The 57,062-nt window shown below is 31.0% G+C and overlaps 6 protein-coding genes and 1 pseudogene across 10 annotated transcripts; 4 read left to right on the top strand and 3 right to left on the bottom strand.

The window, feature by feature from the left end:
* The first annotated feature begins 1,894 nt into the window (after positions 1-1,894).
* LOC110668376 (uncharacterized) lies at positions 1,895-11,366 on the top strand. Of its 5 annotated transcripts, none has more exons than XR_009150727.1 (6): positions 1,895-2,496; positions 3,725-4,207; positions 5,102-5,611; positions 9,667-9,818; positions 10,255-10,476; positions 11,092-11,366. XR_009150727.1 is itself a non-coding variant. In XM_021829577.2 (4 exons), exons 1-4 carry the CDS (start codon positions 2,026-2,028, stop codon positions 9,748-9,750), a joined length of 1,548 nt encoding a protein of 515 aa, XP_021685269.2. In that variant the 5' UTR covers positions 1,895-2,025; the 3' UTR covers positions 9,751-10,198. The 5 variants fall into 5 exon arrangements, 2 of the variants coding, with proteins under 2 accessions (XP_021685269.2, XP_058007811.1); XR_009150728.1 differs by having other exon boundaries at positions 10,255-11,000; XR_009150729.1 differs by lacking the exon at positions 10,255-10,476.
* Positions 11,367-19,838: 8,472 nt separating this feature from the next.
* LOC110668368 (two-component response regulator ARR10) lies at positions 19,839-22,050 on the top strand. Its single transcript, XM_021829567.2, has 5 exons — positions 19,839-20,393; positions 20,545-20,621; positions 20,764-20,800; positions 20,894-20,993; positions 21,110-22,050. Exons 1-5 carry the CDS (start codon positions 20,105-20,107, stop codon positions 21,744-21,746), a joined length of 1,140 nt encoding a protein of 379 aa, XP_021685259.2. The 5' UTR covers positions 19,839-20,104; the 3' UTR covers positions 21,747-22,050.
* A 2,832-nt stretch (positions 22,051-24,882) lies between these two features.
* Positions 24,883-26,683, bottom strand: LOC110668391 (GDSL esterase/lipase At2g40250). The gene is made up of 3 exons (XM_058150850.1): positions 26,045-26,683; positions 25,163-25,439; positions 24,883-25,079 (listed from the first exon to the last, which is right to left on the bottom strand). Exons 1-3 carry the CDS (start codon positions 26,666-26,668, stop codon positions 24,883-24,885), a joined length of 1,098 nt encoding a protein of 365 aa, XP_058006833.1. The 5' UTR covers positions 26,669-26,683.
* A 3,607-nt stretch (positions 26,684-30,290) lies between these two features.
* On the bottom strand, positions 30,291-32,542 carry LOC110668382 (U-box domain-containing protein 1-like). The gene has a single exon (XM_021829588.2). The coding sequence runs from the start codon at positions 32,455-32,457 to the stop codon at positions 30,379-30,381; it is 2,079 nt and encodes a 692-aa protein (XP_021685280.2). The 5' UTR covers positions 32,458-32,542; the 3' UTR covers positions 30,291-30,378.
* A 6,661-nt stretch (positions 32,543-39,203) lies between these two features.
* Positions 39,204-39,931, top strand: LOC110668385 (LOB domain-containing protein 21). The gene has a single exon (XM_021829590.2). It carries the CDS (start codon positions 39,252-39,254, stop codon positions 39,762-39,764), a length of 513 nt encoding a protein of 170 aa, XP_021685282.1. The 5' UTR covers positions 39,204-39,251; the 3' UTR covers positions 39,765-39,931.
* Positions 39,932-40,461: 530 nt separating this feature from the next.
* LOC110668384 (trihelix transcription factor ENAP2-like) lies at positions 40,462-43,322 on the bottom strand (annotated as a pseudogene).
* Positions 43,323-49,527: 6,205 nt separating this feature from the next.
* Positions 49,528-51,277, top strand: LOC110668367 (alcohol acyltransferase 9-like). Its single transcript, XM_021829566.2, has one exon. The coding sequence runs from the start codon at positions 49,776-49,778 to the stop codon at positions 51,210-51,212; it is 1,437 nt and encodes a 478-aa protein (XP_021685258.2). The 5' UTR covers positions 49,528-49,775; the 3' UTR covers positions 51,213-51,277.
* The last annotated feature ends 5,785 nt before the right edge of the window (positions 51,278-57,062 follow it).

The following is a 57,062-nucleotide window of genomic DNA, read 5'->3' as shown; positions in this document are numbered from 1 at the left end:
ATTTCAAATAGCCCTACGTTTCTATTTAACCTAATTAATTAATTTTCACCAAGTTACCCTAAGGATAATTGAACTAAGTTAATTATGTACATGTGTAATTTATTCTAATATCACATAAGGCCCAAACAATCACAACCTAATAAAGATTTCTAACATGCAAATTTATTTTATAATTACCAAGTATTAAATTAAATTTATTTACATGCCAATGTTAGTTTAATTTACAAACAAGATTAATTTTAATTTACAAAGTATTTATTTAAATTAATTACATGCAAAAGTCAGTTAAATTAAAAACAAGGTTAATTTTAATTTACCAAATAAAAGTTCTATTATTACTACAATTTCATGCCAATGGTTATTCGATAAGTTTAGAGTTACTTACCTGTTGGTAAATGCAGTTGCCATTGGGGCAAGCTACCCTTAAAAAAGGGTCTTCTCTTCTAGTATGGCAATGATATCCCTGGCTTACTCCCGTTTAGCTCCATATAAGCTCCGCGCAAATGCCCTCTTTGGTACTTACCTTAGGGCTACTTACCAATTTTATTTGTAATAAAAAAATAAAGAAAATAAAGAAAAATAATAAAAGTACGAGAGACAGAAACTAAACATGTGCAGAGTTGTGTATCCTCTCAAATTAAACATGATTACATGATCTATATGAACATATAAAATAAATTGAAGACAAAGAGCATAGAATTAAAATATTGTGTGGTACAGATCTTGAAAAGAAAACAATAAAAACTGGCCTTCCAGAAATCTTGTATGAAAATCTTCTTGAAGAAAAAAAAAATAAATAAGGAAGAACTCAAAGAGTCTTAAATATCTCTAAATTTCTTATAGCTCTGAATTTTCTCTTCCTCTTTCCTCCCATCATCCCCTTCTTCTCTTCTCTAGTAGGGTATTTATAGGGTTTTGGGAGAGAGGTGTGATAGGGTTTGGAGTCTTAGATGATAAAGTTTAGATGACTTAAACAACTACAATTGCAGAATTCGAATAAGACTGGGATATGGGTGAGGTGTTTCAACCAATAGGAAGACAGGAAAAAATGGAAGGCACTAATAGAGAATGAGGAAGAGGTGTGGTAGGATTTGGAGTCTTAGGGTGATAAAGTTTAGATGACTTAAACAATACGATTGCGAATTCGAATAAGACTGGTATATGGGTGAGGTGTTTCAACCAATAGGAAGACAGGAAAAAATGGAAGGCACCAATAGGGAATGAGGAAGAGAGTGAGGCCAAGGAGGAGAGAGATATTTTGTTATTTTAATTTTTAGAAAATAATTAAATGAGTCCCATTTAAAATTCTTAACTAGGCTTTCTTAGGCCCATAGAGCCCAATTAAACTTAATTAGATCCATTTAAGAACTACCCATATTAAATTTAAATAAAATAAAATTTTATTTAAATTTAATTAAATTAAGTTCCCCAAAACTTTATTATTATTTTTATTTTTTCAAGATCATGCCACGGAATTAATAATTCAGCTCCATGCCGCCAATTACATCTTACAGTCATATAATTTTTCATCATCGGGTTTCCCACGGCCTCAATGCACATACTCATCACAAAATAAGGGTCTACATATAATAATTTTATTTTTTAATTTTTGAATTATTTAGTCTCATAATAATAATTTTTCTCTCTTATGAATATATTAATTAATATAAAACTTGATAGAATGACTAAAAAATAGACAAAATAAAAATATGAGAATTAATTAATATATTTTTAAAAATATGAGTAAATAATTAGTTCATTAAAAAAATATAATTGGTAAACAATGATTTTTCCTAATTGGACTACTAAAGCCTAAACGAAAATCTAAACCTGAGATCGGCCCAAATTCTTTGAAAAAGCACGTTAGCCAAATTGAAAGAAAACAGTACAAGGACTCCATTAAAGTAAATACATTAAAGCATAGGGACTCCATTACAAAAAAAAAAAAGATCAATAAAGAACAAGAACAACAATCGGAGTCTACAGTGTTATCGTCCAAGTCGGCGTCTCTCTCCTTCCACTTCAATGGCAGCAGAACCCGACCCGGTATTGGAAAACCCTACCAGTGGCGAGGATGACCTTGACGAAGAAGACGAGGAAGAAGAGGAAATCCAACCCGAACTACCAAATACGGGAAGCCGAGAGTCTCGAGCACGAATAGAGCGAGCAAAGCTTGAGAGCCTCTTTCGTCGGATACAGACTGAAATGTTACCTCTTCGTGTCCACGATGTGATCATCAAGGGGAACTCCAAGACGAAGGACTCCTTGATCGAAGCCGAAACGGCGCTGCTTAAAGACGTTTCTTCGATGCAAGAGTTGATGGCGGCTTCGAAAGATGTGAATTTCAGGTTGCAGGCGCTTGAGGTTTTTGATTCGGTTAGGATCACGCTCGATTCGGGCCCGCCGGAGCTACCTGGGACGGCTAATGTCATCGTTGAGGTTGTGGAGACTAAGTGTCCATTGTCTGGAGAAGTCGGCGCATACACGAAAGGCGAGGTATGTTCTCTGTTACTTTTTGCTTTATTTTTGAGGTGTGTAGTTAGTTTTGGCCGCATTGTGTTTGATAAGGGTTTTGTAGTTGAAAATGATGATGTTGTGGTGAGGCATGAGTGATTGATGAATGTGGTGTTTGGTTAGTAAGAAACTGGAGGAAAATTGAACGAAATGCAAGTTTTATGTTTTGAGGAAATTTGGGCTTCTAATCTTAGCTGTCTTATAATTATTCTGTATGTTTCGGTTGTTGAATGATGAGTATGGTGTTTGGTTAGTCAGAAACTGAAGGAATATAGAAACAAAATGGAAAAATTTTAGGTTTATTGTGTTTGTTAAAGGGAAGTTAGGATTTTCAACTTTCTTACATTTCTCTTGGTTAAGTCATTTATTCAGTTTGGTTCTGATGAATGTTTGTGCAACTCATAGAAAGGCAGGAAAGTTGGTTGTTATTACATTGAGATTTATTTGGATTTGGTGGTTATCTGATAATTGGGAAAAAAGTGAACACATAAAGTGTGCTTATCTTGGTGTGGGGTATGAACATTGGAATGTTCAGCATAAGGTGCTTTGTCTAGTGTCTACGAATGCACATAGGATGATATAGGTGTACTTTTATACTTTATTGAAAAATGTTTTTGGTTGTTATATGTGGTGGTTTTTTTGGTTCAAATTGTTTAGGACACTGGAACAGTGCCTTATCTTTGTAATTGCTGGTTGACTGGTTCAGTGATAGTTGAGTTAGTACCGTGTTTGATTGCTAAGAAATTTGGGGAAATCGGAGGAAAATTTATCGTTGTGTGACAATAGAATTAGTTAATATCTAATTCAATAATTATGTTAGTTGGGATGACAATTGTGTGTGGAAAGAAATTTGAGTGGAATATAGGCATATGCACTTTTGTGTGGTTGATTGGACTCAAAATGGCATATGTGCAGAGTCATAATCCCATTAGTAATTTCTAATATCTGGAATATTCTGAATTTGCTTATTTGTGAAATGAAGCTGATTCACTACAGACATGTGAATGAGTGCATGAGTTATCGCTTATCAGCCATTTGATCAAAATCTTCCATTCAATCCTTGGGTTGACTTTTTCTCATGCACTCTGAATAATTTCTGTATATGGAAACTTGCATTGAGAATCAGAATCTGGGTCACTTGTATAAAGCATAAAATTATTTATAAATAGATTCATTGTAATATGGTCTGAGGTGTAGAATGATCTTGTAGGCTAGATCTTCAACAGTTGAAGGATCGGTCAAGTACAAAAACATATTTGGTTATGGGGATCTTTGGGATGCCTCTTTGGCATATGGTGGTGACCACATGGCTGAGGTAAGTTCTGGTGTGTATTTGCCAAGATTCAAAAGACTTGCTCCTGTGACGGCAAGAGTATTCCTGCTATCTCAAGATTGGCTGAAATTTTCTTCTTTCAAAGAACGAACATTGGGCCTCTCTGTTGGCTTAGTTTCAAGCAGGAACCATGATTTGGTGTACAATCTCTCATGGCGCACTTTGACAGATCCATCACAAATGGCATCCAGGTCAATAAGGAGGCAGCTTGGTCATGGTTTGCTTTCATCCTTGAAATACACATTTAAGATTGACCGGAGAAATTCACCTTTGAGGCCAACACATGGATATGCTTTTGTTTCTACCACTCAAATTGGTGGTCTTGCACCTGATAGTCGGAGTATACGGTTTTTGCGCCAGGTTTGATACTCTTTTCATGCTTGATATTGTATTTTTCCTTGTAATTATATCAAAATTTTTCAAGCATTATTTTTCAGGCTGCCTTCAGAAGATATTCTTTCCATATATATGTTTGATGCTTTGTAACTATTAGAATTTAATTTTAGTATCATAAATTTGAATCCTAATGTGGTGGCTTCAACACTAGTTTTAGGGATTAGAGAATACTATGGCTCATAATCTTTGTGATGTCCTGACCTTTTGTGTTTCTGGAATATCTATTGGTTACTTTGTATTTCTTCAATTGCACATATCTTATAATCTATCTGTTGTATTAATAAATGTGTCATGTATTTTATAATATATAGTAAAGATGAGAAAATGGGAAAAAATGAGGATAAAGAGCAAGGATATTCTCCCAGTATTTCTGAAACTTCTTCATTTATTATTGAAGCAATTAATATGCTTGCTTATGCCAGATAACTAAGGAAAAGTTATTACAGAATTACTGTATAATACTCTTGCATGGTATATACAAATTAGGACTAATTGCTTGACTAACTAGTTAACAGAGCAGAGTTTAGTTATTATTATATACGACTCAGTAATATTTCATTTTTACAAACATGTTTCTTGAGCTCTGTGTTGGGTGTGGCCAAATTGTTTACCCATTAATTGCATACTTTGTCAGTGATGAGGCCCAAGAGCCTGCGAATTTTTGCTGTTCTGTTTATGTCCATTATATATATTGTTGTGTTTGCCACATTTTTTTTGAAATTCTTTTTTAATACCATTTGTCTGCGTTTGCAAATGAGTAGTATTTCATTGATCTTGTAGAGATTTTTCGATATATCTTCATTCTTTATGCATTTAGCATCTCTCATGGACTGTTCTTCTTTTTGATATTTCAAACAGGAGCTTGATCTTCGTTATGCGGTCCCTCTTGGATTTTTGCATTCTGCACTCAACCTTGGGATCTCTGGTGGTCTTATTTTTCCATGGGGAACTGGATTCTTAAACATGCCTTCTCCCTTACCAGAGAGGTTCTTCTTGGGTGGTAATTTATCTCCAATTTGCACTTTGGGAGGTCCGATAGCATTATATGGGTTTAGGACAAGGGGACTGGGCCCTACTGATCTTCGAAGGCAATTGCAAAGTAATCCAACTGATGATAGTGCTGACCCTGGGAGAGATTACATTGGAGGAGACCTTGCTGTGACTGCTTTTGCGGATGTTTCTTTTGATTTTCCATCCAAGTGGTGTCAATCGAAAGGAATCCATGGACACATGTTTGCATCTACTGGAAATATTGACAAATTAACAGAAAACGCATACCAAAATTTATCCTTGCGAAAGTTTGTGGAATCATTTCGAACTTCCGCGGGAGTTGGGATTGTTGTTCCTACAAATCTGTTCCGTCTAGAGGTCAGAAATCCATTTTTATTGTCTTCAATATTGAACCTAAGCAATAAAGCATGATTCACTTTGGGCTGTAGAATTGTAGAAGGTAATCCCCTCACAACACGAGCTGGATTTCCTGGTACTTTGATTGGAAATTTTTATTTTTGTGCTTGGTCACAACATCAACTGATGAACTTGGGGTCCACTCTATGCAATTTCATGGAATGACTTCCTTCTGCAAAGCTATATAGTCATTTTTTTCCCAAGAGAGGCAAATATATGGTGTTAATATGACATATGCCACTTGTTTAGGGCAGTTCATTTTCGTTGCTGAAGTGGCATTTTTGTCCTTTCTATAAAAACGGCTAAATAAGACAAATAGCCCTTTAGTTTGGGTACACTTGTAAAGAGACATGTTGTTAAACGTGCTTCAAGGCGCCGAGCGAGGTGACCCTCTAGCGCCTCGCCTGGATTGCATGAGGCAAGTGCCCCAAAGAGAAAGGCGACAGAGGCAACGCCCTTTTCATGTAACATTTACTTCCTTTTTTTTTTAATTTGTTTTTTATGCATCAAAAGATTAAAAAGTAATTTCTTCATGTAACACTTTTCATCATCAGGGATTACAACAAATTAGGAACTAAATCTGCACTGATAGCTTAATGCTTTCCTAAGACTTAGGTAATTACTCTAATTTAGGCTAGTTGTATGTAACAAAGCTATATTTTTTTTTTCTTTTTTTAAGTTACACCAAGAAGACCTAAGTAAATAAGTAAAAAAAAAAAAAACTAATTAGGGATTACAGCAAATTAGGAACTAAACCAAGGATTATACAGCTATTAAGGGATTACAACAAATTAGGATTTAAATTAAGGATTGTATAGCCAAATGATTATACAGCTAGTGAATTTTAGGTCAACTCTTCCTCATATAAGGTATAAAAGTAAATAGAAAAAATTTTAGAGATTCTAACAGTACATATCTGACATTCTCCATTTTTGGCTATAATATAGGATCTGATTAAACTAGAATATTATTTTCTACATATGTAAATTTTCTTGTTCTATATAAATCTTATCTATTAAACAGTTCTCATTGCCTTTTTTGTTAAACAGTTGCTCTAAGCCCTTGAAAAGTTCTCATTTTTTGTAATAATAATGAGGCATATGAACAGTACAAGATAGTAAAGAAAGAGGCAAAAAAGACAGTTAGTCAAACAAGAGCACAGGCCTTTGAAAAGTTATATGAGAAACTTGAAACTAAAGAAGGGGAGAAAGATATTTATAGATTAGCAAGGAGGAGAGAAAGGAAATGTCAAGATCTCAATCAAGTTAGGTGCATTAAGGATAAAGAAGGAAAAGTGTTGGTGAAAGATGAGGACATTAAAGAAAGATGGAGAAATTATTTTAATGATCTCTTTAATAATAGTCAAAATGGTAATAGCGTGAATATAGACTATAGAATGATAGAAAAGAATGTGAATTATACTAGAAGGATTAGATCTTTAGAAGTAAATGAAGCACTTAAGAGAATGAAAGTGGGTAAAGCCTATGGACTCGATGGAATACCAATTGAAATGTGGAAGTGTTTGGGAGATATGAGAGTAGCATGGTTAACTAAATTATTTAATAAAATTCTAAACTCAAAGAAAATGCCTGATAAATGGAGGAGGAGTATTTTAGTACCTATTTTTAAAAATAAGGGAGACATACAGAGTTGCTCGAATTATAGGGAAATTAAACTCATAAGCCATACTATGAAGTTGTGGGAGAGAGTTGTGGAGCATGGACTACATCATGATACTTCTATCTCTCTCAATCAATTTGGCTTCATGCCTGGTCGTTCAACTATGGAAGCGATCTTTCTCATTAGAAGCTTGATGGAGAAATATAGAGATGTGAAGAAAGATTTACACATGGTTTTTATTGATTTGGAAAAGGCTTATGATAGTGTTCCAAGAGATGTCCTATGGAGTGTGTTAGAACAAAAAATGGTATCTATTAGGTAAATACAAGTGTTGAAAGATATGTATGAAGGAGCAACTACTATTGTGCGCACAGTGGGAGGGGACACGAGATTTTCCGATCTCAATTGAATTACACCAAGGATCAGCTATAAGCCTTTACCTTTTTACATTAGTTGTAGATGAATTGACGAAACATATACAAGAGAGTATTCCTTGGTGCATGATGTTTGCGGATGATATTGTTCTAATAGATGAGACGCGAGAAGGAGTCAATAGAAAACTAGAGCTTTGGAGAAGTACTCTAGAGTCAAAGGGCATTAAGTTAAGTAGAACGAAGACAGAATACATGCATTGCAGGTTCAGTGAAGGTTAAACTGGTGATAGGGAAGGAGTTAGTTTGGATGGAGTGTTACTGTCCCAAAGTAATCACTTTAAATATCTCGGCTCAGTCCTTCAAGTAGATGGGGGATGTGAGGAGGATGGTAGTCATAGGATTAAAGCCAGATGGTTGAAGTGGAGACGTGTCACGGGAGTTTTATGTGATCGCAAGATCCCTAGTAAGTTAAAAGGAAAATTTTACCGCACAGCCATACGACCGACTATGTTATATGGTAGTGAGTGTTGGGCATTGAAGGAGTCATATGCGTCTAAGATAAGAGTTGCAGAGATGAGAATGTTAAGGTGGATGAATGGCCATACTAGACTAGATAGAGTCCGTAATGAGAGTATTAGAGAAAAAGTAGGAGTGGTACCAATTGAGGATAAGTTGAGAGAAGGGAGATTGAGGTGGTTTGGTCATGTAAAGCGTAGACATACGGAGGCTCCAGTTAGACAAGTAGAGCACATTAGGTTAGAGGATAGAAAGAAAAAAAAGGGGTAGATCTAAATTGACTTGGAGGAGAGTAATACAACATGACCTAGAAGCATTATAAATTTCTGAGGATTTAACCCAAAATCGTTTAGAGTGGAAAAAGCGAATCCATATAGCCGACCCTAAATTTTTAGGATAAAAGCTTAGTTGAGTTGAGTTGAGTTGAGTTGCTCTAAGCCCTAATAAATTGAGTTAACTATTCTTTCTTTGAATTTCATTTCCTTTCTATAACCTTATTATTTTTTGCTTTCTATTTCTCTTATATTACATATAGTGCGCTGCAAATAATTTTTTTTTTTTTTCCTTTTAAGTTAAAAGTATGATATATATATATATATATATATATATATATATATATATATATGTAGCGCCTCACTTCAAAAAGGCTATCGTTTCGTCTCTCACCTCTCGCTTTTTTCCTAAGGCCATAGGATACTCTATTGCCTTAATGTCGCCTTTCGCCTTAATAACATTGCATCTACTTTCAAATATTTAAAGTTAACATTGCATCTACTTTCAAATATTTAAAGTTAAATCCTTGAACTGTAGGAAAACCTTATAGAGTTATGACAAGTCTTCCCTTTCAACATCATTAGTAGATTAAGGGATTCAAAAGCAAATGCCACACTTTTATTTATAAAACTTTGCAGTGTGAAAATAATTTCTTTCTGAAGTTCTCTATATTTCTCTGTTTTATGGCTGAGTTTTGATGTAAAAAATTGAATATTGAATAAATTGTTTATAGTAAGCATGACATTGGCAATCTTGAATTGTGCAATATGACCCCATGTTTATGTTATTTGTATGGCCTTTGATTGTGTTAATTATATTATGAATTTGGATGGAAGGACCTATTGTAAGGGATATTGTTGCTGGGGTCTGTGGCTCTTCAATATAAAGAAAATTTTAGAGAACTTAGAAAATTGATTTCTAATTCTCCATTTGCACGATATTTACAACTAAAAGCCTAAGTCCATTTTTCAGTTTCCTAGGCATAATTTTCTGGGAAACAAACCACAATTTAACAAGGCCTTTGCTGCTATTTGTTCTCGAACACAAGTACATAACCAAAACTGCTTGGGAGAGATCCCCTTTTATACACTATGCAGGGTCTATTGTTGTGCAAGTTCCATATTAGGTATCTTGAAAAAGTGTCCTCTTATCTTTTTTTTTTATTTTGCTGATTTCTTTCTTCAAGACTTGGGCCTGTTAGTTCTTTACTAATTATGTGGATTTTTTTTCCAGTTAAACTACTGCTACATGTTGAAGAAATTTGATTATGACCATGGGAAGTCAGGGTTCCGGGTCAGCTTCTCTACGCCAACATAGAATCTGGAATCTATTGGATATGTAATGTCTGACAGATTTCATTTGACAAAGGAAAGCTTTCAAATCAGGTAGCTGAGCTCTTATACTTTGGCATCATTGAGGGGATTCCATATTAGACCACATTTCCTTTTTTTTTTTTCAAATGTAATTTTGAAGTGAGAATCAAAGTACAGTGAACTGGAATTTTTTTTTTTTTTTTTTGGGGGGGGGGGGGGCGGGGGCCGTTGTTTTGGTTTGATTTAACTGTCAAAACACCAATTTCAAGCATGACTTTGCAGAGGATCTGATTCGATCCTGTTTTGTTTGTCAGTTTCATTGCAAAGTGTTTTGTTCTTAATAAGGGCTTGAGTCGGTTACTTGTCACAAGTCATGTGATTGTTTTTGCCTTTGTTTCTTGAACTCCCAAGACTATTAATTTTAAGATGTCTTGTGAGACAACATTTTGTGATGCACAACTTGAATGATTTTGAAGGTTATGTGACAAATCTTTGTTATGCCTACTAGATACAGGTAGAGGGCTTGTTCTCTTTGCTTGAAGCCAGACACTTTTTCTTTCATTGGCACTGCGTGTACTAACATTATGTCATTACCGAGGTTCATTCTGCTTTGGGAGGCTTTTCAGCGTATCAGGAAATCTTTATTTCATATGAAAGATACTTCTTGTGATCAGAGGGGCTAAAAGGCTCAAGCGGCAAAAGACGCTGTCATAGCATATCAGAATATAGGGTATGATAACCTTTGATTGGGAGTAGGCATAACATACAATCCATTGTCACAGAGCTGTATGATTCTTAGCAAAATAATGCTGTTAATTCTTATTGGATTGATCGTTTATTGGTTAGAGTATATAGACTTCGTAGGGGGGCGGGTGGGTGAATGCCATTGATAATGATGATGAGTGCAATGGTGGCTTGAAAGTAGCATAATCATATAATATTCGATTTGGCTTCTTATTTGAACTTCCTTGCCTCTTTCTACAAGTTAGACTGAGAAAGTTATGCGCAGCCCATTGCGACTTCTGTGGATTTGGAAATGGTAATATGAGGAAATGCCAAATAACTTAGTTCTTTAGTAGTTTTGGGTACTCAGAATGAAAAGTGACTCCTAAGGTGTTTCTAATATTTAATGCTGTTGAGGTAATTATATGTACTAATGGTTAGGTTGCCATGCCGAGGTCAAAGTGATCTCTCTCTCTCTCTCTCTCTCTCTCTCTATTATTTGTTTTTTCCAGTCAATCGGCGTCAGAGCAGGTGGGGTTTTATTCATTCATTTCTATTATGGTCCCCCAAATGGGTATAAATTAATAATAATAATTGTTGAAATTGGACTATTGGATTGCAGGAAGATGGGATGTTGAAGAACGAGCAGCAGCATTTACGCCGTCAATTAAAAGTTACTAAGAGGGAGCCAGCTCTCTATACTCTACTAGTCAAGAAAAAAGACTTAATTTGAAGGGAATTGATTGATCCTCACTGGATTGTTTAGTGAAAGTTCTTGTTTTTATTCGAACTTTTGCTCAATTGCGTATTCACAACTTGAGTCTAACAAAAACGATGACTTAATTTTCAGTTGGAATGGGGAAAAAGCTTGCTCAATTGATTCACTTTTTCGAGGCAGAGATCTATATTTTCAATAATAAGAGAAAAAAAAAATCCCACATTTATTCATGGTTGAGGAGAACAGAATTGACATATCATCCCATATGTATACATGTGAATCTTCAGCTGTTTTCCATACAAAAAGCAAAATAAAATATGAATCTTCAATTATTTGAGGTTGTCAACTTCGTTTTTTATTTTTAATATATATATATATATATATATATATATATATATATGTTCATGAAGTATAAAATGACATAAATTATAATCATTAAATTTTATTTAGTGGTATTAAAATCTTATCAAATTCGAATGTTAATTAAAGTTAAATTGGAAAAAGAAAAATCATATTCCTGACAAAAAACCATAAAAATACAATAACTCTCTTCTAAAGTCTTGCATTCCAGTCAATTAATTTTCATTTAAGCTCTTTAAAAAATAATTTTTTCAAAAATAATTTTTATATTTTTTAGTGTTTAAATATTTTAAAAAATAGATTAATAGAAAATATTTTTTGATAAAAAAAAATTAAGTAATTTTAAAAGAAAATACTCTTTTTAAAAAATAGTAATTTTCTGAATTTTCATACATGATATACACAAATACTATTAATTTAAAATTACAATCACATAATAAAAAATATTTTCATGAAATTTATTTTGTTAAAAAATAATTTTTATAAAAAATATTTTTTATATATAAATTATTTTTTAAATAAACAAATTAAATTAAAAAATTTTTATAAATATTTCAAACCTTTATCATGACTGCCTAATTTTATTAAAAAAAAAATTTGCATGTGCATTTTTTATAAATAAAAAATATTATATATTAAATATTATTTTAGCCTCCTCTAAAAATAAATCTTGACTTACGTCTGCATAGCCCCAAGAAAGTAAACAAATCTTCCATTCAATATCACATTCACATAATTAATTAGCTAAGAAACGTTATTATCTCAGCAACCAAATTCATTCAACGCTTTTTTTTTTTCTTTTAAATTACTAATTAACTTTTTTTTTTTAATTTTTATTTCATATTAGATTCCTATTCGATATCTCATAACGCTAAAGCATAATTTCAATTTTATTAAATTAATAATTATTAATAATTAATTAATATTTTTCAAATGAAAATTCTTGACAAATTCAATCTAAATGGATTAAACTTAAAAAAAAAATCATATATATATATTTTTTTTCATTTCAAGTGGATCTTATATATATTAAAATATAAAATATATCACTTTATAATTCAATCTGATACATGTAATCATTTCTCAATACCAATTCTTATTCATATTAGAATAAGAATTAATAACAAAATCTCTAAAAATTAATAACAACAATATTTATAATAATAATAATAATAATAATAATAATAATAATAATAATCTTTCCCTTTCAATCTGTGAATTATAAGTTTTGTGTGTGAAGGGGTACGTAAGACGTGCCCATCAGCTAATTGCTAAATGAGTAATCTTTTTGGTTAATCAAACACATATATTAATAATTTAAGCGTACCCATCTTACACTTCTCTCTAAATTGACCCTTTTTGTTTCCATAAATATGAGATGGTAATGCTTATATAAATAATTAAATATAATCAACTTGATAGCTCAATTATTGATCCTGTTGAGTTGATATATATATTATTCTTGTGGATTTAAATTTAAATTTCTATTGGAAAGTGATGATTAATAGAGACATAATAGGCTAGTTATAATTGATGGGTTACACAACGAAAGGTAATTCTCTCCATTTCTCACACAAAAATAAATAATTTTAAAAAAATAAATGTGAAGACTTGCACTCGAGATATCTCTACTCTCTACTAGTAGATTTATTATTTTAGTAGAATAATAAGCATCAAGCATTTATGTCTTGTCCAAATTTCATTTGTGTTTAATTATATGCTTTTACCTTTTCATGTCATAAAATTGATTTTTCTCATCAAGCATGGTTAACTAAATTATTTAATAAGATTCTAAACTCAAAGAAAATGCCTGATGAATGGAGGAAGAGTATTTTAGTACCTATTTTTAAAAATAAGGGAGACATACAGAGTTGCTCAAACTATAGGGGAATTAAACTCATGAGCCATACTATGAAGTTGTGGGAGAGAGTTGTGGAGCATCGACTACGTCATGATACTTCTATCTCTCTCAATCAATTTGGTTTCGTGCCTGGTCGTTCAACTATGGAAGCGATCTTTCTCATTAGAAGCTTGATGGAGAAATATAGAGATGGGAAGAAAGATCTACACATGGTTTTTATTGATTTGGAGAAGGCTTATGATAGTGTTCCAAGAGAGGTCTTATGGAATGCGTTAGAACAAAAGAGGGTATCTATTAGGTACATACAAGTATTGAAAGATATGTATGAAGGAGCAACTACTATTGTGCGCACAGTGGGAGGGGACACAAGAGATTTTCCGATTTCAATTAGATTACACCAAGGATCAACCATAAGCCCTTACCTTTTTACATTAGTTTTAGATGAACTGACGAAACATATACAAGAGAGTATTCCTTGGTGCATGATGTTTGCGGATGATATTGTTCTGATAGATGAGACACGAGAAGGAGTCAATAGGAAGCTAGAACTTTGGAGAAGTACTCTAGAGTCAAAGGGTTTTAAGTTAAGTAGAACGAAGACAGAATACATGCATTGCAAGTTCAGTGAAGGCCAAATTGGTGATAGGGAAGGAGTTAGTTTGAATGGAGTGGCACTGTCCCAAAGTAATCACTTTAAATATCTAGGCTCAGTCCTTCAAGTAGATGGGGGATGTGAGGAGGATGTTAGTCATAGGATTAAAGCCGGATGGTTGAAGTGGAGACGTGCCACGGGAGTTCTATGTGATCGTAAGATTCCCAATAAATTAAAAGGAAAATTTTACCATACAGCCATACGACCGGCTATGCTATATGGTAGTGAGTGTTGGGCACTGAAAGAGTCGTATGCATCTAAGATAAGAGTTGCAGAGATGAAAATGTTAAGGTGGATGAGTGGCCAATCTAGACTAGATAAAGTCCGTAATGAAAGTATTAGAGAAAAGGTAGGAGTGGTGCCAATTGAAGATAAGTTGAGAGAAGGGAGATTGAGGTGGTTTGGTCATGTGAAGCGTAGACATACGGAGGCTCCAGTTAGACAAGTAGAGCACATTAGGCTAGAGGATAGAAAGAAAAAAAGGGGTAGACCTAAATTGACTTGGAGGAGAGTAGTACAGCATGACTTAGAAGCATTACACATTTCTGAGGATTTAACTCAAAATCGTTCAGAGTGGAAAAAGCGAATCCATATAGCCGACCCCAAATTTTTGGGATAAAGGCTTAGTTGAGTTGAGTTGAGTATATTTTCAATCCCAAGTAATTAATTCATTTTCATTATATTTTAATATTTAATAAAATTTTATTATAATATTAAAATCATTTTAAAAATTATAAAGTTTTAAGTTTGAATTTTATATTTGAATGTACACATTAAACATGTAAAAGTTTCTAGATCAAAATTTAAAATAAAAAATGATTAAAAATGAATTAATCAAAATTAATTTTAAATCGCATTGAATTGATTAAATTGATTTAAAATTAAAAAAAAAATTTAAAAATAAAGAATATTAATTATTAAATTTAATCAAAATTGAAAACAAACAAAATATGAAAATCAAAAAATTCTATGATTTAATTTTAATTCTCTAAATTTGAAATTAAAAACACTGATTTTAACTCGAAATTGACCCAAACCGGCTTGGTGGTAAGTTCTACCTAAACCTAAATATACGTACTAGACTCGTGATGCAACTTGAATTTGTATGCACATCGGTTTAATCAAGTAAAACCTCGAACCGGAAGGTTGAGTTAGTTTGATGGGATTTGATTGCATGGTATGTGGAAGAATGGTTCATGATTATGATGATGGTGGTGGTGGGTAACGTTGGAAATGACAAAAAGTGTAGGAAAAAGACAGACATCCCTAATTCTGAAGGATAGGCAAAGGCAGATCCGCTTTAATAGCTTCACGTATTCTCATGCATAAAATTAAAAAATAATAATAATAAAAATTAGAAAAATATATAATTAAAAGGAGAAGAACAGCAACTGCATAGTTACTGTTTGCAGTTGACTTTACAGCTTCTTCTTGCTGTTGTTGTGGTGATGATGCGAGTCTGTCAGACAAATAAGATTATATTATTATGATTAATAAATGTTTTTTTTTTTTTTACATTAGTATATCTTTTATGTCTATATTATTATTGACAGAATATTAATTCTCATTAGCCACATAAGAGATAGTAGTATGAGATGAAAATCTCACGCGCGATTTTGAAATGAAGATTTTTTAGATTGAATAATGAAATCGAATAATGATCATAACAAATGTCTGCTAAATTTGTAGGAAATTATATAAAAGCTTTTAAAATTATTATGAAGATATACAGCTAAAAATTGATCCATACAATCGAAGTTATGTACTTTATAATATAGGTCTTATTCACATAAATATCTGTATTATTATTGACAAAATATTAATTTTTTTAAAATTTGTGACTATCCCTTTTAATAATTTTTTTTAAAATATTAAACTTGAATTTTCTCTTAGAAATGCAATGAGTCTTATAAATACACTCAATACTTATGTAAATGGATCTATTTTTGCAATTATCTTTTATTATTATTAAAAATATTTAATGGTTTTTCAACTTTTTATCATATAACGACTAAGTCTTTTTTTACAAAAATTTTAGAATATGTTGCACTATTTTAGTATATATATATATATATTAAAAAAGCATCACATTATAATTAAGTTAATTAATTTAGCTTATTTGTGAAAAAATAAGGAAGTAATAAATTCATGAGTTTTCAAGGTAGTTGATTCACTAGAGTTATTGAGACATTGGTGTAGATAGCCATTGGAATAATAAATCAAGCAACCAATTTTGTCAAAAAGGTGAAATTATTAATAGAGACCCATTAAATGTCTTGTAATGTGAAGCATAGAAGGAGGAAAAATTGTTTTGGAGACATTCTTGGCATTTGTAGTTACTCTATCCTCACTTCATTAAATTCTTGCACTAGCTAATACCTAATTATAGGATGAAAGTTAGCATTCATATTATAACCCCTGACTCTTAATTGGGTTGTATACGGAATTGTAAAATCCCGAGTCTTAATTTCAGTCAGAATTAATTATAAAAAAGTATTTATCATTTTATATATATATATAATTAAAATAATAAATATTTAATATAAGAGCTTTTGAATTCCTTCTTATAGTTCAAAGAAACTCATTTCTTGGACGGCCTTGAATTGTCTCAAGATCCTTGTGATGGGAAGTAGTTTTTAGCCAAAGAAAAGTGGGAAACTTTGGTTAGTGGTTATGTGTCATATAAAGAGATTCAAATTTAAATGTGGCCACGATGGAATATTAGGTTTCATAATTAATATACCAATTTTATAGAGTAGTTGGGTCAAAATCCAACTCTAAATCAGAATAACACCATTTGGAAACCAATACTTCTCCCTACCCTCTAGAAACACATCTTTTTTTTTTTAAATAGGAAATCGGATGAGTAGGAATTCGAATTTGAGTCTATGTAGTATTTTTTCAATCACTAGATAAATCATGTTAAACTCCTCTAACTACACGTCTTTTTTTAGTAAGGGAATTGAAAAAATAAATATTCAAACCCTAGTCTATCAGGTGAGTAATATGTTTTCAGTTACTAAATTAAATTAGACTAGTTGAGTCTAGATACATATTTTATTCTCTTTAAAAGTGTTGATATGTATGCAAATAAATTGATATTTTTGTATATTTAATTTGGTAAAAGTTTTTTTTATTAATTAATTAATATTTTTTAAAGAAAGGAAATTATGAAACCAAATCCACCCTTTCTTAGTTAAAATAAATAATTTTGAGAAAATCATAAAAAAAAATTTCTTCTAAATGTGTTAATTTGAAGGGAATTGATTTTTATTTTTTAAATTAAATATAATCATTTGACTTTTTCTTCTTGTTGTTCAATATGCTAATATATTTAATATTTTTATTAATCATGTTTAGTGGATAAAGAGAAATAGGACGACCAATTTATAACATTGTTGTGATAATGCTATATGTGATCATAAATTGGATGGTGTGAACATATGATTAAGAAATTGTGGACTATATGGACACAAATTATTGGGCGTAGTTTCATCGTCTTAAATTCAAAATTTAACTGCTTTTTTATGAATATTTGATACACTATTTTTTAATAGACCGAATATATTATATAATTTATCGATATCAAATTATCAATGAAACTACTCCCAAAATTCTAAAATTTTTCCCTCTTTCTTTTTTTGTTTTTATTATGTATGTTTCATGCAACATTTCAAAGTCAAGCCTTAACTTATATTGTGATATGTGATTTCATTAATTATAATAATTTCAATGGCTAAAGAATTAATTTCATCTCTAGTGCTATAACAAATGCATTTTCCCATATATTTAGTTGTCAACATTACTAATTTAATTATCAAATACCAAATTACATATCTAAATATATACTAATTGCATTCCAATTGCTTGCTTTTCTAAAAAATATGGGGAGAGATATATATCCCATTATACTAACCTATTTATTTAATATAGTTGTTTTAATCAATGGATGCTAGTAGTTAGTTCCATTTTACATTAAAGTTCAAAGTTTAAAAAGCATTATTTTGAATATTATTGAAAAAATACTTTGAAAAAAATTTATTTTATTGATCTTATTATTAAAAATATAATTTAAGTTTTAATACTTTGTAGTTACTATTTCAAAAATAGTTGAAAGATTAAAATTTTATTGATTTTTAATATTTCAACTATAATTATAAGTTGATAACCCCCGAATTTTAAAATATCACTTTAATTGCAATATTTATCAAAAATGAAAATCTAAAGGAAAATCCCCAAATTGCTCACTTAAAGTACCCATTTCATTGTTAATAATAATGATAAATAGGAAAATTTTTATTTATATTCGCTCTATTATGAAATTAAAATATAAAATATATAATACGATTTAACTATTAAATATACGAGTCATATATATTAATTTACACAATAAATAAGAAAAATCCTTATGAGTATATATATGTATATGGGGTAGAAAAATTCCTTAAAACATTCTCATGCTTAATTAGGTGGCCCACCCAAGACCAAAGTAATCATAGTAATTAGAACAAGAAAACACTGAAAGGGGAGTCACGTTTTGCAGGTTTGTTTATTAGGTGGGCTTGTGTTAATTAGTGTGGAAAGTCATTGAGATGAAGAGGTTAATTATATAAATAATATATATAAAATAGCTTTAGAGAAAGAGACTCAAGAGATATCTAAAGGGTTGTTGAGAAGAGAGGGCATGGGGCAGGAGTCTTCACGTAGGGACAAAGACATGTGTCCGTGATTCTCGACGCAAAGATAGTGCCCTTTTTAACCCCAATACTGTGGGTGACTGACAGCCTAGCATTTTAACTATTAATTAATTAATTAATTAATCTTACTTTATCTTAAACTCTATTTATTTCAAACAAATAATTTATATATATATAAAAATTTTATAAAAATTATTTTTTATTATTTAATTATAATTTTAATATATATATATATAAATATTTTTATATTTTAATAAAATTATTAAAATTTAAAATTTAAAAAATAAAAAAATAACTTTCACTTTCTAAAAGAGGAAATCACTTTCTTTTCTTTTAACCAAGAAAATATGTTTTATTAACTTATTTTTTTGAATATTTATAGTTAGAAAATATGAAAAAAAATATTTTTTATGAAATAAATGAAACTTAAAATTTTTTTTATTGATATTTTATTGACATGGAAAATGTATAGAGCTATCACATTTTATTTAAAATTATTGGAATTAAAGGCTTTTAATTTCTTTTTAATTATTCTACTCTATATTTTTACTTTGATTTATCAACCTTAATTATATTAATTAGTTGTCCATTTACAATAGCTTTGCCCTTCTAATAATAATTATTGTAGCAATCTCCCTCCTCCAATAATAACAAAATTAATATCTATGTAATTTTTAGAAGCAACAATCTATTTAATGTATTTTTGTCCAAATATCATTACATAGATTAATCTAATTAATATTAAATTTTATAATAACAGGAAATTATTAAGTGCATTCATAGCATTAAATTAAATTTTAGTGCTTTTTACACTTATATAAATCTTTCATAAATCATATATATAGAGAGATTTTTTTCTATTATCTTTTATTTTTCATGCTTTATGTGGTTTTAGATTTTATCAAATAAAAATATTGAACAAATGTCATTATCTATATCATCATACATGCATTAATGCATGCATGTCAAATTGCATTATATGCATGCAAGTCATTCAATATAAAATATATATATAAAAAAAAGGTTAAAGAGATTAAAATATATTATATATATTGACAGATTGAGAGGAGTATCTAAGGTAACCTAGGGTTTTCAATTCCAAGTGTTGTATATGTTTCTGGCAGTGGTTATCATCACCAGCTCTTTATTCTCTCTTAAAAAGAATTTCCAAGTCTTCTTTTTCCTCTCTCTTGGGTGAGGCCAGAGAGGTGTAAAACTGGAACATCAAAAGTCATTCTAAAACAACCTGTAGATGGCACTAAATTTCATAATCACTTGCTGTTTGTTGAAATCATTCACATGTTCTTGAATTGATATGGTGATTAAGGAAGCCAGCTAATAAGAAAGATGATGAAGAGTAGTGATAGTTTTGAAGGCTCTAAGTCAAGCTATTCTCACAAGAAAGTCAGCGAAGATGGTGAGGCTGATGAGGAAGTGGACAAAGTTTGCAGCTGCAAGCTAAGAAATGATGGAGACACCACAAGCAATAGCTCAGATGATGAAAAGAATGAAAAGAAGGAAGGAACTACTAGATCTGTCCGGCAATATATTCGTTCGAAGATGCCAAGACTCCGGTGGACGCCTGATCTCCATCTTTGTTTTGTTCATGCAGTTGAAAGACTAGGAGGGCAAGAGAGTTAGTATCTCATCATCATTCCAAAATTTTTTTTCATTTGTTTCTTGGGTTAATTAGTGATTTTAATTGGCTTTGTGCACTTATTAATGATCTCTTATTAATGGGATTTAGTTCAAAGGGAATTTACTAATCACAGTGGCAATTTGTTCAGGGGCAACACCAAAGTTGGTTCTTCAATTGATGAACATCAAAGGCCTAAGCATAGCTCATGTGAAAAGCCATCTTCAAGTATATATTTAAATTTATAAATGGAAATTTCAAAATTTACCTGCCATCTTTTGCACAGATTAATCAGTAATCATTTATGTGGCGTATCTGATATATTTTCTTTCTTTTGGGTCCTAATTTTCAATGTTCTTTAATTTGTTAGATGTATAGAACCAAGAAGATTGATGATGCTAATCAAGGTGATTCTCTTCTGTTACAAAAAAAATATGGTAATATTAGGGTTTTCTTTTGGGTTCTATCTTCTCTCTGACCTTAGAAGAGACTGTTCACAGGGCAAGGGCTCTTATTTGAAGGAGGTGCTCACAATATCTTCAACTTTAGCCAGCTTCCCATACTAAAAGGTTTCAGTCAAAGGCCTTTTACCAGTTTAAGGTATGAAAAATTTTGATTAATTCCTTAATTACTCCCATTTTTTTTAAGGAAATTAATTGAGCTTCAAATTTGTGTACTAACAAGCCATATATTAATTCCTTTTTTGCTTCATCAAGATATGGGGATGCTTGGAGAGGTCATGATCACCAGATTTATGGCCCTTTCATGGGAGAAGGAACCACACTCAATAGAGGCAAACAAGAAAATTATGGCTCGGTTGCAGATAGATTTCTTGGATGCAATACTCATAATTCACCTAATTATGATTCCAATATCAATAACAATTCTTCTTCTTCCCTCAATGGACAAATTCATCAATCTTTCGACTCGCTCAAGTCGTTTCGCAGATACTGTCAGATGGAAAGTTCAAATCCAGGTTCATTGGATTTCAACCCCAAGTTGCAAGGAAGAGGAACAGATGTAGAAGAACAAGGAGAAGAAGCTTGTTTCAAGAATCATAGCTCCGGCCTGAACAAAAATTGGACAACAATTCAAGAAATGCGAAACAAGCTAAAAAGGAAGAATTTGGATTCAGATTGCAACTTGGATTTGAACTTATCTCTCAAAGTAACAATGAAAGATGGGATTGAGAAGGGTTTGAAGGGTGATCATGATAATGAAGTTGATAGCAGTTTATCTCTTTCCTTATCTTCATCTTCTTCTTCGAAGCTTAGTGGGTTAAAGCAGGAACATGATCAAGATGGAAGTAGGAAGCATACAAGAAGGGCAAGTACTCTAGATCTGACTCTATGAATAAGACAAAATTCCAAGTGAGATCTTGAGGTACTTGTCCAGAAGCAATGCTCAAAATGATCATGTCGTATTTGTATCAGAACATTACAAGAGGTAATTATTTGTCAATTATATAAATTTTTTTTTTTTATCTTTTTATTTGGTTGCTTGTGTGCGGATACAAGCTTTTAGGATTCAATTTTGGTTATACCAAGAAATTAATATATATATTAGATGATGAATATATTTTTAGCACTACAAAATATGCACATTGGGTTCTGGGTATTGTTTTCAGAGTTGAATATATATAGGGATTTCTTTATAATGGAAACTCTTGCATGGATCATATCACTAACTAGATAAGAATTGAAAAAAACAAGATTCAAACATATGGTTGAAAATCCTTTAATTATTGTTGTCTATGCAAAATGGGAAAAGACAAACATTTCTCTATATTCTATAATCCTCGATATACTTTGACAAATGTACCTTGAAAAGTTGTTATTTGAATTGTGCTTTATCCAGATAACTTCTAAGAGATTAATGAATATTTACAATATCTTCTCAAATCCTTTTGTTTCCAAGAAGGGGCAGAGATCCCTCAATATATATATATATAGAGAGAGAGAGAGAGACCTAGCTATTCACAAGATGTTAATATAATTAACCAATATTGTTCTTTCCAAGAACAAAAATAAAGTTCTTGAAAATAGTTCAATGTTCGTTTGGTTAAACAATCAGGGGGGATCTAGGTGCAATATTTTTTGTTGAATTAGAATGCAAAAGTTTAAATTTTTTTTAGACCAAAATTTTTCTAGTTTATAAAATTTACCAAATGTATAATTAAGTTATCATCTATAAATTTGAATTTTTAATCTAAGTTTTTTTATAATATGATATTGGAGTCTTTTCAATAATAATAATAATAATAATAATCTCAAGGTTTATTTAATTAGTAAGAAAATTTTTATCTATACTTGATTTATCATGGACTCAAAATATAAACATGTGTGACCTATATATTTAATAAATAAATTTCATTGTATATCTTATATCTTCAACCCATAATAGATCAAGTATACACAAGAAAATTTCGTATTGGGATCGGAGGACTAGAGCACAAAGGAAGTATCTTCCCTTTTTGCAAATTGTTTAGTGGTAATATGGATGTAATAGGAATAGTCTGCATTTAATTGGATAAAAAAAGATGAGTATAATCTGGTGCATGAAAGTTGATTCATGATATCACCTTAAGATATTCTCAAATCGATGAGTTTCATATGAGTAAATATGATACTATCTTAGAGATATGTGAAAAGCTTAAAATTAATGTATTCTCACGTTGGTTTGAGATAAGATATTTGAACTATATATAATATTTGAGCAAATCTCCTCTCTTTGAGTTAACTTTTATGGTGAAGTTAAATTTGATCTATTTTCTCTACATAATATCAGAACCTACCCTACTTATGAGGGAGTGTATTGTCTCATATTAATTTGGAGTACCACATTAATTTAAGATGAAGTATTTGAGCTATAAGACTTAACAAAACTTCTCCCCTTAAACTAGCTTTTAAATTGAGTTAAACCGATCCATTTTCTCTACAATTAATAGCATTTAGATATTTTTTTTTTAGAAAATACTTTGGGTAGAGTATTATTGTCACGTTAATCTCTCTAAGCTCCATGCTAAAATGGGTCATTAAGTATTAATGATGTTATTAGATATTTGTGTAGCCCATATTTTTTTGAATTTGAATGGTTATGAAGTTTCACACAGCTTTAATTTATCAATATTATATTTAATCGGATTCAAATTAATAATAATAAAAAAAAAATTCTCACATTCTATACATATGTATGTGTGTGTGAAAAAGCAATCATGTACACATGAAGGATTAATGAAGCAAGTGCAAGTCACAGAAGAAGAACTAAAAGGCAAAACCTCACATACAGGTAAACCTAAACTATAAAGAGAGTCCATGCACGTGTGGCTACAATATGCAATTTATGTCTTCACTTTTGCACGTGCACTCGATTGCCTTTTCATAAATTCAGGACTCTCCATAAAACTTGGTTTCAATTCCAGCATCTTTATAAATCAAGTTATTCTAATTAAGCATATTATCAATATATAGCATCTTTAAACATTGACATCCCTTTAAAAAAAAAAATTCCCATGCATTAAAAAAAAAAAACTTAAAGCTTAATCATATTCATGTACTTATTGGGAAAGTTTACTTCAGTATATGTTTAATTTTTTTTATCTAATTTAGCCTAAAATTTTAATTTAAGTTTAATTTAGTTCAAAAATAAAGAAATAAAACTTCTTGATTTTTGGGTTTAAATAAAAAAAATCAAAAAATTTAGTTTCAAAATTATGAAAATGAACTTCTTGATTTTTGGGTTTATTTAAATCAAGAATTTTATCCTATAAATTTTAATTTTTGAACTAAATTAAGTTTAAATTGAAATTTCTTGACTAATTTAGACAAAAAGTTAAAAATATCTTAAATTAAACTTGCCTAATAAATATAAAGGCTAAATTAAATATTTTAGCTAAAAAAAAAATTAAGCTTTTCACTCAAATCCTAATCGAACAATGTACTTCTATTTATTATAAATTTCTTTAAAATAAATTATTTGTAAGAAAAAAATTTAAAAAATTCTCACACAATCATCTTATTTATATTTGAATTATTGGCTTCTCATTTAATTTTGACTTATGGCCAATTGCCCAATATTAAAATATCGAAGAGGGGGAGGTAGACAATAGCACATGTTTTGACAAGCAATTGCTTCCCAAGTTGACGATTCTGCAATCAATTAAGTTTTACAAAATCCTAATTCTATTGACAATATCATATGCACACAATTAGAAAAAGACACATAAAAGCTTGACAAATTGAACAGATTTAATTGCTAAATAATTTCCATGAACGTTAGAATTGATGTGGCTTTATTAATTATACTTCATTTAATTAATTTTTTTCCCATAATTTGGACTGCATCGAAAGAACATTAATATCTAATTAAAATATTTTTATTTAGTTGAATTAGCTAGATAATTAAGGACTTCTAATTAAGGACTTCCTTCACTCTTGTATATGTAGTCAACGTGTAACATGCCTATGATGCCTTGAATTAACCATTGAATCTAAGGAAGGAGGAGGTGTGGGATCACTGTTTGCATAGCCATTTGAGCAAGGATCCAATATGTTGCTTGTGATGGATGTACAGCATCCCAGAACATATATTTTGATGGATCAGGGCATGTTGCTTCCATCTCATTGCATAGAGGTCCCATTTCCACTATCCCCACCCCACAACATCCTTCAAGTGTTTGTTCAAATCCTTCAAACCAAACAAAAAATTGGAAAATTAATTTTTTTTTAAATAGGAAAATATTTTGAATTTGTTTTTAATTATTTTCTTACCATATTTAGCTGGGTTGTTAACCATGTCTTTCATTGGATCATATATGTCCAAATAAGCGGCTTTGGCACCATTGGGCCAAGAACCTTCCAACCATGAGGTTAGAGTTCGAAGCTTCTTGTTGTAGGCAATAGAGTCAGTGTTCTGCTGCTCCACACACACACGTTGAAGCATTTGTTGGCCTGGCATCAAGCTGCCAAGTGTAACTTGCACTGGTAGGCACCCAATTGGTGGCAGACCTACCACTACAAACCTACGCCCTCCCGCGTTGTGTAGTCTCTGCAGTGCAAATCAAAATGTGCATATATATTTACGAAGAAAACCCCTCAACTTAACATTTTTTCAAATTTTATTTTATTGTTTAATTTTTATCAATTTTAAAACAAGCTATTAATATTAATAATAATTCTAATTAATGAAAATATACCTATAAATAATATACAACGATAGTAAAGAAAAATATTTCTTGTATTTATTTGAATGTTGATAAACATAAAATATTTTTCTTTATTATTTTCTCTAATAAAATATTATTATTATTATTAATAAATATAAAATACAAGATATTAATTTTTTTAATGGGAAAATTAGAAAAAGTAACTTTTTGTTATCATTATTGTTAAATAATGAAAATTATATTTATTTTTACTAATAAATATTCTTATAGTTTTATATGCATATTTGAATTTTAAGATATTAAATATATTAAAATTGCTATTAATATTAATAATAAACTAAAAATATAATTAACAAAAATAAATATGCATACATAAAAATATAATTACTTTAATTTATTTTAATAAAGTCCAAATTAATAATTAAAAATGTTCATTAATTATTTCATATTTTATAGAAAACACAACATTAAATCCATCAAGAAGTACCTGAATGGCGGATTCAAGTTCATGAAGCAGAAAATCTTGATAACCAGATATGGAAAACTGAAGTTTTCTTGTAGGCAATTCATAGAAATTATCCACAAGATCATTAGTGCCAACACTAATGGCAAATATAGCATTTTCCACTATAAACTTAGCCTTCTCTTCACCAACTAATCCCTTCATCCTTATTACTGCTTCATCAAAGTAATCTAACTGCCTTGAAATCTTTATTGCACTAGCCAAATCTGCCGTCAAGTCATCTAATCCGGTACCGGCAGACGCGAAACTAACGCCGGTTAATAAATCATTAGCCGTAAGTTTTGGGTCTAGATATGCTGGTAAGAGTTCTTTGAGCCCTAATGAGGAAGCTATGAAGTCTGTTGATAACTTTCCATCGGAGAACCTCCCTGTGGGTACTTGGTTAGGAAAATCTTTGCCGTATGGTGGGTGATCACTGCGGAAAAGAGTTATGAGTTGGTTGTTGTTGCCTGGATCGACCGTAGAGTCGCCGAAAGCGAAAAGAGCTGTCAGAGTTGGAGATGAAGCAGTGATTGAAGATGGCAAAGAGAGGAAGAAAGAAGTGAAGAAATGCACTAGGAAGATGGTGGTGGTGGTGGTGGTCTTCATGGTTGCCTGCTAATACAGTGTTCATTTAAGTTTTGATGAGAAATGATTAGAAATTTAGGATTAAGATTAATTTGGATTTTATATATTTTGAAATTTTGATATATATATTATGAAATCTTTTAAGGTTGGATTGAATGAATGTTTGATTTAAAATTTAGAATTTAAAATTTACAAATTTAAAAATTTCTTATTTAGTTAATAAAAAAATTTTCACCGATACATTTAATTACAATGGGATGAATTTAAAATAACAAGTTAAAAGTAAGATTGTGAATGGTTCTTGAGGTCCCAAACAAACCAAAAAATCATACTAAACTAATAAGAATTATACCGAACTAAAGTTATTTTGATACTTTAGTTCGGTTCTAATTTTTTACTAAGAATTGAATTGAAACCGTACCAAAATCAAACGAAAATCATACTAAACCAGTTAATAAAAAGAATTTAAAATTCATAAATTTAAAAATTTTTATTTGATTAATAAAAATAATTTTCATGGAAGTGTATAGAAAATATGATATTATGTTGAGGAGATACATTTGATTGTAATTAAATGAATTTGAAATAATAAGTTAAAAGTAATTATTATTATAAATTTTAAATTTTTAAATTTTTTATAAATACATGAAATTTGAATTAAATTTAAATTAATTTTAATTTAAAATATTTAAATAATATATTTATTTTAAATCTAAATTCATATGATTAAATATCTCTATCCAAACATAAGAAATCATAAAAATTATATATCAATGAGATAATTTGATTTTTTTTTTCAATTTTTAAGATGTAGTTAATAGAAGATTTTGAATTCAAATTTTTTAATTTATATATTTTAATATTAATTATTTTTATAATTTATAAAATTAAATATTGTTATAATAAAATTTAAAAGATTATTCTATCAGTTATTATTCATATAAAATTTTTGTAATATATATACCATAACGTACACATTCAAAAGCCTAACTTCCAGGCTAAGTAAATTTTTATTTATTTATTTAAATAATTTTTGTGAGAACGTGGGTGCCATATATGCACGTTATCGTTGTTCAGCTTTTTTTTTTTTAATAAATAAATAATATATATATATAATTTAATTTTAAAAAAATTATATAATTAATTTTAATAAAATACAGAGAGAGCCATTTACTATTAATTTTTTTGCACGTTGCCAGGAATTGGATTTCCTACAATTTTAAGTGGGCAATGGCCCAGCCTGCAAGATAAGCAATTCTGAGTCCAAATCCAAGTCCATGTCCTTCCATTTTCTATTACATTCAACAGCCTAAAACTGTTTGTATTATCTGTTCGTTGAAATGCCACACCGTGCTATACTTGAAGCTCCCAAGTAAAATCCGTCTTCCAATGGGCCTGTACTAGGGATCGTTTACCAACTAATGAGGTGATTAGCCACAGAATTGCAGGGACGTCAAATACATACGTTTTCTGTGGGGCAATGGAATCGGCTAAGCACTTGTTTTTTGATTGCTTTGCTTTGGTGCGGTGGAGGTATGGATCAATTCTCCTCTGAGGTTGCGGTCTTCCTTGTTTACAGAGTCTTCCTGGAGTGAGCACATAGCTTTGTTGGATCACATTGATAATTCTCATCTATTATACCTTATATTATATAATAGTGATTCTATATAAGATGGCCTAAATAAAATGATAAATTAATTATAAAATAACAATAAAATTATAATAAATCTCATAAAATTTAATTTTATTCATATATTAAAAATAATTTTTTTTTTCAAATGATAACCACCATTTTATATTTAATTATTACATATAATATCTCCTTTATTCTCTAGCAAGTTTGGCCAGAAGCTTGTTGTTATTATTATTATTGTTATTAACTATTAAAAAAATATTTTCTTAAATATAATATTAAAAATATATTTAATATATTTTACTCATAAAATTTTTAAAATAATTAAATATTAAATTAATTTTCAAAATATTTTTTAAAAAAAAAATATTATCTTTCTGATCATCTAATTTCAACCTCCAACCGACCATACTACAAATCAGCTAAAGTATATGGCTAATTAAGATGCCAAGTTTTAGTCGTTAATTGACCAAAGAAATTGAGAAAGCAAGAAAAGCAGCCACAGATTCATAATGACGATACTGAAATAAAATATAAATTCATTGACCATGACCAAAAATTAAACCTTGAAAAATGGGGTGAGGGGCATGTGGGTGATTAATTTGCATATCAGCCAATCTAATTTAACGTGGAAGATAAGAAACTCGTGAGATTATTTTATTTTCTTTCCCACCAAACAAGAATTTGGCATTGTATTGCATAATATATGTAGTTTTCCTTTTTTTTTAACATATTATGTTGCAGAATTGAATCAGGAAAAAAATAAATAAATTCTTACACTTTTAATAGAGAATTAAATAAATTCAAAATTAAGTTTAAAGCTAAATAAATTCTTGTATTTTTTAATTAAGGTCAAATAAATTTATATCTAATAAGATATTATTTTTTTCTAATTTTAAATATTAAAAATTATTTATTAGTTTTATTTAAAATATAATTAAAAAAAGAAATTGAAAAATATGAAAAAATTATTTAATATTAAAATTATTATTTTTAATATTTTATTATCGGAAAAATAATATTTCATTAGGTTCCGTTTGTTTTACGAAAAATATTTTTCTTAAAAATATTTTTCATATTTTTTAGTGTTTCGGGCATATAAGATAATTGGCTAACGAAAAATATTTTTCTATCAAAAAGAAAACTAAGTCATTTTTCAGAAAAATAATTTTTATTTTTCAAAAGAGAAAGTTATTTCTTATTTTCTAAATTTTCATAATTTTATTAAAATATGAACACATTTACACATATATGAAATAAATACATATTGTTACCAAACAATAAAAAATAGTTTCATGAAAAATATTTTCTAAGAAAAATATTTTAGAAAATATTTTCTATATATGAATTATTTTTCGTGGAATAAACGGAGTCTATGTGTGAACTTATTTGACCTTAATTTGAACATAATGAGATTATTTAATCCTCAACTTGATTTTAGCTTTATTTAACCCTTACTCGAAAGTATATAAACTTATTTAGTCTTTTTTTTTTCGAATTGAATCACGATTCAACTATTTCTTATCAGTGTTTGCTTTACATGAAAGTGATCACTAGTTTGTGAAAGAATTAGAGCATGTTGTATTCAATAATTTATATATATATTTTTTCCAATATTGTGCCATTGAGTTAATAATTCAATAGTTCAGTGTTTATTTTGTAGTATAAAAAGTTAAAAAATTTAAGTTTTGATAATTTTATATTTTTTTTTACAAATTTTCAAAATAAAAAATGACATGATTTTCACTATTCAGACATTATAATTTCTTGTTCTCACTATATGAAATGAGCATTTGATCTAGTTTACTATCAACATAAAGAACTCAGATAGTCAGAGCCTTTTTTGGGTTTCTGACTTGATGGTTACAAGAGGAGATAATGCTGCTTTTGATTCAAGTTTCAGGCTGGTTCTTTGCAGGGTTTTGAGTTGGAAGATATTAGGCAACAAAAACTCTGGTAAACATTTTATTTCTCCCAATGCATGGTTGCCCATGTACAATTCCAAAAAAATTCCATAAAACCATGAATACCAATATCATTTATATGCATATATATGATTAATGTACACTTCTTCTTTCAGGATTTTCCTGCTCTCCTCTTATCCAACAGGATTTTGGGATTGGAAGCAGCACCTATTGAGTAATCTAAGAAGTGCATCGGCTTTTCTCCTTGCTTTCAAAGACCCATCAACAGACAAGCTCTGAAGAGAAGGAATACTCCTTGGATTCATTAACAGACGTCTTGCAACCTCCTCTCCTCCATCTTTGCAGAGACCCAACAGAAGAGTTATAGAGTTCTCCTTCCCTTTGGCCGATCCGAATCGTAAGAGATCAATGAGAAGAGGCACCAGAACTCTACTATTCCTTATCTCCTCCAGCCCTTCGGGGCAGCTTATTAGTAGAGACAGAACTGTTAAGGCATCATCTGTTATGCCAGCCTTGTCATCCACCAATAGTTCAATCAGCAGAGGAACTGCCCCAGCAACAACAACACTAGCCTTATTTGCATTACAGACTGCAAGATTAAATAGTGCACTTGCAGCATCCCTTTTTCCAGCAGTTGTGCCTTCTCTTAACAGTCTAACCAAGGCTGGGATTGCTCGGGGACGGGCACCAATAGTCACCTTACAATTATATATCATTGACAGGCTAAAGATTGCTGCTGCTGCATTTTCCCTTGACTCCATGGTTTTCCCTGATTCCAGGACATTTATTATGCTGTCAATTGCTCCTGCTGCCATTATTAGACTCTTGTTATTGTCATATATAGAAAGATTAAGCAAGGCAGTGACAGCATTTTCCTGAATTCTTGGATCTGTGGAACTTAGTAATGTCACCAGAAATGGTATGGCACCTGCCTCGGCAATTATCCTGCGGTTATCCATGCCAGTTTTGGCTAATAACCTGAGTTCATAAGCTGCCTGTCTCTGAATTTCCAGGGACCCCATTGCTAGTTTGCCCACCAAAAATTCAGCTGTCATTTTGACAGCATCCGTGGCTGCTTTTATGGCAGAAATGTGATCGATAGCTTTTTCCTCGTACAATTTCTTCTTGCTGTTGCTTCTTTCCAACTCTGAGGAAGATGAAGGTGATATATCTACCATTGGGATATTGTTATCTTGGCACCACTGATGCACCAAACTCTTCAGTGCATAATTTGGTATCAGGGCCATGTGAATTAGTCTTTGGCCACTGTTAGGACAAGTATGATGCCCTGCATTGATCCATTGAGCAATTGAATTCCGATCATAAGTGTGCCCAGATGCTACAATCACTGGATCTTTCATCAAGTCTAGAGAAATCGGGCAACGAAATTCATCAGGAATATTTGGAAGTATTGATTGAGAAGATGAAGAAACATCCTGATTTCTGTTCACAGATGCAGACTGACGCTTCAACTCTTCTTTGACCTTCTCATTCTCTTCATCTTCATCATTGAAAATCATGGACTTGGAATATGTAAGGAGGGATATGAGACTGTTTAAATTGGAGACCACAATTAGTCCTCCTGTGCCTGCCTGCTTCTCTGCTTCTGCCTCAAGCTTCAGAATTTCTTCATCATAATCCGATGGACTCCTCAATCCAATACTGCTCAAAACTTCTCTCACTTTGACAAAATCAATAAAGCCCCTGTTCTTTCTATTCTTCTCATTATGGGAGGCCATTATTTGTAGAAGTTCTTCTCTTCTTTGAACTTCTTTAGGGTCAACTAACAAATCTACCCTCTTTGCTTGCTTGTGAAGAAGCTCAACTTGTTCTCTAGTATCTGCAGTCAAATTAAGCAAGCTTAAAGGAAGAATATCAAGAGCTCTCCCCATCTCCTTCACAAGCACATAAAACTGGTTTGATACAAACTCTGTCTGTATCAGACCCCAAAGACAGCTACCATCTTTGCACCCTTGAAGCAGAAACTTCACTCTTCTGATCACATAGAAAAGCTCTGTCAGGCACAGGATGGAGGATGGAGGGAGAGGACAATTTGTTTCCTGTAATTCTTCAAACAAAGAAGAAACAAGTTTGATCCTTCTTATCATGATTGAAATGTTCCTAGCCTGTAAACATGGAAGCTTCTCCATGGAAGCAACTTCATTGGACATATGAATCAGAGATTCTAACAAAGACCCAGTTGGTAAAATACCAGAAGAGATCATGTTAGGAGGTAGAGCTACATGATCCATGAGCCTAGCTAGCCCTCTTCTTCACAACTGTATGAGATGGTACCTATTCATTAAAATGTTATTATTATCAATTCAAGTCTTTTGATTTGTTAGGGACTTGGATTGCTTGGGTAGATTGTCGACATTGGGATTAATATTAATATTAATCTTTCTTTCACCAAGAAAATATTAGATTATTTGCATGGATTTTTGACTCTTTCTTTTTGTAAGTTAACAAAAGAGACAAGAAGAAGGGTGGTGAAAGAAGAATGAGAACTTTCTTGGTTGTTGCCATTTGGAGGGATCTCCGGATTCAGTGGTTTAGTTGATAGTCCTAGCCAATTTTTTTATTAAAAAACAAATTATATTCAGAATGAGAGTTGAATGAGCCTCGTCAAACTCATTTCCTTCTTTCTCAATTCTCTTAACTTTAGTTTGAAAATGGTTTAAGGAAAATAAAAACAACAATTTGTATTATCAAATGATATCAGAAAGCATTGCAGTTTTTATAAAAAAAATTCATTTTCTCTTCTATTAATACGTAATCATAGACAAATAAGATATCAAATTAAATATGTGTAAAATTTTATCCTCTAGGGTTTGCAGATACTCATAACCTTAACTGTGTTCAGTAGCAAAATCCCATGTTTCTTATCTCTGAGAAAAGAAAAGGGGTCAGTTGCGTCAAGCTGCATGCAAGAAGCCAATATGCAAGTCCAAATTTTCTGGAGAAGTCATTAGGTAACTTGGAGGAATGGGTTGGGATACCCCAGATCTTGAATATGGATTGTTAAGCAACTTGAAGCTTTGACCTTTTGCAACTTGTACAGTAGTGCAGTGCCACCAACATGGATCCCTTACATGATTCGGCTGAAAGGGAAGTTGAACAAAAAAAAAGTTTTATATATACAGGTTTTCAGTAACATTATACATAAAAATATTTTCTGATTTAGAAAAAATCTCTTTAAATATATAAATTAAAAATATTAAAAATTAATTTAAATTTAATATATTTTAATAATAAAAAATTTAAATTTTAACAGCGTTATAATAATTTTTTTTTCAAGAAAAAGTAATTTTTAAACGTCTTGACTACAATTTCAAATAAAGTGTGCTAGACAGTAATGTTTGACATTCTTGGATTAACCTGTCAAAATGAATTTTTTTTTTAATTTAAAATCTAATTAATCAAGATTGTTTTCAGTACATTCTATAATAGGAGGTAGAAGCTACTTATAATCAAATAGTTCAAATTATTTAATTAAGATACCTAGATTAAGCTAATGAATGCTCTTTCCATTAATTTTGTTTATTTTACATTTGAATAAAATTCAATTTTAAGTGTGTTCAATTAATTGATGTGGCTGCCACCCACACTTCCCAGGTTAATTCCATGATATTGATTAATAATAATACAATAAGGAAGTCAAAAATGCAAGGCGATAACATGTAAGACAATATGCATATGAGCACAGCCTAAAAAGACAAACTTGAAAGTAACATATATTATGGTATCCAATTATATATCAATTAATTACCATTCTTCTTAAAATAGATCGAACTTAATTCACTGAAAAAGTTAGCTTAAAGGATAGAAATATTCAAAATCTTATAAGGGACCTATTATCTTTATTTTAAATTAATGTGAGATGTTAACATACCTTTTCATGCTAGAGATTGAAGTATAATTTTAGATATTATTATTATTTTTTTTTAGAAATTTTTTGGATATTATCTTAACAATGGGAAAAAGTATGAAGCGCATAAGGAGGCATTACCTTAACGATAAATATAAAAATAAAGCTTGTTTAATTAGAATTGTAGAGTATTATCTTAAACATTATTGAAAAATGCATTTAAAAAAATATTTAAATATTTTCATGTTTTTATAATTAAAATGTATAAAATTTAATCTTAAACTTACTAACTGCTTTTTTTTTTTATTTTTCACATCATCTGACAAGCAAACGGTCTTACAAACACCGTGCCTATACATTGTATTGGAGTGAATCACCTCTCACTCCAAGCATGCTTAATTTGGAAGCTCTTTGGATTATCTGTCACCATTTACATAAAAAATAATTGCCAATGATAGAGGAGTACTCTCTTTCTTTTTTTTTTTTTTTAATTACCAGAAAAAAAAGACTTTCCAGATGTGACGGTCATTGCCCCCTAGGTCAAAGTCCGTAGTTAAACAGTTTCATTAGCCCCTGATTAACCTCCTATAGGAGGGACTTACCACCAAGTCGTAGTGGGTCTTCAAAGAGTCACTAGAATAGACTACCTGCAGTTGATTTACCCATTCATTATAAGTGGAGACAATTTTTAGTCATCAATACTAGCGCAAGAAGTCGAACTATGGTTGGACGCCTCCGGCTCCCAAAGCTTGCCACTAAGCCATCACGCTCAGTGGTTACTCTCTTTCTTTTAATGCATTGCGAAGTCTCGCATCTCATTTGTTCTAAGTAGACTTTGACACATTGTCCACGAGATAATCAGTGCTCTGAGTACCATGCATATAAATGGTACTGAAATCAAAGGTAAATCGCCAACCTTTCATATGACCAACAAATATGACCAATAAAATTAATTTTTATTTTTTTTTAATAACAGTTCAATAACTCAACATACATTGTGGGGAAGGGGGAGGGGGGGTGGTGTGGGGGGTGGAGAGAAGGAGTTGTGAATTCAATAATTCACTTTCATGATCATAAATCATATTTGTCCATTGCACATCCAAAATAGGCTGACTGGGGACACTGGAAGAATGGCTGGAATTTGGCCTGCTAAAAACTGCAGAAGCTTGGTATTTTGGCAGAGGCCAAATGCTAAATATAACCCTCTAATAATGACCAAAACAATCACCATCAAATAATTAGGGTGATAATTATTAACCTTGTTCTAACAATTATAAAACCTTTAAAAGATAGTTGCTTTGTCCCTGTTAAGTATGTGCTCAACCCAAATTATATAGTCTTTTACAATTTAAAAAAAATATTAAGAAAAATAGAGAGATTGGACATGGATTGGGTTGTGTTATAAAATATCTTTCATTTTAGAGCAAGTGATGTGAGCACAACATACAAGACCAAGAAGATCAAAACAAAAATGGAGCTGGCCCCTTTCTTCTCACTAATATTTAAGAGTCATGTATAGAATTCAACAGTGTTTTAAAAATTTGATTGAATTGATGGATTAAATTAATAATCAAAATAACAACCCATTTATTTTAATTTAATTTTTATTTATTTGTAAACTTAGTTTAGTTTTGTTGTATCTAATAAGTGACTAGAATGTGCAAGAGGGTTAAGGATTTCAAAAAGAAAAACAATTAGGTGTATGTGTGACAAAAGGGTATTGAGAGAGCACTGAAATGAGAATTTAAATCTAGTCTGTTAGACGAGTGATCTGCTTTTAGTCACTGAACTAATAATGCATATTTTTTAATTATTTTTATTTTTTAATTAAATGAGATAACCTTTAATGTTCAATTTTCATAAATAAAATGTATAAACATTCAATTCTAACCCAAATCCTTAATAATTTTTTGTGGAACCCATGAAGCATGAATACAAATAGTTCCACATTCCTATCATAATTTTGAAAAGAGTCAATGGGCTAATTATAACTTTGCACATATTCATGTGTGACCATTATTTCAATAAAATCTAAGCCCATGATTAGGCCCATTTTTTCCTTTAAACTTTTTTCATTGGACCTTGTTTGTGTGTGTATATATATATATTCAATTAAATTCTTTGATCCTAATTTTATAAGAGTTCTACTAATTTATCCAATTAATAAGTAAGTTTACTTCTACCCATTGATTAGAATTTAATCCTTAAAAACCTTTTTGATATGAGGTTAATAAGAATTAATTATTATCTTCATAATTTCAATACTTAAATAAATTAAATTAACTTTTCACTTCATTAATATTTATAGCTTATTAAGAGATTAAATATTAATTTATAAATATTTAAATTAATAATTATCCTTTTTAAAAATTAAAATTTATAGGATAACATTTAACTCTTGATTTTTAAACTTTTTATCAAATATGCCTTTAAAATTAATATTAAAAAATAATTTTTAAATCCATAAATTTTGTATAAAGTTATATTCTTAATTTTTCTATAAAAAAAAAATTAAACTTAGACGAATAACATTTCAAATTTATTTTTATATATTATGAAATATAAATAAATAAACAAATGATTATTGCTCACAGCCAAAGGATGTAACGTGTAAATGCTTTACTTCAAATGGAGAATGGTGGGGTTGTTTAGGCAACATCAAAGTGGACCTCTAATCAATACTATTTGGGCCGGCCCATTCATAATACTTCCATCCCCACTCTCCTCAATAGAGCGTGAACACCACGCCTATATGATTGCACATCTTTGGACATAATTCGAGATCAAATCTTTTATTTTTTGTTTGAGCTCCAATAATTAGACTTATTTTATTTTCTGAATTCAATTTAAATCAATAAAATAATTTTTATCAAAATAAATAAATTTACCATAAAAATATATGTAATTTTTATCTAGTGAAGTTGAATTTTAAAAAATATATACTATAAATAAATTGATTTTAATTAAAATTTAATTTTGTAATTTTGAAAATAATTTTAATATAATTAGAAATAAATAAAATTTCATTTAAATTGAAAAATCAACTGAAGCTATTTAATTTAGAAATTTAATATGATATTCTTAATAAATTAATTTTGTTTAATTTTTAACTTTTAAAAATTTAATATATTCAATTCAATTCAATGTTTTAAAAATTTGATAAATTTAAATTAAATAATTTATTTTTAATTAATTATTATTAAAATTAACTAATTTAAAATAATTTTAAAAAAGTTTAATATAAAAAATCAATAAATCAAACCGAACAAGCCAAGCGCGTGAACAATTTTTTTTTTTTTTTTAATTTTGTGGAAGGTTTTAATCATGGGAAAACGACAGGGCATTGAACAAGTGGACCTCAGCATTAACCATTGAACTTTGAAGCATTATCATAAGTCTTCCTTTTCCACTTTCTCCCTTCCCTACCACAAATTTTTTTCAAGTTACTTTTTTCTTTTTCTTTTTAATTTTCTCTTTGATTTGATATATCTAAATATGCATCATTAAACTACTAAATTTAATTAATCAAAAATCCACCCATTTATTTTTTTAATTACCTTTAATTTAATTTTAAAGAAAAAAATAAAATTTTTGCTTCCTTATATTCTAATTTAGTTATCAATCTATATATACATGAAAAAGCAGTTGGCCATCCAATCTCACTAGTAAATAGCCTCTTAGCACTATAGACTTTTTGAAGAAGAAATCTAATCCATCTAACTCAATAGTACTTGAAAGCTAGTTTGCCTAATTTGGGTCAAATTTCTTGATTGATTAGACAAAAAAAATATATTAAAAATGCAAAATTAAGCTAAAAAATGAAAAGAAAAAAATAATTCCTTTTATGTGATAGCATAAAAATCTTAGTATTATCACATTGCAAAGGGAAGCTTTCACTTCAAAAAAAAAAAAAAAAAAAATCACAAGCATAGTGTACTGAAACAGTGATATTTCCAGTGGCTCCACTCATTGATGTTAGATTCCCAACTGGTCTTTTCAGGGCCTTTATTTTCACCCTCCTCCTCCAGGTTTCCATGTCATGGATAAGGGCCAGCTTTCTTGAAGGTTTTGCTTTCTTTTTCTTGTGAGGTTTTCTTCTTCTTTAATGAAGTGAAATGAAATATCTCATCCTTATTCATGAACTATCATGTCTCATCTCATCTGAAATCACTAACAAATCCAGTGTCGCCCCATCTTCAATTATTGGGACCCATCCCATTTCCTATCTTTAAAAAAAAAAACAAAAGTAAAAAATTAAAAGATCTTCATAAATTTTTCTTGAATTTTTTTTATCGATTAAGATGATACACACACAAAGAATATATTTTTAATAAAATTATAATAAATTCATCAAAATATGTTAGACATTATATTTCATATATACATTATTCATAATCAATATGAGATCTTAGGAAACCAATCCAATCACTGAATATTTTTCTTAAACTTTCTTAGCATCTTCTTGCATTGTTAAAGTTGGTAGAACATTGGATGAACACATTTATCTCATCACTTCAGTGTGGCTAATTATGTCACTATGCATGTTTCGAACTCGCGACCTCATCATCATTATGAATGTTGTAATTAGATTGGGCGGCCTTGATCCGGATTGATTTCAAATCAAAAGTAATTCAAACTTGAGAAATAATTTGAATATGATTCTAATTAGTTTCGGTTCAACATGGTTTAGGACTTAACTTTACTTAGGTTTAATGACGGTTTTGGTTTTGATTTTGATTTATGAGCAATTTGATTCGATTCGATTCACATGATGCCTTTCACTATTTACTACATTGTCTTTTTTTTTTGAAATACGATTTGAATTAAAATTACACTGTCGATTCGAATTATCAGTTTCATTCAAAATTAAAAGGAGGAAATCGAAACCAATCCCTACGTAAAGTTCAAGGTTTGTTCAAGCCTTAAAACCGTTGATTAAAACCGATTCTGAATTTGAGCTATGCCAATTTTGACCCGGTTCATGACTTGAACTGGCTCTGGCCAGGTCTAGCTCTAACCAACTAAACTATCTCGCCAAGAAAACAATTGTCCTTTTGATCTGGTAAATGAATGTAGCACAGTAGATGAAGATTTTACCCTCCGTGCAAGCCTATTTATAAATGGTGGATAGAAAGCGAGGATAGAGCATAAAAGAAAGTGGATGTGATATGAAGCAAAATGAGGAGTCATGAACCTCGTTCAAGCTCCTCATGTGCAGCCTGCAAGTTCTTGAAAAGAAGATGCATACCCAATTGCATATTCGCACCATATTTTCGATCTGATGAGCCTAAAAAGTTTGCTAAAGTACACAAGGTCTTTGGTGCAAGCAATGTGAGCAAGATCTTGACTGAAGTTCCTGAAGAGCAACGAGAAGACACGGTTAATTCTCTAGCTTATGAGGCTGAAGCAAGGCTGAGAGACCCTGTCTATGGTTGCATTGGAGCTATAGCTTTGTTGCAAAGAAAGATGGTTGAGCTACAATTTGATCTTTCCATTGCTAGAGCTCGTCTAGCGCGGTATACTGCAAATTATTCTTCTTCTCCTATCTTGAATGATCGCAGTAGCATGACAACTCTCTCTGAATTTCCTGTTGCTTGTGGTGTATTGATCGAGAGTTTTGGCCAGAATTCATCTGAGTTGAGTCAAGATGGACTCATGAATGATTTTAGTCAATTCCCATATACATTTTGATTTTTTTTTTCTCTGCTGTCTCCCCTGTATCTCAAATACCCTCTTCTCTCTACTGTTGGTGTCAATTTCATGAACTTGGCCTTCAGTTTATGTTTCCAATCAAGATTTAAGTAAGAATTCCACGGGAAATTCTCTCAATAATCAAAATTTTGAAGTTCCGTTCATAAGATGGGTGAGATTTTATTTACTGTTTAGCATTGTTGCCATTTATTTCCAGATGTTTTATTGTAGAATTAGGCAAAAGATCAAATGCAGGTGTTGAATTTTTTATCTGTAGAACTACTGAAAGGAAACAGTAACGTGTCACAGAAGAAAAACTAGAATTCACAAAAGCCCTCAAGTACCCTGAAACAGGAGCATCTGGGTGATGATGTCTCCAACCCCACAAGAAGCCATTCACTTTTCTTGGTGGAATGCGAATCCGAAGATATGCATTCTCTCTCAACACTTTCTCATGCATTTCAATTCACAAGTGAAATTAATCGTCATTCGTCAGTAAAGCAACAGTCCAATAAACCCTGCAAAAGAGAGGTGCAATTACCTTCCAAAAGCAAAATATTTATACAGGTAAAACTTTTGGCTTTCATTCAACATTGGGAATGCCTTAGAATTCAGAGTGCCAAAACTTGCACAGAATTCTAATTTCTGTTAGACAATAAAAACTTAAATAAGTTTCCTGACAGTGAATCCATCGATATGTAAATAGTAAAAGTATCAATTTAATTCCTTTTCATATTCAAGGGTGTCCCATGAACATCAATCAAAGAGGAGACTGGTTCATCCAACATTGATACTTTATTGAGACACAACCTTATCATATATTCATCACTTACAGAACACTAAGATGCCTAAGAAGGTAAGGTGGTGACATAGGTTACAGTTTATAACATCAGCGAATACAGAATCTGAAGCAGAAGAACTTGATCATTGACACTGAATAATGTTACAACAATAGCTACACTCCTTGCTGATCATCTACAAAAGCTTCAAATCTGAATCTGTTGATGATGTAACCGACTTTGGATGATAGGACAGAAAACTCCCAGTCTTCAGCTAGTGATCCAGAGGGCTTTCATCTGCATATCCAGATTGCAGCACATCATAGAATTGAAGTGCCCATGTTATTTCAACGATAACTTCTCCCCTGTTCAAGGTATATCAACAATTCATCAAAAGCTTATTAGACCTTAAGTGTAGGAAAAATTCAAGTTTAGAAGCAACATTAACTTCAAAGGCATTACAAGAATAACCTTAAGCCATAATTGCAGATCCATTTATTAGAACAGACAGAAGATGATAGTAATGGAAAAGGGTACGCCATAAATTGAGCCACCAGGAACCTTTGGGTAAATAAGTACATACTGTGACCCGCAATCACATGCATGTCTATGAGTGTCGGTGAGTACACACATGTGCATCTTGAAGAACGAGACAGAGATAGGATTCCAAGCATATAGCATTGAGGTTCAGGCTCTATCTGATAAAATTTGACAAATTTGTACAAGAATTATTGTAAATGCGTATTCACAAACAGACCACTCTAAATGCAACCGTCTTCTATTTTACAGCATCACCCATAGATCAGCTAAGATTTCAGGACCAACAGAAATTCAAATTTGTTGACAACTTCCCAATAGTGATGCATCACTGATTACCATCAATGTCACTGCCTTACGATAAAAAATAGAACATCAAACATATCACACACATTTGGGTCTGGTTTATCTCCTCTGTCTGGTATTTTACATGGTAAAAGTAACCAGATCATACAATTTCTGGTGAATAAGATCGAGCCGGACTCATTTAAGGCCAATGTGAGTACTGAGTACAATACTAGTACAGGTTAAGCAGAATTTATGCATTTCAATCCAACACTATCTCAGGTTAGAATAGGTTTAATAAAATGGTATGCCAAGTCAACTCCAAGCTGTTCTGTTTGACATTCTACCTAGCTAAGCCTCTGTAAATAAAGCAAAGTTTGAGTCTTTGAGAGAACCATGACCAAATCAGCCAAAGCAATCTCAGCATATGTCCAGATTCCAGAAGAACAAAGGTTGAACAGCATACTTGCACCAGCTCAGTTTAACTTTTTGGTCCTCCCAAGTCCCAATCAAGGAAGAAAAACTTAGAGGTTTGTAAGTTTCAATGTGTTCCATAAACTTTTCAAAACTCATGAGTGGGAAAAAGAAAGATAATGATCCCAAAGACACATCTCCGGCTTCTTCCTGCCAAAGATACAAATGAAGAATATTTCAAACGTCCCAAATAATTCTCCATTTCTTCAATCGCTTCACATCAAAGTATATCCATCGGCAGGATTCAAAATCCACCCTAAAAGAATTGAAAAATCTCCTAAACATAGACAATATAGCACTTGGACATGCACCCTCAATACTGATACACGAGCCCCTGCAATACAGCTCCAGTGCACTCGGATGAAACGGTTTCTGCCATGAAACTTTTCAGAAGCAACCAAAACTTAACAAAACTACCGTAAAAAGCCAAAAAAAAAAAAAATGCAGAAGAGAAAGAATTACACTGCAAAACAGAATCAAACAAAAACAAAATCTACATGTTTGCTGCATACCCATCAGAATACAAGTTTTTTAAAAGCGTTATTTGCATCGAAATTGGACTCAAAATGACACCCAAAATTTACGAACATCAAATTCAGTTCCAATTCGCACGATTCAACCAAATTCAATACCAAAAGCATAAAAACACCCAACAAGGAGCAGCTAAAAAGCATAAATATAGAAAATTGAATTCACCTGAACCAGAAGAGGATTCAAACGCTTTAAAGACTTCTTTTCGAGCTCCATTTGAGCATCCATGAAAATGTTCATCCTCTCGAACTCCAGTTCCTTAGTGAACTCCATTCTCTGCTTCTCTAGCTCCACCATTTGCTGCTGCTTAGAGCTCTCGATTCTCTCATATATCTCCCCAAACTGCAATATAGCGCTCGCTAACTCCCTACACGCAGCTCCATCGGAGAAATCAACATCCTCCATTCGATGCTGCTTCTTTATTGTTCTTTCATCAAACTCTATATCATCGTCGTCCTCGTCTTTTTCGTCGTCGAACGATGCCTCCGTGGAATTTGAGACTCCTGAATAAAAGCTCAGGCTTAATGCGCAGCTTCGATTTCACGGTGAAGGTGACGGCGGAAGCCTTCTTTTTGGGGTTGACAGTAGAGATAGCCCCGATGAGGGAATCTAGCCGATAATAGAACGGCCATTTGGACGGACGAGGTTTAGCTTTCTCGAGCTTATACTTCTTCTTCAACATATCGATTCGGTTCTTGCACTGGACGTCCGTTTTCCGTGACTTGACGTCTTTTGGACGGCCGTTGACTCTGTCGGCCACTTCCTTCGAGTCCTTCTGACGGAGATTTCCGCGGTTTAGATTTAATGTAACATTCTCCCCATGCCTCTATCAGAGTTTCCGTTGCCTCACAGCCGACGCCTCCGCCGAATGCGGGGGAGTGGGTGGAGAGATGGAGGGACCGGATGGGGTCCATGGGAAAGGGGGTAAAAGGAGTGTGGGGTTGGGGGGTGGGGGGTGGATGGTGCTAAAGTGCGCCGGAAATGAAGCAGGGTGAAGGATAATAAATATATATATTTTTAATTAATATATTTACTATATATTATAGTAAATATAATTTAATTTACAATAAATTTTTAATTTAAAATTTAATATATTTAAAATTTAACAATTAAGTCATATTTTCTTCAAATTAAAAAATGTTATAGAAAAAATAAATAAACGTTATTCTAATAAAATTTAAATTATTTAAAATACACATCAAAATTTAAAAATATTAATGAAAATTAATTTTTGATAGATTACTTAAAATAAGATACAAAATTTTCAAAACCTAACCTACCTAGAAAATTAAATTTTGATTCATAGAAATCCCTAAAATTAAAATTTGAAGTTAATGTTTTTACAGTTGATTTTTCTCCTATGTTATTTAGGCTTCACAATTAAAATATACTACATAGAACAATGTCATATAAAAAAGATAATTTTTCATATTATTCTATAAAATTATTAATAAATATTTAATAAATGCAATATATACTCACTAAAAATTTTAATTTTTTTTTAATTAAGATGACTTTTTTAAAGAAGTTCTCAAGAGTGATTTAGGGCAAGAAACCTCTCATATTTATGGGTTTTGAAATTTTTATTTAATTTAAATATTTCCTCTTAAAAAAAAATTAAATTTGATTCAAAGAGACTCTTTAAAAAAATATATGATTCAAAGAGAGGTTCATTTGAGTCATTGAGTAGGCCCATTGGGTATAAGGATTTAAGTTAGGCCATAAGTAAGTAGAGCCAACCCTTTTATTTGCAATGAAACCAACTTCAAGAGACAAGAGGTATAAATTAAATGTGCATTTGACTATTTGAAATTTATTTATTAAATACATGAGTTTCATATATTTATATATTAAATTTATAATGAATTAGATTTAACAAAAATTTCCCTTCAATTTTATATGAAGAAATCATCTCTATAAGCATGAAAATTGCAACTTCCCATTTCCTAGCAAGGAAGAGCAATTATGAGTTTAATATATAGGGCATGTAGCACAGAGAAAATGATCATAATATTTATAGAAGATGGATATCTATAAGATAAGTATATATAGTATTGAAAAGCATGAACAATCTTGTTATAATTTCTATAGTTAGTTGTTAAAATTTGAACTCTAAATTAAATGAATTAATTAATCACTTTTTTTTATGAGACATTTTATTGACCAGTCATAGAAGAAGCCATACAAGAATGATAATATTTTCTAAGTTTCTTAGACAACTAAAGTTTTTCAACCCCACCTCTTGAGAAGAAAACACAATCACTTTCTATTTGATATAAAATATTGAATCATTTGATTTTGAATATAAGATATAACATCTTAATTTGGCCCCATAAACATAGTTAATTAGACATCACATCACTCAAGAATATGTAAAATTCATAAATATTTAATGAATGAGTTTCATTATATATTTTCAATTAAATCTATAGTAAATGGGATCTAAAAAGAATACTAGAAATTAAACTCTTTTCCTCCTCTTATTAATTAGTAGCTGGCCTTGATTAATAATATACTCAGAGACATTGTATTCTCTTTTAATTAACCTCCATTAAATCAAAAACTAACTTAATCATTGGAATCTTTTCTTTGCTGTAGTGTAGTCTCTTCTCCTCGCCACTAACCTAATAATTCCTCTTCCTTAATCAGATTCTCTTGATCGATGTGACCCTTTTGGCAAGGAAATGCAATGAAGAAAATTAATGTAGACAAAATGGAGGATAACCAGCGCCGCGGCTCAGCCTTGCCTCTACCCTCTACTGGACTACCGTTATTCATATAATAGTTACATTGAATAAATTTTCTTTTTCCATCAAATAGAAATTTCTTACCCATTTAAAAGGAAAAACTAAGAGGGAAAATTTCTTTTATATATTTAATTTAAGAATCTTAAGTAAGCATCAAAACTGATCTAGCCTAAGTACTAAGATAGAAACTGGATAAGAAGTCTAGGTTTAAAGGAGGATTCTAGGACTAGGAGTGTAATGGCCGGTGGTTCTAACACTCAAATCTCAGAATTTATTGGAGCAACCTCTTTTTTCATGAATCTTGTCTAGATTATTGGAGGTGTATGATTCTTGTATCTTTGTATTGCTACGTAGATCAATTGTAAGTGTTAGATAACGAATGAAAAATTCAAGAAAATTAAAAAAAGAAAGAGAGTTGAATCAAAACTCTTTTTAGGGTATCAAAATAAAACCAGACTTGAACATCCAATCATATAAAAAAAACAATATCTTTCAAGTACATGTTGTCTGGACATGCTTTTGTGAAAAGACGTGATGGGTTAATCACAAACCCAGCTGGAAAAAAGGTGACCGATGATAAGAGTCGAGGAATAACAAAGCAAGAAATAAAGAAAAGAAAGAAAGAAAGCAAGAAGGGCAAGCATAAGCATAAGCATGCAGATAATGATAATTTATATCCATCAAAAAGAAGAAACAAACAATTAATGAAAAGAAAAAAAAAATTAACTGATCCTTTATTATTATATATATCTTCTTATCTCATCTACTTTGTCTTGTAATTTAACCTTTATATGGCTTTTCTTTGGAGAATGAGAGATACGCGTCATCTTTGCTCCCCATACACACATATAGGGCCCTCTCCTTCAAGTTTTGACCTCTCAACAATACCCTAGCAGCTATTCTCTTAGACCAAACCTTGCATTCCTACGATCTTCGATATATTCCTAGTAAACTATTATATCTTACATATATGTATCTCCATCTGTGCAAAATCTGCAAGTGAAAGGTAAGGATTTGACAAGGGGAATCTCTAGTTATGTCATGGTCATTGTCATGCAAGTAAATGTTTTGTTTTGTTTTGAAGGTACCCAGCTACATCTAACACTTTAAAGATTTACAGACACATATATATGCAGAGCTAGGAAAAATATTCTATTCTGATGCCAGTGATATATGCATATGTGTGTCTTTTTCTTCTCTTTTGTCTGTGATTTTGATAAAACTTTTTGCTTAGTGCTAATTACACAGAGATTAGATTAATCTCATCACCTTTCTTTTTTGCCTTTCCTTTTTTTTTTGGACATCATCATCACCTTTCTTGCTTGCTAACATATCATATCTCATTTAATTTGGATGATCACCCTTTTTTATTGTCATTGTCGGTCTAATTTGCATTTTTTCTAAATATAATTATCATTTCTTATTCTATAAAATCTCAATTTCGAATATAATCGAAATCAAATAAAAAAATTATATGTGAAGGATTTTTATGAAACATCTGCTGCTCATCTGCTGTCTCTTTTATTATCAAAGTTATTAAGATAGCAAATTTAATGGTCCAGACTCTGTCACCAATTAGACGTCAACATAGAAAACTGCATGAATGACCATAAATATGAATGCAGACTCTGCAGCCTTTGTCTTCTGAATGTAAAACATATAATTAACTCTTTTTGTTTAAAGTTTTTATCTGGATGGAAATTGCTAAATACAAACCACATAAAATGGAAAATTATCTATATATACAGATTTTTTTTTTCATATATACATATGCTATATCAAGAATCAATGAGTACATATGGATTTGCTGCTGAGCATCTCCAATCAATATGAGGTAATAGAAGGTAAGGATTCGAGTACATTCTTTGTTAAATTCTTAGCATCAATTTGTTTATTAACCCAAAAAATTAAAATTAAAATTCTTAGCATCAATTTCTTAGTAAGGTATATATATACACCATATCTACCAAAGGAATAAAGGGAACTTGAGGCTGTCCTCATTAGAAGACAACCTCTATGGCCTATATATGCTAAGAAAAACGAAGAAATAAATCTACAAATCACCCTCTCTTTGTTCACCCTATGCCACAAATCTCCTATGCAGTTAATACCTTATTCTCCACAAAACCACATTTATATATGTAAGAGAGTCAAATGTTTAGGCGAATCAACCTAATTAATAATATATATATTAAATCTCAAATTAACATAATTAATTAAATGTGTTTATATTTTAATCTCAATGAATAATTATGGACTATAAGTTATCGACAACAACACAATGATGACGCATAGTTGTTGGTTAATTTTGGAATATAATTGTTTCTTAATTTTCTTAATTAATGGAGAATAACTTTTATTAAATATTTGAAATAACCCATAGAGATAGATTTCCCTCTTGCAGACCCACAATTTGTGTCCATAGGTTTCCCCCACATATGTGCAAAGCTAAAAGGAAAATTTTCTTTTATTTAGATTTATTTATTTTATTTAAATTTAAATCTGAAATCTTATCATTTTAGTCATTAGCAACTTAAATTTTTTATGTTGTTTATTAATTAATTGCATGCGTATGCCTTTATAGTCTGATTGAAATTGATTAATAAAGGGATTATAGGCTTATTTAGATGGGATGTTTGAAAATATTAAATATTAGTAAAATTATTATTTAAACTCGATTTATTATGAACTCAAAATATAAAATATATGATTTTATTTATTTCTTTTTGGAGTTCGAATTGCCCAGCAATTCGAACTTTACTCTGCTTAAATCTATCTTAATCAAATAATTCTTAATTAATGTTATCCTTCTTCATCATGTGGTTTAATTAATTAACAGAAAGATTAGTCCAAATTAATGGATAAATTTTCTCCTCATCATTTTATTTATTAAGTTCAAGATTAAGATATCAATTATGAGATAAAACCATAAAAAAAGACTTGTATTTCAATTTTTTTTTTTAATTTTAACTTGAGTTGTTATCATAGTTGATCCATGATGTGCTTTACAACAGTAGTTGTTTAGCATAATTGAGAATAGTATATCAAACCATTCATTTTTTTTAAGAAGCAGGGATTGAAAAAGTAATTACTAAAAAAAAGAATGTTAGATTAAGTAGCAATAATTTTTACTGTCAAATAAATAAAATTTACTGTCATAAACTTATGGTAATCATATTATTACTATAAAATTGTGATCATATATATTTTACAATAAAATTATGATTGCTATAGAAAAAATAATTGACAGTAACAATTATTACTGTAAATTTTTTTTTAATAATAATAACTATTACTATCATATTTTTTTTATATATCATTAATAGCAATTATTTATATTGTTGTCGTATATTAGTTTTATCAACAACAAAATTATTATTACAATAAAATTTTTATTATTAATTTTAACATTTATTGTAAGTTTATCAAATGAATAATTAATATACTTACAGCCATTAAACTAAGCCAAAGTAAGCATCAATTTGAAATTCCTTCATTACTTTAAAGCAGCATTACATTATTTCAAAGTCTAAAGATTTGATCTAAAACATTTATTAATTTGAGGCAACAAATGGTATATGGCCAAGTGTATATGACAAACCTTAATAAAACAAAGAAGCAACCAAATCAAACATGGATGACAAATATGGATCCAAGGATCAATGGTCCAAAATCCCTTTCTTTACCCAACAGGCAGGGTATTATATAATCTCATATCAAAGCTACATATTAGCTATTAGCCATGCATCTTCATGAAATATAGGTCAATGTCCATTCTGTCCCTCTAATTTAAGGCAATAATTATATTAGTCTCTGGCAATTTCTTTTCAATTAAATAAGTTCTTTAGCACTCAATTTTAATTAAATAAGTCTAAAATTAATTATATTAAAAATATATAAAATAGATTATTGTTAATAAAATATTATTTTAAATAATTAAAAATATTTTAAAATTAAAAAATCTTAACTATTTACAATATATATATATATATATATATATATATATATATTTCACTATGTAATTAAAAATTGTCAATAATTAATGACACTATTAATTATAAAATAAATGGTCGAAATGAGCCTTCAGCATTGCTAAAAAAAATTATATTAATAAATTTGGGTCCACCAAGTGCGAAAACGAAACAACAATCATCAATTGACCAACACAAAGAAAGCTTCTCATCATCTTTGATGCATACAGCCACATGGGCCTTAACCCTCCTGGCTCCTATTAGCTTCCTCTATCTATCCTCCTCTCCTTATAATCTGCCCCTCCGTTAATGGATACTACAAAGACAAGAACTAGACAGGTATCCACATCTGTGTCCATCAACTCACACAACATAATTAAAATTAGAAATTAAAAAAAAACCATAAAACTCTATGTTAGATAGAATAATAGACTACAATTCCTCCCTCTCTCTCTCTCTCTCTCTCTCTCTCTCTCTATCTAGAGTCATAGCTATCAATTCTCCAGAGACAGAAAGCAAAGCCAAGCTGTTAACGTTTGTTTCGATATTAATTTTTCCATAAAGCGATGCCTGGAGAATCTTGGCATAAATCTTTCACAGTTATACACACAAAAGATTTCTTCTATTCATATATACACACGCACATGGTTTCTTTGCTTATATAATAATTCATCCCATTACAGCACAATGGTAATATCCATTGCCCAAATTCTGCTTCTCTCTCTTTCTCTCTCTCTCTATATATATGTAACCCAACCCCTGTTCTCTTCTCGCTGTACCTTACAAGACCCACAAAACCAAAACTGCATCAAAGACATGGCTAACTCTCTGCATGTCAAGGAAGCTATAGTTGTCAAGCCATCTGAGCCAACCCCAACTAGTGTTTTATCTCTCTCTGCTCTCGATTCTCAGCTTTTTCTGCGTTTCACTATAGAGTATCTCTTAGTTTACAAGGCTCGCCCTGGGTTGGACCAAGGGACCATCGCAGCTAGGATCAAGGCTGCATTGGGTAGAATCTTGGTCCCTTATTATCCTCTTGCAGGGAGAGTCAAGGCTAAGTCTGATGGCTCCAGCCTAGAGGTGGTGTGTCGAGCTCAGGGTGCTTTGTTCGTGGAAGCTGTTTGTGATAATACAGTCAACGAGTTTGATGGAGCTCCAAGGTACGTGTCACAATGGAGGAAACTCTTGTCTTTCTACGTGGCGGATGTTCTTCAAGGAGCTCCTCTTCTCGTGATCCAGCTGACGTGGCTGAAAGATGGCGGTGCCACGTTAGGTGTCGGCTTCAACCATTGCGTCTGTGATGGGTTAGGTAGTACTGAGCTTCTCAACTCGTTAGCTGAGCTGGCCATGAGTCAAGCTCGATTTTCTGACTTGAAAATTAAACCAATTTGGGATCGCCACCTTCTCGATCCAATAAAGCCTTGTCGTTCTTTCTCCTTGAGTCATCCCGAGTTCAACCGAGTTCCAGACGTTTGTGGGTTCTTAGCTCGCTTTTCCAACGAAAGACTCATCCCTACTTCCGTTATATTCGATAAAAGGTGGAAAAACGAGTTAAAGAGACTCGCTGTGTCCATGAGTCTACCTGGTGAGCCGGCATACACGTCTTTCGAGGTAGTATCAGCTCATGTGTGGAGGAGCTGGGCCAGAGCTCTAAACCTACCCTCAAACCAAATCTTGAAGCTTCTCTTCAGCATCAATATTAGAGACCGAGTCAAGCCGAGTCTACCGAGTGGATACTACGGCAACGGCTTCGTTCTTGGCTGTGCACAAACAAGCGTTAAAGATTTAACAGAGAAGGGTTTAGGGTACGCATCAAAGTTGATAAAGAGAGCGAAAGGAAGAGTGGACAACGAATACGTGAGGTCGGTAATCGAATCGGTGAGTCAGAAAAGATCGTGTCCTGACTCAGTAGGCGTGTTGATAGTGTCGCAATGGTCAAGGCTAGGCTTGGAGAGGGTTGACTTTGGAATTGGGAGACCAGTTCAGGTGGGACCCATATGCAGTGATAAGTATTGCCTGATTTTGCCGGTGCAGAATCAGACGGATGCAGTTAAAGTAATGGTGGCCATTCCTGCAAGTGGGGTCGAGAAGTACGACTATTTAGTCAAGAGCCCATACTCATGAGGAACACTGGAAAAAGTATTTTTGGCTCATTCGTTGACCTGTAATATCAGTTTGACTTTCGATAATTGGTGATTCGGATTCCGAGTCCGGTCTCATATATATATATATATATATATATATATATTAAATTTTAATTAATATTAAAAATATGATGAAATATTAAAAATATAATAATAATAATAATTATTATTATTATTGTTAAATATAATATTTGAAAATTTTTAATTTTAATATATTAAAATTAACCAAAAAATCCCTTACATATATATATATTTTAATATAATTAATAATTAATTTTCTTCGATGGAAGCTGCTATAATGCGCCCCAAAATTCGAATTAAAAGGATTTGCATCTCGAGTCCAAGTTGAATTCAAATTTATTATTCAAGATAACTAAATATATAATGTTCGAATTATATAAAGTGTTCAAACGAGATACACTAACTTAAAAATTTAAATAAGAGAAATTATCGTAGAAGTTGAATATAGATGAATGAGATTTATTATATTTTCGTTGAAAATATCACTAGCTAATGTACTACTCCGTAATATACGAAAGAAAATAATTGAATATAAACTGATAAGATTTTGAGTATTATGAAAAGACATTATCCCTTATCTTATAAATAAGATCCATAAAATCTGTCAAGTTGCTCGATTCATTTTCTTATTCTCCTTCAATATTTACTTTTTTTTTTTAATATTTAATGACTTAAATATTGAAATAATACTATTTAAATTATGGACTTCATATTTTTTCCTGTTTACAGGCTTTATGAAATCTATTCAGCTACCCAAGGATTACAAGGAAAACTTGAATTTAAAATCTAACAATCCCGAAAACGATTGTAGCATCAAGAGCTGGTATAACCATGTTGACTTAGTGATTAATATTTCTCAATCTATAAATTAATTAATATATTTTTTAAAAATAAAGTAAACAAGATTATCTCTTGCATGATCCACCTTTATATTCCAATGGGCGTATCTTGATGCAAGATTTGGAAGCAAAGCCGTGGCACCTAGATAATTAAGGTGGCCTACTTCTTTCTTAAAATATGAACCTATGGCTCACATGGATGATGGATGATTGGAGTCCTTCTTTATAAATATTAGTCCTACAGCTACACCACAACTGACCCCTAACAGACCATTGCATATTTATATTCTGCACATTAGCATCAATAATTCATCAATTACATGTTGTATATTGTGATAGTTTAATTTAATTTAATTAACGATGATTAAAAAAAAATTTGTTTATTATGAATTCGTTGAATATATGAAAGTTGTGTATCAATTGTACCAGAAGATGTTAATATATTATATATAATTTAATAAATTATTGAATTTATTTTTATATAAAATCCAACTTATATCAACAGGCCTGGTTGTGGTTGGGATATCTTCATGCTATGGCATTGTTGTGGTGTTCACAGGTCCAAAGTGCACAAATTATTAGCTTTAGCCTTTAAGCCCATATCATTAGGGAGCTTTGAACTCTCATGGGTTCATTACTCAATCTTCAATTTCAAGAAGTGGGTTGCTTTATTTTTTTTTTTAGTCCGAGATCGAAAAGGTGATAAATTTACATGCATTTAGCCATTAAATTAAATTTATAAAAATTAATATAATTTTCTTATTTTTAATATATTCTTTTGTACTGAGAGCTAGTATTAATATATGATGGTGGGTTATATTAAAAAAATGTTAAAATATTAAAATAAATTGATTTTGTACAATGTTTTAAAAATATTATATTATTTTATATGAGTTAAATTATAATTTTTTAATATTAATATTATTAAATATTTTATTAGATGAATGATAATTTATTCTATATAGGAAAAAAACTTGTTGTCCCAAATATAGTCCAAGAGGGGGGTGAATTGGACTTTAACAATTTTTCGGCCCTTGCTTGTAGCCTAATGAAAAATTGTGGCTATGTTCAACTAAGTGTTTCTCTATATGTAATGAAAATAATATGAGCTTCAACAATGTGTTCCTAAGTTGCAATTTAACTCTCAATCAATGTATATGGCAATATCTAACAAGGCATGCACCATACAATATACAATTGATTTCTCAAGTCACTTAATATGTCCTCAAATATATCAACTCAATCTTATTCAAACAACATTCAATATCATGTATAGCAAGAAAAATTTAAATTGCACAAAATTAAGGAGGTAAAGGTTAGAGAGATCAAACACAATGATTTTTATAGTGGTTCGGCTTAACTAGCCTACATCCACTCTCTCAAAGAACCCTCTTTGAGTCTTGTCTCCACTATTTGCTCTTTTGAAGGCAAGAGACCAAAAGCCCTTTACAACACCAAGCTTTACCAAGGTAGCTTGAAACCTCTACAAGTGCTATCACAAGCACTTTCTCTCTCAAGCTTCAATAGGTGCTTGTACAACCTCTCTTGAATGCAATTTAATATTTCAACACTCACTCTTACTCAATACAAATCAAACTATAAAGAAGAGATGAGTAGATTTGCCAATGGAAGCTCAAAAATCTTTAAAGCTCTTGAATGAAAGCAATAAATGAAAAATCAATGTTGGAGTTCAATTGTTAGCTTTCATCAAGTGTAAATGAAGTAAAGAATGTGTATTTATAGTCCCAAATCATTTTAGACCGTTTGAAACCCTTTTGGAACGTTACACACACTGCCCAAGACAAAATAGCCGTTATTTTATCATTTTGTGCGAAGTTGAGCAGCTCTGATAAATTAGCAAACTAATAAAATTTTAAGAGCAACAAGAATCGTTAGTAAACTAACGATTTTAGCAAACCAGTTAGCAAACTAAGTCAACATCTGCATATCTCAACTTGCAATGTCAAATGATTTAGACCTTAAAAAATATTTCAATGGTAGTATCCAAGGTCATGATGAGAAAAAAATAATCAGAAAATAAAATTTCATTTTTGAGCTCCATATGACTAAATTCTCATTCATTCTTTTTACAAAAGACCTAAGACTCACTCCTTAATACTATGCCTTTTATACCTTTTCTTTGAGTCTTGGCTTCCATAGTCTTGTCCTTTTCTTATTTTGAATTTGTCTTGAAATGCCTTTGAGTATCCTTTCTCCTTAGATGCAACTTCAAGAATTCTTTAGTAATAAGACAAAGAATCTACACATCACTTTTAAAGTTGGGTTAGATAGATTCTCTTTGAGTTTTGTTATCATCAAAATCAATGCTCATTTTGAGCTACACGGGGTCAACAATCTCCCCCTTTTTGATGATGACAAAACTCAATCAATCAACAAACAAAAATAAAAGTGTGTGAAAGTTTATGTGAGTATGTAAATCCAAGTATAGTATACCAAAATGCTCCCCTAAATATATGCACATAATTTCCAAGAAATCATCATAAGCTCCCCCTGAATTTATGCTATAAAGCATTTTCACAATTCTCAAATATAAACACCAGTATAAACACATATTCATCAACACAAGTATCAACACATATTCTCATATCATCACACTTCACAAGTATATCAACACATTTCCATATTTCCATATTTCCATCAACACAAGTAAGTATGAACACATATTCACATCAACATATTTCATATTCACAACAAAATATTACCATTCTCCCCTTTTGTCATCAATCAAAAAGGAAATAGGAGAAAATAATCCAAAAAGAAGCGTGTCAGCCCAAAGTAGACGCAGAAGGTAGACAAAGAGCAAACTAAAAACCATAAGTAGCTAACATACTAGGAAACTAATTATGCAAGAATCATAAACAATTTTAGCAGAGGAGGAACCACCCTTTTCTAACCTTTTCTTTCTCCCATCGTTGTCTCAATGTATTTCTAAGCACCATCAAATCAGTCCTAGAGCTTTCCTTAGAGACATTCACATTCACTCTTTAAACACAAAGAATAAGAGATGTGCATAAGGCAATTTTCCAAATCCATAAGCTTTGCACATGTTCTTAAAAATCTAATATGCCAAATTCATTTTCACTTTGTTAACAATGTGCCACATGATACACATATCCAAGTGACTCAAATAACCATAGTAAATTGCTCTAAGCACCTTTTTTAAACTTAACCAAATTAAAGCCTGCCATCCTAGCAACATCCTTATGGGTGGAAATTTTATTTCCATCATTGGGCAATTTCAAAGCCGTAGCTATCAGTTCAACAGATACATCATATAAACTGTTATTCAAAATCATTTGTACATTCACAAACAGCCATCCATCCTTGAAACTCAAAAATCTCTTTGAATTGAAAGTTTACCTGATTGAAGTACTCCCATTTGATAAATTTTCAATCTAATAGTGCTTTATCCACTGAGCCCAAAGATTGGGCAGCCCCATTTTTGCGTTGGGTATCACTCTTTCGCATTTGCCGCTTCTTTTTCTTTTCTGGCGTCGTTACAGTGGGTTCGACAGCCTTGGATGGGTCGGAAGACCCACTTGTTAATTTCGATTCAGGTAAATTTTTCTTCCCTTTCAATTTCTTTCGTAATGCAGCGACAGGGATATCGTCGGAGGCTGATGAGGATGAGGAAGCAGCCGCAGCAACTGGAGATTTTCATTTAGCATGAGCCATTGACGAAAAAAAAATGTGAAATTGAGTACTGGTTTTTCGGTATGTAAGAGTGGAGAGGAAAGGAGAGACGAGAGGTCTGATGGGTTTGGATATATTTTGCCGGAAAGAAAATGGGTTTATTTTGGAGGTTTCGTGAACCGAAGCAGAGGAGAGAGAGGGTGACGGTTTCGTGTGGCAGAGGATTTTAAGTTCTCTTGAGTCCCGCGCTTTTCTATTCCAGTGTACTTTCTTTCTTTTTTCTTTTTTTTTTTAATTTTAAACAAGTCTATTTATCTTTATATGCACAAATAAATATTTTTACATGTCTGACACAGCATTGAGAATGTAATATCAAATGTGAAAAGATAAATGCATAACTGGACACGCAGAAAATTTCAGCCATAATCACGTTTTGGTTTGAGATTTGAACAGTACACGATATAGCAAACTAATTTTAGTCACGCAATATTAGCATACAACTTAGTAAACTAATTTCACAAGTACACAAACAAGTTAGCTAATATTCTTTAAAGATTTTTCAGCAAACTAATATCACAGCAGATCAATTACACATTCAATAAAATGTAGATACATGATGTCATTATGATTTAGATTTCAAGCAAGTGATTCACACATACCAATTTCCCTTCTAATTCTACAAAAGGTTTCTTCATTAAGAGGCTTTGTAAAAATGTCAGCAAGTTGATTTTCAGAGGTAACAAACTCAATCTTGATATTTCCATTTTGAACATGATCTCTAATAAAGTGATGTCTGATCTCAATATGTTTAGTTCTTGAATGTTGGACTGGATTTTTGACCAAGTTTATGGCACTAGTGTTGTCACACCTAATTGGAACAAGATTATATTTTAGACCAAAATCTTCCAATTGTTGTTTCATCCATAAAATTTGAGCAACACAACTACCAGCAGCTATATATTCTCGCCTCACCAGATAAAGCATCAAGTTTGTTTCATCGTGCCAAGAAACTAGTGCAAGACCAAGAAATTGACAAGTACCAAGTACTTTTTCTATCCAGTCTACTTCCAGCAAAATCAGAGTCACTATAGCCAACAAGATTAAATGATTCGCACTTTGGATACCATAAACCAATTGATTGTGACCCTATGAGATATCTAAAAATTCTTTTAACTGCACTTAGATGGGATTCTTTTGGACATGATTGAAATCTTGCACACAAACAAACACTAAAGTGTATATCTGGCCTAGATGCAGTAAGATACAAAAGAGAGCCAATCATACCTCTATAAAGTTTGGTATCTACTTCTTTACCT

This window comes from Hevea brasiliensis, chromosome 8, assembly GCF_030052815.1.
Source record: "Hevea brasiliensis isolate MT/VB/25A 57/8 chromosome 8, ASM3005281v1, whole genome shotgun sequence".
NCBI classification, from domain to species: domain Eukaryota; kingdom Viridiplantae; phylum Streptophyta; class Magnoliopsida; order Malpighiales; family Euphorbiaceae; genus Hevea; species Hevea brasiliensis.
Note: the sequence above shows the minus strand (reverse complement) of the source record. Positions and strands in the feature narration are given on the sequence as shown.

What these genes read in the sequence shown, in the direction of transcription:
- LOC110668376 (XM_021829577.2), top strand. Translation starts at nt 2,026, where the DNA reads ATGGCAGCAGAACCCGACCCGGTATTGGAAAACCCTACCAGTGGCGAG. An exon ending in GCGCATACACGAAAGGCGAG is followed by an intron (nt 2,497 to 3,724) that starts GTATGTTCTCTG and finishes ATGATCTTGTAG; the next exon opens with GCTAGATCTTCAACAGTTGA. An exon ending in GTATACGGTTTTTGCGCCAG is followed by an intron (nt 4,208 to 5,101) that starts GTTTGATACTCT and finishes TATTTCAAACAG; the next exon opens with GAGCTTGATCTTCGTTATGC.
- LOC110668368 (XM_021829567.2), top strand. Translation starts at nt 20,105, where the DNA reads ATGATGAAGAGTAGTGATAGTTTTGAAGGCTCTAAGTCAAGCTATTCT. An exon ending in GATTGATGATGCTAATCAAG is followed by an intron (nt 20,801 to 20,893) that starts GTGATTCTCTTC and finishes GACTGTTCACAG; the next exon opens with GGCAAGGGCTCTTATTTGAA. An exon ending in AGGCCTTTTACCAGTTTAAG is followed by an intron (nt 20,994 to 21,109) that starts GTATGAAAAATT and finishes TGCTTCATCAAG; the next exon opens with ATATGGGGATGCTTGGAGAG.
- LOC110668391 (XM_058150850.1), bottom strand. Translation starts at nt 26,668, where the DNA reads ATGAAGACCACCACCACCACCACCATCTTCCTAGTGCATTTCTTCACT. An exon ending in AACTTGAATCCGCCATTCAG is followed by an intron (nt 25,440 to 26,044) that starts GTACTTCTTGAT and finishes TTTGCACTGCAG; the next exon opens with AGACTACACAACGCGGGAGG. An exon ending in TAACAACCCAGCTAAATATG is followed by an intron (nt 25,080 to 25,162) that starts GTAAGAAAATAA and finishes TTTGGTTTGAAG; the next exon opens with GATTTGAACAAACACTTGAA.
- LOC110668382 (XM_021829588.2), bottom strand. Translation starts at nt 32,457, where the DNA reads ATGGATCATGTAGCTCTACCTCCTAACATGATCTCTTCTGGTATTTTA.
- LOC110668385 (XM_021829590.2), top strand. Translation starts at nt 39,252, where the DNA reads ATGAGGAGTCATGAACCTCGTTCAAGCTCCTCATGTGCAGCCTGCAAG.
- LOC110668367 (XM_021829566.2), top strand. Translation starts at nt 49,776, where the DNA reads ATGGTAATATCCATTGCCCAAATTCTGCTTCTCTCTCTTTCTCTCTCT.